Source organism: Thalia democratica, chromosome 1, assembly GCF_965202585.1.
Source record: "Thalia democratica chromosome 1, ktThaDemo2.hap1.1, whole genome shotgun sequence".
In the NCBI taxonomy this organism is placed as follows: domain Eukaryota; kingdom Metazoa; phylum Chordata; class Thaliacea; order Salpida; family Salpidae; genus Thalia; species Thalia democratica.
This window is the reverse complement of record NC_139165.1, coordinates 104141669-104213757: the sequence shown is the minus strand read 5'-3', so window position 1 is coordinate 104213757 and position 72089 is coordinate 104141669. Positions and strand designations below refer to the sequence as shown.

At 24.6% G+C, this 72089-nt stretch overlaps 1 protein-coding gene across 1 annotated transcript; it reads right to left on the bottom strand.

Moving 5' to 3' along the window:
* Window positions 1-50647: 50647 nt before the first annotated feature.
* Window positions 50648-57578, bottom strand: LOC145842040 (CMP-N-acetylneuraminate-beta-galactosamide-alpha-2,3-sialyltransferase 1-like). The gene is made up of 7 exons (XM_082949401.1): window positions 57472-57578; window positions 54592-54742; window positions 53453-53587; window positions 52730-52862; window positions 51814-51937; window positions 51183-51309; window positions 50648-50656 (listed from the first exon to the last, which is right to left on the bottom strand). The coding sequence occupies exons 1-7, from the start codon at window positions 57576-57578 to the stop codon at window positions 50648-50650; spliced, it is 786 nt and encodes a 261-aa protein (XP_082805527.1).
* Between the last annotated feature and the right edge of the window lie 14511 nt (window positions 57579-72089).

Sequence of the window (72089 nt, the reverse complement as noted above, 5' to 3'; positions counted from 1 at the left end):
TTTAAAACGCATGATTTTTAACATATTAATTAAAGTATATACTATTTGATGTTTTAAAAAGATATTAAAGTTACAAAAAAAAATATTTGTTCTTTTAAGAATTTAATTTAATAAAAGCTGTATGTGCTTTATTTTTTCTACAAATTCTCATTATAAAAACAGTTATAATAAAAATAAATTTTAAGTAATTAGTTTAAACTAAGTCGTTAAAATTGCCGTTAAAAAACGGTGAAAAAATGCATCTGTCCAACAGGATACATTAGAATGTAAACAAATTTTAAAATTAATTTAAGTAAACTACTTATAAGCTAGTATTTGTTGTGTTGCCAGTATAAATAACTATTGACTGGCACATTTTCAATAGAATAATACTTTATTGTCAATTAACTAATGCTATGAACTGTTTTACTTAATACTTCGTATAATCGAATTTTTTTCAAAATAAAGGTTAACTTTTAGTGTTATTTTCCAGTAGTATTCTTTTTTTCAGTTTATATTCAATTTTAGTTCTTTTTATATAAATTTTATTTATTACTTTTTCTTAAGTTTTTCGATAAATTATTGTTTCGATAAATCTTTTTATAAACACCAACATAAATGAAGAAACTTTTGAGATTAAAATATAATTTTTCATAGAGCTTTGTTAACAACTTTTTGAGTTTTATAAAACATAAACTCAATATACATTTTATATTAATTCATAAAATGTATGTAAAAAAGTTAATCTAGTTTAAGTAAACTGAATAAACATTGACTTAAAAACTGTCATGTTTTTTTCTTTATTTTTTAAATAAAAAACTGAAGCTTTTTTTTGAAATTATCAATTGAACTAGCTTAGTCATTTATTTTTTTAATAAAACTGTAGACTTAGTGTTGTGTGACAGCTATTGATATGTTGAATTGTAATTGATTATACAAAATACAAAACGTTATAAAACATATACTATAAAATAATATATCTTAAAATTTTTTTTTTAATTTTCTAATATAAATAATTTTTATAATGTTTAGATAAATTACTTAAATATAAAGAAAATGTCTTAATCAACTAGTACTTATCTTTTTACGTGATTACCACATAATGCTTTATTTATTAACTAGAAATTCATATAGCTTTGACAAAATATAATTATAATAAATAGAAGAGTTTAATTACGACTCTAGTATAACTTTAAAAGTACAATTACAACATGAAATTTAAAAATTACTTTTGTTTGATATGAAGCATATAAAAGCTTTAAAGCGACTTCAGCGATACTAAATGACAATCAATAAAAACTATTTCTTACTATACAAAAAAATAAACGAAAAATAAGAAAAATAACTGCAATTTTATCTTTTTTTATCTCAATGCACTATTTTTAGTTGTTAAATTATTGGTTAAAATATTTCAAATTTATTAAAAACAAAATTTAATGGAATTCCAGCAAAATTAGATAACAATTACTATTTGTTGTATTGCCAGTAAGAAACCTTATATATTAGATAAAACAAAGCATTCTTATTAAACTATTGTAATAAGTTTTATGCACTTTTTTATATATTTTTCCGTAAAATCTAGTTTCTATTTAAACAAAACTAAATTTTTAATGATATACTTACACAAAAAACGCGTATTAAAATCAATTTTAGTTCTGTTTACATCATTCAAATATATTACTTTTTTATAAATGATGTATATTAAAGTTATTTTTTCAATTAATAGTTATTAAAATTTTCTAAATGTTTATTCATTAAAATTTTTATTTAAATTTAAGTATGTACATACTAATAAAAGAAATATATACAGATACATACAAACTTTAGTAAAAGTATTAAAACATAATTTAAAACAATATTTATTGGCATATAATTCAAAATCAACAATTTTCTGAATTTTTTTGTAGGGATTTTGCGTTGTAAGTACTTTAATTTCAACAGTATAATTTATAAGGATTTATTTACTGTCTGAGTTTTTCATAAATATTAAAACATAAGTATAAAGACAACTATCATTATTTATATGTTTGTTTTTTTAAACTTACAAATAAATGCTTTGTACAACATAAAATCTACAAACTTAATATTTTGTTACATATTGAAACACATTTTGTATTTCCATAACGATAAATTTTAAATAGTATTAGAAAAACATCAATAAATACGTTTTTATCATAGTGTTGTTTTGTTTTTGAACTTCTTCTTGTTTTATTGATATTAAATGTATAAAAGATAGACAAAATAGTTATTAAAAAAGTTTATTTTACTGTAAACGTCATTACATGTTAATCAGGTCATAAAACAAATGTTTTCAATTAAAACTTCTAATGTTTATTAATTATATAATATTTTTAAGTTTTTTTAATTATAAGTAAGTAACTACTAAGTTTAAATACTTAAAATTTAGTGCTACTTATTTCAACTAAGTCCTAAAATATTACACTTTTTAGTAAAAGTTTTAATATAGTTCGAAGAATAAATTTTTGCATTATGGTACTATAACTTTTAAAGTATAAAAAATTTTCTATATTCATTGTAAAGTAAAAAACAAAACTTTTTAAACAAGGATATATCTAATTTGACATTGAGCTTTGTTTAGCAAACTCTGAGTTTAACAAAACTAAAACTTATTTTAATACACTTTTAAAACTAGTTACAAAGTTTAAATTGAATTTAATATTAATAAATGGAAATAACACTAAATGAAATTGATATTTTTTTATGGTTTTCTTACAATAACAAATTAAAGTTTTAACTAAATTACAAAGATTAGCTAGTTATCATGTTGGTATTTGAATGCAAATGAAGATTTTGTTTTTTTAGCAGCTATTGATGACTAAAAATATAAATGCTTATTTAAATTTAAAAACAATATGATTAGTTTTTATGAAGTACAAATCTTATATGTTTTATGTTTCTAGTGTACAATTGGTCCTAGTCAGTATACTTAAAATTAAAACAACTAACTATTTCATTAATTTTCTAAAAGTATAACATATGTTCAGTAACTTTATTTTAAGGTTAATTAAGATAAATATGGTTATTTTTTGTATATAAAACTTAAAAATATTACGTCTAATTGAATATTTTTAGGTAAAAAAGAACATCAGAAAACATATATGAAGCAGATATTTAATTCTAAAGTAAAATAACTATTGAAAGTTGATTGCTCATTTGGAAAAGCACTTATCACTAATGGTTTTAAGAAAAACAATTTCATAAGTTAAAATGATGCTTAAAAATAATAAAATTATAGCAGATTTACAAAACAAAACATTTATATGTTAAGTAATTATGACTTAATTTAAATAAGTTTAGTAATATAAGATTTTGTTTTAATTAATTCGAGCACTAAATACAAACTTAAATTTTAAAGCAACTTAGAAAACTATTTCCTTAAGAAATAAATGTATAAATAAAAGGTCAAGACATTAAAAGGTCTACGATTCTATAACCGAAAGGTTTTTTGTGCACCAAGTTCTAAACCAAATATTTTGAGCGGTTTTTTGGTCGTTCAATAAACTATATATTAAAATTTTAATACGGGTTTATGATTTCCGATATAAATTGTATTTTAACTGCTTACTTATATCTTAATAAATATGATGATTAAAAAAAGCTATTTTTCTATACAATATAAAATGTTTAAAAGTTTTTTTTCTAAAACTCTTAGGAACAATAGTTAAAATAAATAACCTATGCTAACACAACTATTATGTTTTTAACATTGTTTAAAAAAACTAACACTATTTTTTTTATTCTTACTGCAATTTAAGATAAATCAACTGTTAGAGAATACTTTTTATTTTTATTAATTATTAAAAATTCTGTTTAAAAATTTATAGGCTTTATAAATTTTAAAATTTTTTAGACAAGTTCATACTTTAAATAAAAGTATTTTGTTTGAGTTTTAATTAAGATCTAAATATTGCCGTAAAATAAAGTAAAAAAATGCAAATGTGCTATAGCCTACACAAGAATATAAACACATTTTAAAAGCGTACATTGTTTCACTAAGAAAATAATACTCTACTTATGTGGTTCATTAGGTTTTTAATGACTCGTAACTTTTGATATTGTATCACTCAGAAAATATACAAAATAAATTATTAATGATAGCTTAAAGCTTTTAAATGGATCGTAAAAAAATCATAGTAAAGATTAATCAATAAAGTGTTAAGACTACCAAAACCGCAAAAAAGTACATATTTCAATGGATACTCTGGAAAGTAAATACGTTTTAAAAAAATTTTAGAAAAATTATTATAAGCTAGTATTTGTTGTATTAACAGTAAAAAAAACTTATTGTCTCGTTTTAATTAATTAAAGTAACATTTTAAGTTCAATGTAGTGATAGATAAATCGTTTTATTTAGTAAATTCAAAACATCTTTTTTTCTTCAAATAAAACCAATCATTTTTGTTTTGTATTTAGATAAAAACAATTTATTAAAAAAACTGTTAGCTCTTTTTATGTCATGTTTATGTTTTACTTTTTTTATGCTTATTAAAGCTTTAACTGACGACTAATAAATAAATTACTTATTAAATTTATTTTACAACTCAAGACGTTTTTATGGAGTTACAAAACAAATCTTAATTTTTTTATAACTCATACAACTACAAAAGTCGGTCCATTGTAAGTATAAACTATTAGATGTTAGGTTATAAATTTGTTGAAATAAAACTTTTGTTCACTTCAAATCTTTTAAACTTAACTAAATTAAAGATAGTTAACTAAAATTAACACAATTTTTGAATACGAATTTAAATTTAAATTTATATAAAAAAACAAACAAATATTATAATACCTATAAAGCAAATATTTTAGTTTTAAGAAAACAACGAATGTCTTTTGATGATAACATTTAAATTGTATTTTAAATATTACTTAAGCTAGTTTAAGAAACAAATAACAAGCCGTTCTAAGCTTTTTTTATACAACCTTGAATATTTTTAAAGACTTTTTTAGCTTAATGCTTATTAACAAAGTAAACATATGTAATATTTCGTAGCAAATTATTTCTGATGAAACATAAGTTTTTTTAATAAATATCATATACTATTTTAGGTTTTTAATATAAATTTTGTTAGCAATTTCGATGAAATTTTATAAATTTAGTATACAACTATTCACCTAAAACGTTATACCTATCGTAAATAATGGTATAAATAATGAAAGTGTCTGATAGATGACCGAGGCTATAAACGCTTACAAAAAATAACTTGAGTAGATGATTTTAAAGCTAGTATTTGTAGTATTGCAAATCTTTATCGGCTTTTATACAGTAAACTAATTAAACTTCAAAACTTAGTCTACTAGTTTAAAGCATATTTTAGATTATAAAAAAAAGTTATAGTTCAAAAAAACATATTTTAGTATATATTTGTTCAAAAACAACTTACTTCATTGTTTCAACAATCATTTTTAAGTCATTGCTATTTTTTTTTTTTGTATAAATTAAAATTGACTTTTCAATAAATGACTTTTTAAAACCCTTTTAAATATAGTTTTGCAAATATACCATCATTAACATGTATGTAAACTAAGAAATATCACTTTTAAACAATAAATGATGATATATTTTAATAAATGATATACAAACCAAGTTTTTTGTTTTATTGAAGCACTTTCTCTATTTTTCTCCAAAAAATATAAGAATATATCCTACAATAATTAGGTTTTCATTTTGGTGCTGTTATATAAATATTTATAATATAGTTTATATTTAGATTAATTGTTTTAATATTTATAGTACAATTAAAAACAATAAAACAACAGATAATTTATAAGAAAGGTTATTAAAGTTTAAACAACATCACATGATAACCATGTGACAAAATAACTGTAATTAAAAAACATTTAACTTTTAATGTAGAATTTTTACTATTGTAAAATTAACTTTTTTATTTAATTACCTAAAAGATGTTACTATTCTATTTCTGCAAGTTATAAAAGCGTGTATATTTTAAGAAAATTATATTACTAAGATTTAAGATCAAGTCTATATATATATATTGTATTAAAAGAACGATAAAAAACAAAACTTTATTGGCTGGCGACATAAAAAAGTAAACAAATGTTTTATTTTATTTTGCAACGACCTTTGTTCTAGAAATTCTGAGTTAAATATAACTAAAGATCAAAATACATTTCATATTTATTTTAATGGTAGTTGCAATTTAACTAATACTAGAAAATTTAATAAACATTATTTAAAAGTGTTTACGTCGTTTAAATTTTGTTACAATAACAAATTGAAACTTCCTTTTAAACTACTCTAATAACTACCTTTAAATAAACCAGTATTTATGTAAACTAAGAAATATACCTTTTTTACAATAGTTTCTACACAAAATCAAAAGTTTTGTTTTATTGAAACACTTTCTCTACCTTTATCTAAAAATTATTAAAATACATTCTACAATAATTAGGTTTTTATTTTGGTGCTGTTTTAAAAATATTTATAGATTATATTTAGAGTAATTGTTTAAATATTCATAGTAGAACTAAAAACAATAAAACAAAAGATAATTTTTAAGAAAGGTTATTAAAGTGTAAACAATGTCACATGATATCAGGAAATAAAATAACTTTAATTAAAAAACAGTTAACTTTTAATGTATATTATTACTAATGTAAAATTGACTATTTAAATTATTTATTAAAGTTTGTTACTACTTTATTTCTGCAAGTTATAAAAACGTTTATATTTTAAGAACACGTTATTAAAAAGATTAAAGATCAAATGTATATATAAATTTTATAAAAAGAACAAATAAAAGACATAAATTTATTGGCTGGCAACATAATTAAGTAAACAAATGTTTTATTTTATTTTGCACCGAAATTTGTTTGGAAAGTTCTGAGTTAAATACAACTAAAGATCAAAATACATTTCATCTTTATTTTAATGGTAGTTGCAATTTATCTAAAACTGAAAAATTTAATAAACATTTATTTGAAGGTGTTTACGTCGTTTATATTTTGTTACAATACCGTATATTACGGTTAAAAGAATAGACGAACTATGCGATAACTACCATCACTTTAAAAATCACAAATGATTTTAAAAAATAATTCTTAGCTAGTATTTGTGGTGTTTTGCGATTTGTAATTACTAAATTTACCAAAATACAAAAAAGTATTTAATTTTGAGAATTAATGTTTTAAAACGAAATTTTTCAAACGTTTAGACTTTAGAGTATTAAATATAACAAATATTAAAATTTAAAGAGTCTATTCAAGTTGTTTATGTGTTTAAATATTTAATATACACTGTTGATGTTTTTTGAAGTAAAATTAGAATAACAATTAAAATATCATGTTAAAATTAAGTTATTATAAGTTGCACTTGTTGTTCATATTGTTATGATCATATTATTTTATGAATTTTTTACAGAATATGTAGTTTGATTTTTTTTCATACACAACTTAAGTTTGTTTTATATGTGTTACATGTTCTTTATACCTTCAAAATCTTTTTAGGATTTTTCTGAGTAGGCAATTCACTTATTTGTTATTAAACTGCTATCAAAATTTATTCATTTAAAAATTTTAATATTTTATAAAATTTGCAAATTATGATCAATAAATTAAAAAACTATTAATTGTTTGTTTTTAAAAGATTTTACTTTATTTTAAGGAATTCAAATTCAATAACTGTGAAGACATATAAATATATAAACTTTTGCATAATATAAAATTTTGTATCGGAAATTGATTTCGTGACTAGAGCTAAGTTTATTTAAATTAGTAATAAAAAGTTAAAACTATGTATATTACTAAAAAATATGTCTTACTATGTTTTCAATAAAAGAAAATGTACATTTAAAAAAAATTATTTTTAAATCTTTAGTTGTCACTATAACTTAGTATGTATAAATTATAATTTAAAAAAAATCTATGTAAATTTACAAAGAGTTACAAAATTAGCTCATTAGTTATTTTATCAAAATCAATGTCTATTTACACTTATAAAGTTTATGCTACGATAAAAAAGTACGATAAAAAGGTACGATAAAAAAGTACTTTCAGGAAGAACTTTAAAGCTTTAAACTTAAACAAGCTTTTTAAACTTTATTAAATTTAAAAATATCATTAATACAGCAAACCAAAACTTCATCAGTCAAATTAAAAGTTTAGTTTGCTAAATTGGTTCTTAATCAATATATCTATCTTTTTTTGTATTGTTTAAGTAAATTTTAAGCTAACTGTTGACAATTAGTAATACAACATATGTTAAACAAATATTAAACTGTTTATTATAAATTTGTTGCAATTTATTATCTGTTTTGCTACAATATTAGTATTAAAGTTGGAGCCTTATATAGAAAAATAATAGATCTGTATCTTCCATCAACATTAATCAACGTGTTATCCAGTAACTAATTATTGCTCACAAAGTTTTTTCATACTAGACACTTAAAACATTATTATCCTTTAACAAAATGCTCAGTAGTAAATAAAGAAACTTAATTACTTATTTTTCTTTAAGTATTAAAACCTAATTAAATAGGCGTAATTGAAATTATATAAATCAAAAACATTACTTTTTTTAAATACAGGTAAAATTTATTTACATTACAAAACTGTCAAGTTAAGCATTTATTCTTAATTTACCTTTTATTTAAAAAAAATTTTTTGTTCCTTTTTTTATTCAAACATATTACAAAAAGCTATTTTCAAAGATAGTTTGAAATAATGTTGTGGTGCACGATTCGATAGCCGAAAGGTTCCATTGTACACCACAAAAACCGAAATTTTTGAGCGCTTATTTTATCGTTCAATAAAAATACATATATTTCAACAACTTATCTTTAAGATCCTAAACCATCAGTTAAATACTGAATTCAAACTATTACAAGTATTATCACAATCAGTATTTTTAGCGATAACTATTGATGTATAAAAGATTATATATTTTTTCTGATTGAATCTACTTTACAATAAATAAAGTATTTCAACACAAAAATATTACTATAATTACAAATATTATTACATTATTACAAAACCTCGAAGACTACTATACTACTTAAAGTACTGTTGTGTAATTGAAACAGTTTAAAAAGTTATTTATAATAAGAAACGAGTCAAACTCGTAAAAATTGTATTAGTAAATAAAAAACATAAACGATTATTTATGCTTAAAATGTTAACTTTATTTATATTTTAAAATTAATTTGATAACAACTATCTACAAAAATAGCTTTTCGTAAACATAGTTTACCTAAATGAGTACAATAAATAAATAAATGTATAAATCTCGTTATTATGTTAAAGTTTTATTAATAAATTTTATATTAGACCTTTTTGTTTTAGTCGCAAACTTTTATTTCAACTCTTTAATTATTAAATGTCAGAACAAATAATTTATTAAAACTCAGATTTAAGCTCTACTGCTTTCTTGTGACTTATTATTCATCAACTATAACCTAAATAATACATGTTTGTTTTAAATGTGGCCTACTTCTTGTCCAGTAAGTCTTATTGCGACATTAAAAAGAATATTTTGATGACTAACTAAAGTTTTTATGAAATTACAACTCTATTAAAAAGTTATTTGTTTTATTAACACACTACTAAAGTATATGCAATACAGTACAATATATGTATATTTTATTATTTATATTGTAAATTTTAAAAAGATTTTTATAAACTTATGTTTAACTTTATGTAGAAACATTTACCTAATTATACTATTGTTTAGCTATATCATATGCTATTGCTCAACTAAGTTAATAACAAACTAAATTTATATTCAAAAATCAAATACATTAGTAGTCAAAAAATCTGTTATAAATTTTTAGATTTTATAATCTATCGAAATTTTTATTAAAAAACTATAGTTATGATGAGCTAGATGCTAAAATAAATTGTAGTTAATTGATCATACAAACTTTTGTTATTTAAATTGAAAAACAAGGTTCAACAAACTAGAGAAGCTTTTTTATAAAATTAAAAGTTTATTATTAAAAATGTTTTTCGTATGACGCTGTTTGTGCAATGTAAACCTTTACTACAAAAAAAAAACATATGTCTTTGATTTTAAAGATACTTTAACATAGCTTTAAAACAGTAAAAACATTTGTTAAATATCTCTATTTGTTTTGTTTGAAAACATTTAGTATGTTAATATGTAGAATGTTTAAAGATTTAATCAATTCAACAAAGTTTTCTTAAAAGCATGGTTAGTTGATATATATATACATATATAAAGTGTAAATTTTTTAAAGTTTTCTTTGATATCAAAATTTTATAAAGAATTATAAAGCTATATATTAAAAAATTCTAATTGCAATACAAAACGGTAAAAAATAGTGAAAATTTTATGATTACTACTCAGGGATGTTAATACAATAAAAAAAAAAATATATGTAGAATTATATTTGTATATACAAAATACAAAAAGTTATAAAACTTAAATTATGAAGTAATAAAGCCTAAAACTATTTTACAGAAAGTTTTAAATTAAACTTTACAATCTAAATAAGTTTTGTAAACTTTAAATAATTGTTTTTTAAGTAACAAGTATGTCTTAATCAAATAAAACTTATCTTATGTCATGATTATTACATAATAAAAATAATATAGCTAAGACAAAATATACTTCTGATAAGTAGCAGAGTTAAATTATGACTTATAATAAAAAATTACAAAAAAATTCTAATGATTAACGCTTTGTTTGATTTGAAACACATAAAAGCATTAAAGTGGCTTTAGCGAATACTAAATGACAATCAAAAAAAAAACTAGTTCTTAGTATATAAATATAAATACACAACAAATAGCTGCTATTTTATTTGTTTCCATCTTACTGGACGATTTTTAACTGGTAAAACATCCAGTAAAATATTTCAACTTTCTTCAAAAAAAATTGTTTGATTTACAGTAAAATTAGATAACAAATAGTATTTGTTGTATTGCCAGTAAAATATCTTTATTCACCGGTATATATTAAACAAAATAATGTAATAAAGTCAAATATAATTTTATGCACTGATTTATTGAACATTTCTAAAATATATTTTTTATTTTATAACTAAACCATGTTTTAACTTTTAATGTTTTATTTCACAAAAACCGTGCATTAAAACAGATTTTAGTTATTTTATATCAACAAAATTAATTTACATCAATAATATTTTTAAGTGATTTGTTAAATAGAACTATACATTTAACACTTTAAGTATGTTTTTTAGTTTATAAAACATTTTCAGTTAAACGATAACTAAGAAAATAACTTATTTAAGCGATTTTGTAATAAGATTTATATTAGTTACAATTCGTAAAAGTAAAATAATAAAACTAAATCTTGCTAAAAATATTTTAACAGTACTAGCAACATAATTCGAACCAAACCAATAAACTTTTATATTAATTAATTAAGCTAATATTTATCGAGATAAAATTGGAGATACCTTTAATAAATTTACCTTACTATAAACCTATTAAAAACTAAAAACATTATAAAATAATGGTTAATAAGTTTTAATTTTGAAACATATTTAACTTGTTTTTACTTTTTGATATAGTTATGATATGTTTAGTAAATTAAGGTATCGGTTTTATTTTAAATGCTTCATTAGACAACTAATAAATTGAAACATTTTCTTGCAGTCTTTATGGTTTATAATTGATTTTATGGTTTTAAAACGTTTAAAAATGAAACAATTTATAAACTTCTAATTCACGTTCTTTTTTAAATGCTTTTGCAAAATAACTGCTTTGTTTGTTATTTTTAAAGAAGTGAAGCTTACTTATTATAATAATAAGTCTTTTTTATACTTTAATAATAAAGATAAATAATATTATAGATAAAATAAACATTAAAAGTAGTACAGAAGTCTATAAAAAAATATAAAAAAGTTAGAAATGTTAACAAAAAGTATTACAACTTAAACTAAACTTTGATATTTTTTAAACCATATACTATAGTAATTTATACATTTAATTAATTGAGTTAAACGTGCTTTAGTTTTACTAAAACTTGTTTTTCAGCTGTTAAAAGTTTCTCCGAATTAAGTATAAATTCTGTCGAAACTTACTTAACTGATAACAATACTTGATTAAGTGTTTATTTTCGTTTTAAAGCAAACTTTTTTCTACTTATAAAAAGTAAATTTTTTAACCTCTTTATAAAAGTATTAGCTAAAAACTTATTTATAGAGTTATCCAGTAACTATCAACAACAAAATAAAGTTATAAACCCTTGTAAAAAAAAAATATAGTTGTAATTAAGCTTACTTAGCTAGAAGGATTTCTTCATGTATATTTTTTTTGTTTATCTATAATTTAACAATTTAATTTCTTGATATACAAATGGCTAACTTTGTTTTTCATCTACAAACAATTAAAATTTTGGTTGTTATACAAAATCAATTTTGTTAAATCTTTGTATTAGATGTATTAACTATTTTTTTTTCTGATACTTTTGGTCTACTCGAAATTCCCACCCCGCAAAGTTGCCAACAAATTTTTATTTTTAATTTTTTTTAATTTGTTTCTTTCTTTATTACCTTTAACCCTTACCTTTGGTAGTAAGCGGTTCTTAAATTTAATCGGGTGGGAACAGTGCGAAATAGAATTGTGCGCGGATTTAAACTAAACGGCTCCTAATACTGATAACTTACAGTTTAGTAAACCTTGTAAAAAAAAAACGATATTAACAACTAGGTTTATAAATGTTTTTAATAATTATGTGAAATTATTAAACTGTTTTGAAAAAGTTACAAAAGTTAAATGCTAGCTCTTCTAAGTTATTAGATTAGTTGAACAAGATTATTAGAAATCTAATAACCTTCACTTACAACTAGTTTTTTGTTTTCTTTCTAAGAAATCGTTTAGTTATCATACATGTAGTTTAGTTAAAAGCTTATAACCTACCTTTATGATTTTTTTACATTTAATTCTTTAGTAACAATTAATGTTTTTGATTAGGAAGTTTTTACATCTGTTAAGGTGGAGTAAAATCTGATTTTTAAAATAAATATTAATGACATTCAAAAGAAAGTTTCATTTTATAGGCTAAGGTAAAAAGCTATAACCTTACATCAAATATCATTTATTTAGCAAAACTATAATTTTTCAAATTTATGAAAGATAAATTATGATAAATTAGGAAGTACTTTAATTGTAGATGTAAGGTTCTATTTCTAAAAGCAAATACAATAACTATTAAGTAGAAGAGTTCAGGGAACATAACAAAATAAAATTTAAACAATCTTACTAAACGTAATTTTTCAACCCATTTTTATTAGATAAAATATTTCTTAAATATATATGTATAAGTTTTAAAACTTAATTTCATAAATTTTGTTAATAAATAGTATTTAGTCTTTCAAAACACTATTATTAAAAATTTAACAAAAACATAAAAAACAAAAAAATATATATTTAAGTTTATTGTAAATTGAAGTTTAAAGAAAGTTCTTAATTAAAAGGTTAAGTTTTTATATAAATGTCTGAAAATTTTAAAATCTATTTTAAAAATAATAATTTAAAACTTATACTTTTTAGCTAAACTATTTTAGTTAACTACAATAAGGTACTTCATCTGTAAATAATTTATTTCTATTGTAATTTACTTGATTGAATTCAAAAAACTTTGTACATTCATATGTTTGTAGAAGATATTTGCTGCTTATAAAAGATAAAAATATTTTTACAAAGTAAAAACGTGTTATACTTTTTGATTAAATTTAGTTACTTTAAATATTTTGTTATTATATTGGATCAGTAGTGAACATTAAACTTCTTAATATTTTAATAACTAAGCAAGAAAGCATTAAAAAAATTATGAAATTTCTTAACTTTTATTTTTTAAATGTGTTGCTCATATAAGTTATAATTATCCAAACTTAAAAAACTTAATAAAATTAAAATCAAAACAGAGTTTATTATATATATATAAACGTAGTTAAGTATGATACGTTGAGATACAGAAAATATTCTGTCGTAACATACTTTGAACGTAGATGAATAAAAATAATGAAGTTTAACTGTACAGAACAAGACAAAAAATAAAAGTAAAACTACAAATCTTGCAACTGCCCAAACAGAAAGACATATTTCTGATAATTTATAGTATACAGCTTCAGTTTGTGGTATTGTTGAATTTTTTAAATGTAGTTAATAAATTAAATCAAAAAGACAAAAGTGCAGATAGAAATTACTTTACAAGTTTTATAAGAAATACGAAAATGCTTATTAGTTAAAAGCGTAAAGTACTAATAAGGTTTTGAAACTCTGTTTAAAAGTAAATATTTCTAAGCTCTTTAATATAACGTAGTATTTATAGTTCAAGATAAATTAGCCTGTATGAAATGTATTCGTAATTTATATGTTAAATTTTATTAAGACAAAATTTGTTAAATACCTTTTTTCATACAACTTAATATTTTGTCTTTTAACCACCTTTTAAACACTTTTGTATTGGAAATTTTTTTCTCTTTTACACATAGTTCTGTATTGCAAAGAACTAAAAACGAATTCTTTAATAACAGTAAGTTACTCAAAGAAAAAAAATGTTTTAATTTTTTGTTTTCCGTTATATTATTTTTTGATAATAAATTTAAAATAGAAACTAAAGAATTAATTACAAAGTATATCACTATAATTTGAATTTTATTTACGCTTTTACCTAATATAGTTGTGTTTATATTATTAAGTATGTATAAACTATATACTGAAAAATTTATTACTTATAGAATCGGTAGTTTTCTAAAATCTTTTTTTTTGTATACAGCTTAAGTTTGTTTTATGTGCTTAATTTAGACTAAAACACCTTTTAAACCTCTCTGACAAATTTTGTATCAGCCATTCTCTTCTTTATTTGATACAAATTTAATTAAATTTGTGAATGGTTATAAAGTTAACAAAATATGATGAATAAATAAATAAAAAGTCCTTAAATCTATTTTATAATTCTAAATTTTTAAAGTTTGCAAATTTAGATTATCAAAATACTTTTATAATCAATACAAACTATTAAACGTAGAAAACAGTGTAAGGTTGTTGTTATTAGAAATAAGCATTCATTATTAATTATTAGATTAATTTTTTAAAACTTATTTACCTTTACGATTAAATTAAAAAAATATATTCATTTTATTTTTAAATTATTTGGTTTTATTTTCTAATAGAACTGATTTTGTTTAATTCTTATTAAAAGTCATTGTAAAACTAAAAAACATATTGGCAAGGGTAATTTAGCCTCATGTTTTTTAGCAGTTCTCTTTTTAATAGAATGATAATTTTCTATAGAAAGTATAACATACCATACCAGGTAGTAAAAGAATTGAAGGATTAGAAATGTAACGACTGCCGTAATGAAACAATTAACAAAATATATAACTTGTCATGAAGCTAGTATTCGTTGTAGTCGTTTATTTTAAGAATATTTTATAAATGGCTCAAAATCAACATGAGAATATTATGTAGCAATACTCATAAATATTAGTCCATCAAACCCTCAAAAAATTAGTATACTACTTTCAGTGTTGTAGTATATTTAAAACTGTTTAAAACTTTGTTTTTATGTTCTTACTTTTAAAACGATTAAATTCGTTAAATGTATTTTGGTGATTAAAAACCAAAATAAAAAGAAGGTTGAGATAAAATATAAATTTGATTAAAATTAATTTCATTTTGTTTTCAGTTATTACATAATTTATTTTTTAAAAAAGTTTTTTTTTTCGTAAAAGTAGTCTACTTTAATAAGATTAAAATATAAATATTTAAATCAATCTCTTTCTATTTCAATACTTTTTATCATATACTTTTTTGTTTCAAGGTAGAATTTTATTTTAACTTGATGAATGTTAAACATCAAAAAACAAAAAACAATGAAATAAATGAAAATTTAAGTCTTTCTATACTTATAACTTGTTATATGAAAAATTTAATCAAGACTATATTTGTTTTAATTATTGTCTATATCTAGTCAATAAAAATAAATTGCAACATAAGAAAGATTCTTTTAAAAATAATTCAATCTTTTAAACAAATTACCACTTTTTAAAAAGGATATAAAAATTACAAAACATTATTGTAATACGTGAAACACAAAGTACTATGTATAATTTTTTTTTTGTAACAATTTTTTTATTTCTTTTTAAACATTTAATAGGATTTAATAAAAGTGTTTAATTAATTCTTTTTGCTAAACTTATTTTTTTTTTGTTTTTAATTTATATACCCTAATAGCCAAAACATCTGTTATAAACTTTTAGATTAATTTTATTATAATTTATTATTATAACTAGTTTAAATTTTTAATTACTTTGTAAAAAACTAAAATATATAATGAAAGTAATATATTTACCCTAATTCTTAACTAAAAATGTGTAACAGTCTAACAATTGTACAAGTTTTTGTTATGTTTGCTAGAAGAACAAGGTTTAAAAAACTATAGATGCTTTTTACAAGCGTAAAAATTTATTACTACGATGTGATTGTCTTATCATGTTGTTTGTGCTTTGTTAACCTTTGAACTGCCAAAAAGTAACTTCCTGGGTTGTTACGATACTTTGAAATAACTAAATTGGTATGAACTCATTTTTTTAAGCAGTACGATCAAAAATAATCACTTTTTTACATAATAAAAACTGGTTATTAGTATATTCTTTTTATGTATATTGGTAAACTTGAGTAGTTGAAAAGCAGGGCTTAAAATAAACTTTACTACTACAACTGTTATGTTTTAAACATTGTAAAAAACGACTAATATTAAGTATTTTTATTCTTACAACTTAGCAGTTTTTAATAAACAAACTATTAAAGAATTAATTAAATACTATTTATTTTTTTCCTTATAAAATTTATAGATTTTATACATGTTTAAGTTTTCTATTCTAACTTCATTTTTCAAATTCAAAAAAAAATTAAGAGCTTTTAAAATGTTAATACTGCCGTACAAACTGTAAAAAAAACAATACAAATGTCTTGAATGACACCAATTAGTATGTAAACACATTTAAAAGCGTACATTCTTCCACTAAATGATTGATGCTCAACTTATGTGCTTCATTAGGTATTTAATGACTTGTAACTTTTGATATTGTATTACTTAAAATTATACAAATTAAATTATTAATGATAGCTTATAGCTTTTAAGCGGATCGTAAAAAGTTCATGATAAAGATTAATCAATAAAGTGTTAAGTTTGCTACAACCGTAGAAAAAAATTACATGTTTCACTGGATACTCTAGGATTTTAATAGGTTTAAAAAAAATAGTAAACTACATTTTAGCTAGTATTTGTTGTATTACCAGTAAAAATTGACTGGTTTTTTTATTTGACTGGATAAAACTCAAAACATCTGATTTTATTCCAAATAAAAGCAACCTTTTTAGTTTTTTTACTGTAAATAACTACTATTTATTTAAAAACTGTAAGGTCTTTTTGTGTCAGGTTTATCAATTATTTCATTTTTATTGAAGGTATAACTGAGGGCTAGTAATGTAGTTACTAAATAGAATATTTTATAGTGCAAGATATTTTTATGAAGTTACAAAATAAAAAAATAATGTTTTATAACTCTAGTAGAAAAGTTGGTCCAATAAAAGTATAAACTATTAGATTTTAAGTTTTAAACATGTTCAAATATAGCTTTTGTTCACTTTAAATCTCCTAAACTTAACTAAAATAAAGAAAGATAAAAAAGATAAAATAATTTTCGTTTACGAATTTAAATTTTAAATACTTGAAAACATCAGACGAATAAAATAACACATATAAAAGAAAAATTTTAGTTTTAAGAAAATAACGATTGTCTTATAAAGATATCATTTAAGTTAATTTTTAAAGGTTTTTTAAGATAAGTACAGATACTAAAACTTTTAACTAATTCTAAGCCTTTTTTTATTTATACATACTACTTTTATTACTTTTTAGAGATTTTTTTAGCTAAATGCTAATTAACACAGTAAACATTTGTGTTATTTCGTAGCAAATTTTTTCTGCTGAAATATACATTTTTTTGAAACTACTATATACTATTTTAGAATTTTAATATAAATTTTGTTTGCAGTTTCAATGAAATTTTATAAAATTAGTATACAACTATTCACCTAAATTGTTACTCCTACCGTTAATACCGGTACAAATAATAGAAGCAACTGTCATATTACTGAGGCTATAAATACTTTCAAAAAATAATTTATGTAAATGATTTTAAAGCTAGTATTTGTAGTATTGTAAATCTTTATCGACTTTTATATATACAGTAAACTAATTAAACTGTAAAACTTTGTCTGCTAATTTAAAAAACATTTTAGCTTAAGTTCAAAATTATAAATTATAGTTCAAAAAAAAAAAACATATACTGGTATTTATTTGTTCAAAAATAACTTGCTTCACTATTTTAGCAGTCATTTTTATATCATTACTATCTTTTTTTTTAATAAAGTAAAATTTTTTTTTCAATAAATGACTTTGTAAAACCTTTTTTAATATAGTTGTGTAAATATACCATCACCAATATGTATGTAAATTAAGAAATATACCTTTTATACAATAAATTATATACAAAATCATTTTTTTTTATTGAAACACTTTTTCTGTCTTTCTACAGCAAATATAAAAATATATTTTACAATAATAAATTTTCATTTTGGTGCTGTTTTATAAATATTTACAGTTTATATTTAGAGTAATTGTTTTAATATTTATAGTACAACTAAAAACAAAAAAACAAAAAATGATTTATAAGAAGGTTATTATAGTACAAACTACATCACATGATAACCATGTTATAAAATAGTTGTAACTAAAAAATGTTGAACTCTGAATGTAGAATTATTACTTTTGTGAAAGTAACTTTTTAGTTTAACTATTTAAAATTTGTTACCATTTTATTTCTGCAAGTTATAAAAACGTTTATATTTTAAGCACATGTTATTAAAAAGATATAGGATCAAATGCATGTATATCTTAAATAAAAGAACGAATAAAAACTAAATTTTATTGGCTAGCAACTAGACAAGTAAGCATATGTTTTATTTTACAACGACCTTTGTTTAGGAAATTCTGATTAGTTATAACTAATGAAATATAGTTTAATATTTAATTTAATGGTAGTTGCAATTTATCTAAATTTGAAAAATTTAATAAACATTATTTGAAAGTGTTTACGTCGTTTGTATTTTGTTACAATAACAAATTGAAGCTTTCTTTTAAACTACTAAAATAAACAAAACTATCATGTAGGGACTTGAATGAAACTGTAGATTTAGTATTTTTGACAGCTATTTATAGCTAGATATATATTTTCTTATATAAGAGAAATAACAATAGTCTTTTATTAATAGTCTTTTTTTCGCAGTTATGAATCATAATTGTTTTAATATTTATATCAAATATAATTTAATATTATGAAAATTTGTCCTACTAAGTATTTTTTATATTAAAATAGCTTACTATGTTTATAAAAGATGTGTTCAGTTACTCTTTTTTAGATAAACTAAATAACTGAACTTTAAACATTGGAAATTTTCAAATACTGTTTTAACTTAATGAAACAGATTATTATGAATAACTTATTTAGAACTATTTTATCTGATTTCTCTCCAAATAAATTCAAATATATATTTTTTTTTAATTATAGAAATTCAAATTAGTTTTTTAATTTGCTATTGTTCTAATCGAATTACTACATTTACATACTTGATTTTAACTAATGGTAATAAATTAATAAAAACTCATTTTTAAAGAACTTTTATAAAAAATCTTAACTTGGACTAAACAACAATTTAGGTTTACCTACATTTTTTGCAAAAAAAAAAAAACATTGTGTATAAATATATTATTTGTTGATAAAAAATAGCTATAATAGATTATTTTTTGAATATTTAAAACAATTACCGTCTAAGTTTTAAAAATATGTAGTTCAATAAATGAATGTCGAAAAATTTACTTTTTTTTTGATAACTACGTAAATTCCTATGCGTGAGCTAAATGTAAAGTAACTTAAAATATAATACACTAAATGTATAAAACATGTTAGTTTTTAGTTAACAATTATCGCTAAGATTACATCGCTAAGATTTATAAAGAGATACAGAAATATTTTTTATGTGTTTATTTCTCCTTAGAATTATTTGTTTTGATTTCAATTGTATTTGATAAATTTTTGCACTTATGTTTAAATGTAATATTAATTCATAGATTTTTTTTTCTTGTTTATAATGGTATAATAAAAGGATTACTTTACATTGCTTTTGTTAAGAATGCATTAACTAAATAATAACCAAATTTTTTTTGTGTATATTTAAGAAAATGATGACAAACTTTTTAATAAAACTGTATCTAACTTTTTATGTTAGTCAGTAAAAGAACTGAAAAACTTAAATTTAAGAAACTTAGAGGTCTAAAAAGTATTATAAAACTTTAATCTTCATTTATTTGTTGATATTACATTATTATATATAAAATATACTTACTTTATTTGTGGTGTAGAACTCGATAACCGAAAGGTTCTTTTGTAAACCAGGTCCTTAGACCAAACTTTTTGAGCCGTTTTTTTATCGTTCAATAAACAATATATTTGATTATAAATTTATGTGTAACAAACTATTTTTAAGGCAACAAAATTTTTTAAATGCGTATCTGCAAAATTATAGCAGCTAGCGGTTTGCTGATATTAAAAGTAAAGAAAAAAAAACTAGTGTTGTTTTTATCCGAATTTCAAAACAGTTATTTCAAGTTTAATGTTAATAAATAGGTTGTTTTCTTGTTTATGTATAGTAAAAGGATTACTTTGCATGTCTTTTGTTATGAATGTATTAAGTAAATAAAAACCAATTTTTTTTGTGTTTAATTAAGATAATGATGACAAACTTTTAAATAAAACTGTATCTAACTTATGAAAATAGTCTATGAAAGAATTGAAAAAAATCAAATGTAAGAAACTTAGAGGTCTACAAGGTATTATAAAACTTTAATCTTCATTTATTTCTTAATATTACATTATTATATATAAAAGATATATTATATTTGTGGTGTACAGTTCGATAATCGAACTTTGTAAACCAGGTCCTTAGACCAAACTTTTTGAGCCGTTTTTTTATCGTTCAATAAACAATATATTTGGTTATAAATTTATGTGTAACAAACTATTTTTAAGGCAACAAAATTTTAAAAATGCTTTTATCTGCAAAATTATAGCTGCTGGCGGTTTGCTGACATTAAAAGTAAAGAAAAAAACTAGTGTTAATTTTATGCGTAATTTAAAACTATTTTTACATAAAAACTCATTATCTAAAAAAGTTTATATAAATTCTATCCAATACGTTTTGCATTTCAAAAACTTTTAATAAATAATGTGTGATAGTTTTTGAAATTGAACACTAAATTGAAAAAAGGTAATCAAAAGTTTTCAAAGTTGTAAAGTATTCTAAACTTAATTCAAAAAAGGATTCATTTGTTTTATTCTGTTTATTTAACGATATAATACAATATTTTAAACACTTGAAACTAGAATTCCCAAAGTGAACCAAGTGGCCCCCTTGGGGCCATAACAGATGCTAAGGGGGTAACAAGAAGAGGGGAGGCATGAGGTCACAATTTGAAACTTACACTAGGTAGTCTTGAGTTTTAGATGAAAAGCAAAACAAATTCTTAGGTGTTTTTTTAATGGTATTTTTTAAGTAATCTTGTTAAAGATGGCCATGGCTTTTTTAATTTCTTTTAAGGGGTCTATTAAAATACATGTTTTGGAAAGTCTGCATTAAACCGTAAAAAATTTAACAAAAGTTGTTTATTGAAACAAGATGGTGGTGCTCATCTCAACATAAAACTTTTTACCAGAGTATACCAAACAATATCTAAATAAAGCTAGATCAAAAACAAAGCCAGAAAAAGTCAAAGCTAGATCAAAACTAAAAAAGTTTATATAACTTTTAGTTTACCTTAAAACATAGTTGTCCTTGTAAGCACAAAGCAAAAAATTAATTTTGTCAAGAAAGAATGGTAATCAAAATATATAAGAGTAGGAATAGACTCAAAAAATAAAATTTATTTCTAATTATTTAACGCAACCAATATAAATGTTTAACAATCACTGTTTTTAACTTAGCAAAAAAGTTTTTAATATCAGCCTAATTATAAAAAGTTAAGTTAAGCAACATGTATGTATTTACTCCAGCCTAAAGTTTTGAAATAATTATTTTATAAAAACTCATTTATTTAGCAGCAGTTATATCTACAGTTTGGGCATTGACACTTAGTAGCTATCAGAACATCATCGTCTACATCAGAATACTCTTCACTGTAAGGACCTTCAAATTCTACAGACATAGAGTCAACAGAAGAACTCGAATCTGAACCATCGGAAGCTCTTCCTTCAGTAGGTCTACTTCTTTGCACTGAATCATCGGAGGTTTTCACTGCTGATAGCATTTCCGGTCCATTTGAACTAGCACCCTCAGAATTATTTTCTGTTAGTAAAGAATATATTGATAAGATATCGTCACTCGAGTCCCAACAAGATTCTTGCCTGTTCAACTGACTGGATTCTGAACTGCTGCTGTCCCTTTGTGGATAATCAGATAAACATGTACTTTCATCAACACTAGGTCCGCTAGAAACCGACTGCATTTTTTCTGTAGAATCGGTAGAAGATATAGAAATTTTTCTTACTGTACAATTTTTGTATTCCATAGAAACAACAGAAGAGTCAGAATCTGAAGAGCTAGAGTCTGAAGAACTTGAATTGTCATACAAAGATCTACCAGCTCGTCTAGATCTATAATCTTCTCTGGTCTCGTCAGGTCGTCTTAAGACTGATGTGTTCCTAAAAGTCCTTCCTCTAGTACGTCTACTTCTTTGCGCTGAACTATTGGGTCTGCTAAACACTGTTGACGAACCTTGTTCATTCGAACTTGTAGACTCAGAGTTATTTTCTGATAAATATGATGACAATGGTTTATCATCGTCACTTAAAAAGGGAGAGTCTTGTCTATTTAGCCGGCTGTTCACATTAGTTGAATTCACATTATTCATAGTTGAAGGTAGAGCTAGTCTTGTACTTTCATTTGGTTGAAAGAATCGTGTAACATACTATCATTAGATTCGTTATCGACTGGCTGCATGTTTTCATTAGTGGTAGAATCTGTAGAAAGAGATGAAAATGGCAGGCACGTTACCCAATCTCCATCATCAGAACTATCATCAGGATCATAAGATGAATCGTAAGACGTTCTACTGATATTTCTTCTTCTTCTTCTGGTAGTTGAACTTCGCGGTGGTTCGAACCACTTCTCGATGCAGTGCTTGTGGAACACGTCACCGCAGGGCATCCTGCAGAGTTGCTGGCCGAACTCGAAGCATTCCCCTTTTGCAAAATGTGCAGTTCTTGCCTTCTGCGATGTGTTGAGTGGCTTCGTTGTAAGTGGATGAGAGCTCGTTGGTTCGTTCAATGGATATTTGATTTTTTTGAAAATCGCTGCGTCTCCTTGTAAGCATTTCGTTCAACTCAGCGTAACAATGTTTGGTTTCTTTCCACGTTTTGATTTTTACAAAAGCGATGTTTTCATAGTTCAAAAGATCTTCGTTAGTGATTTCACCGATTAGCTTATCAAAAACTTGTTCTAAAAACAAAATGCGTCCTGATGGCTTGAAAGTAGCATTAGTTGAAAGTTTTACTAACGAATTATTATATAATATTTCTTTGTATGTTTTGTGAAAAGTTACAAACCTTTCAAAACCAAAAAACTCTTCAGCTGCATCAGTATTTTCAAAGTTTAATTTACAAACTACTTTATCATTCACCGTGGCTACATACTCATTAAATGATAAAAGTTCTTGGTGCTGATTAACAAACTCGAAAAATTCCTGTTTCACCTCATAGAACTTCCTTTTATTAATATCTGCATTATTTGAGTTCAGCAGAGTACTATCAGTTATGCTAAACAAAAACTGCATGTAGTTATTTGTAATTTTCGTGAACGGATGTTTTATAGATTTATATTGCTCATCTATATCACTTTGGCTTGTATTTACTTCCATATTGTATCTTAAAAGGTGTTCTTTAGTTAGTTTTATATCTCTAAAAAAATGGAGATTAGGTTTGAAAATATAAAAGGCATTAATTTATTACTAGTTACTTTTATAATTATATAAATTTATATGTATATTCATATATATATTAGACTAAGGTTTCATACAAACTTAAAAATTTTTACAAAAAACCTTGATAGACAGGATTTAAGTCTGTAAAAAAATATTTTTATTCTAATAATAAAATTTACAACAACTTAAAAAACTTATAAAAAAACTCTTATTGTAAAAAGTGTAATTTAACATACATTGTTCACTAGCTGTACTTGTCCAATATAAGTAAAAGACATCAATGTTATTTGTACATTATTGTTAGTTATTTATTATATTTTGGATTATTTAATCCTTTAAACTTGTTAGTTTAATGTCTTAATATTTTTCGTAAAAAAAATGTTTAAACAAATTATTTTAATTTTTCTAACAAATTAATCACCATTTTGAAACTGAAAATTAACATTTTAACAAAATGCGTGTTTTAAAAATTTAGAAAAACAAACAAAAAAAATTAATATTAAAAGTAATTAAAGTATGGGTGTTGATACACTTAATTTATTAGTACTACTTATCATAATTAAATCCTACCGTATTTAATTATTACCTTATAATTATTATATGATATCTTAGTTTGTTTTATATAGACTAGACAAGACAGTTTAAACATCTTAGTATTTAGTTAAAGTTACATTTTGATTTTTTTTTATTATTTATGAAGGAAAAATAGTGTTTAACTTCCAAAAAACAGCTAGAGGAGAAGTAGGGTAAAGAGGAGAAATAGGGTGAAAAGTGTAAGAAGAGGAGGTGTAACAGGACTTCATTTGATAGCTGTTTAAATTTAATGGAAAATCTTAAGTTAATGTTCTTTTACATTCAAGCGTTTTAGAGAAAGTTGCAAGGTCACTTGTTTACTGATGCACGTTTGAATTTGCATACTAAAGCCATACATAAAATCATTCTAAAACCAGTGGTCTTCAAGCTAATTAAAATCTGCGCATCCTAAAAAGCAAAACTAAAATAGTGTGTAGCTAAATGTGCGAATATCTAGTTTAAGTTGTAAACTTACCGTGATAACTTGTGCAGGGTTTCCAAACATTTTGTCACCCTCCAACAAGATTTCTCAAAAAAACTTACTTTTTTTTTTGCTCTTCATTATCATCTTCAGAATATCTAGTGTACGTTTTATGACTTCATGGCCCCATCAATTTCTTTGATGACCCCCACAGCTGCCACTTGGCTCAGTTTGGGAAATGCTGATCTAATGTAACTTTGAAAATGTTTCGTAATCTAGTGTAAGTCTTAAAACAAGCTTTAATACTTCTGTAATTTAAAACATTGTTTTGTTCTTCATCACGAACTCTAGAACAGGCTTGGTAAAAGTAGTGTTAATTGTACTCAAGCATGAAACAAACAAATGCTTATATGCTTCAGTGCTCAATCTGCATGACTACTTTAAGCATTTTATAACCCTGCTCTAGAATATTTAGTCTAAGTTCAAAAATATAGAAAAATGTTAAAGTAACTATTCAAGCAAAATAAAACAAATTTCGTGCATCCAAAATTTCTTATGCACCCAAAAAAAACTTTGGGTACACTAGTTCACACTTTTAAGACCACTGTTCTAGACCACCTTGTTGTTGCTAACATGTTGTTGAAAAAGACATTGATTTGCATTTTTCTTATTCAATGTAAATTCTTTTTTAAACTTCTTTCTATGGAAGGTGTTTTTGGTTTTCATTTAAAGTAATAATTTCAATTTTATTTATACATTTTAAAGTTCTTTTATCATATTGTTTAATGTGCAATGTTAAACACAGGCACCATTTAAAAAGGACACAAAATCCAAGAAAAAAAATAGTGACATTTATATTCAAATAATAAATAAACATAAACAATATATTAAACGAAATAGAAGTTATAAATAAATCATTAATAAGTTTAAACTTTTTTTGCTTCATATGTATATTCCTTATAGATCTGATCTATGTTTATAAAAGTTTATTCCATTTCAAGTAATTTTTAAAGTTGATGGTTCTTTATATCGCTAATGTTTGTAATTGTTCTTCAATCTAACATTTTCGTTTATATCTGATGTCTTTTTTATATAGAGTAGCCCTAAGTTTTATTTATTATCATAAACAGTTAGGTTAATTATTGTGGTTTATAATGTAGTTGTAAACTACACTATTACCAGGAACAGGTTAAAATTGCACGAAGACAAAATTACAAAAGGGCACAAAATTGCAAGAAGATACTTTTGAACGAAAACAAATTTGCACAAGGGGACAAAGTTACACCAAGGGTTAATTTTACACGGAGGGTCATTTTTGCACGAGAGTAAAAAAACAGATAAATTATATATAAGAATAAACAGAAAAAAACTAAAAGATAAACTAACAAAAATACAAAAAGAAAAAAAAGCTACCGAATGAGGGTAAGGGTTAGGAGTAACAGTGATAGTAAAAAAAAAAGACTAAACTAAAAAAAAAAAAAATTAAAATCAATTTTTTTTTTAATTCAACCTGAGCAAAATTGTCTGCTCGTGCAAAAGTGTCTTCGTAAAATTTTATCCCCTCGTGCAAAAACATCTTCGTGCGATTTTTTGTGCTCGCGCAAATTTGACAGCCTACCCTATAACCATAACTACAGTTATATGTAGGTTATAAATGTATTTAAATAAAATTATAAGTATTTTATGGTTTCAATTAAAATTTTAGTGCAGTTTTGTTTTAATATTTTTAAACAAAGCTAAAGTAAATTCCCTTACATACAAAAAAAAAAGTAATTTCTCTACTGGCAATAATATGCTGCTAGCTAATGTACAGACATTGTATTAGCTATAAAGTTCTTCTGTCTATTAGTGTCTCAATATCAGTGATACTTTTTAGTGTACATTATAACTATGCTTCTTTAGTATGTACAGATGTATATTATTTTAAAACAAATAAACTATACTATTTCTGTCTAACCTTGCCTTTTTTAATTTTAAGTGTGTTAAAAACTAGAAGCTACGTATTTTAAAGAATGCTTAATAGTAAAATGAAACTGTTAGAATAAGCTTATGATGGTTAGATTAAATGCGAATCTACTTTAATATAACTTTACTTAGTAGCAGAAAATGGAAATTTTTCCTAGGTTCATGCTTGGTAATTTTTCAATTATCAAAATAATTTTATTTTTACCTAATATACAAAATACTCTTACTATACGTAAGTTTAATTGATTATTAAGCAATTGATTGACATATAAACAGTGGTAAGTAAATTATAACTTAAAGTATAACAGTTTCGAAGAACTATTTAATATTTATTGTTATTACTATAAGCAATATCAGGGTTAAAATGTTTAATTATTGATCAGCAATATTTAAAGTTAAAGAATATAAACTTTAGTTAAAATTAAGAAATACAATTACAAATACTTAGTGTAATTTGTGAATGGTGAACTCAAAATTTGACTCACAGTATAGAAGTTTCCCATATTAACTTTAAATCAATAACGTGGTATAAAACTAATTCAAAATGGCAACTAATATCAAACCCCTGAAAGTATTCATGAATATTAAGGCTGAAACCGTGAATAATGACATTGGAAAGTTGTAAAATTTCTAAACTGAACTTCAAAAAATTAAATTCAAAAGAAAGCCAAGAACTGAAAATGGAACTCTCAACCCAAAAAAAGAGATTTGCGTAGTTAGAAAAATTGCAACTTTAAAGCAATGAAAATAAAAAGAAGTTAAAGCAGAAAAAATGCACAATAAGTTAGACTCAGCAGTGAAAAAAAACAGTAGATTGTTAGTCAATGCTAAAAAAACTGCATAACATGAAAAAAAATAATTCTGAAAATTAGCTAAATGGAGAACTTTCAGAGAAGATAAAATAATGAAATACCCTTGCAACAAAACAAGAAAAATAAAAAATCTGAAAAATATGATAAATAAAAGTAATGAAAGTGTTAAATATAGTTGGCTCAAATGTTGACAACAGTTAAATATCTTTTTTAAGGATAACTATGAATAAAAAAGTTATTGAAGATAATATAAAGGTGATTAAACAAACTGAATGGAATTAGGATATTATGATTAAAAGCTTAAAATTCATGCACCAAAAGAAAAAAAAAAGCAGAAGTAAAAAACTTTAATGATGTTGGTAGTGAAATTTAAATTGTTTATATCTGTAAAATTTGACATTAATTTGTAAGGAACCTCTTAATTGCACCAAATTAAAAAAAATTAAAATTTTGAAGTTTACTTTTGCACGTGGTTGAAACCTAATCTTAGGAAAAACAAGGTCATTGCAATTTAAACTATATTTGTAAAATCTAATAGGGAAAACAGCAGCATGAATGAACAATAGTGGTGCACCATACAAATTTTGGTGTGTATTCTTTTGTCTTAAACTAATCTTTAACAACTTATATTACAAAATCTAAAATGAGCTATAAATAAATTTAATTAGTTAAGTTTAAATTAATAATAAATACTTATAATAAAACTTAATTAAGATAAATGTTTATGCTATACAAAGAAAATTATACCAAATATAAAATAAACAGAAAAACTTAAAATAAAAGAATTTTTTTCACTAAAGATAAATTTTGCAGCTTCTTTCAAGGTAGCCACATTATTAAAAGAAAAAGCCATGTATGACCTTTTAAACTGTACAAAATAATCCTAAAATTTTATAAATACCTAAAAAACAATTCAAACTTTCAAAATTAATTATACAAAAACTTAGAAAAAAACTTTAGATTCTGAGTTTCCAAAATAACATGAACTAGCCTATGTAATCTTTAAATTCTCGGAAATATAAATTTCCTGTTTTATTTTGAGTATACTAAATGTGTTAAACATTGTAGTGTACTGTAGTATTACATGAACTAACTAACTTGAAATATAGTAAGTTATTTTTTTGATAAAGCCACTTTTGTTGGTATATTTTCGCAGGCATTTTTCAAGAAACCATAAGTACCTCTATTGTTCATATTTTGATAGGTCAATTTTGAGCCATTTTGTTCGTTTCGACAATTAACCAAATAAAATTCAGCTAAGGAGGTTGCAACTATTTATTTCACAATAACTAAGCTTCTTTTTTCTACAATCTAGGAGAAGATAAACTTTTTATTTTATTCATCAATACTTTTTGATAAACACACAAATACTAAATTAGTCAAGTTGTCTAGGATATTTTATTTTTAATGTTTTGCCTTTTTAAATGTTATCGTAAGTTTTAAACTATCACTTAGTTATCATCTAAGAAATTATATTAACTTTTTTTATTGATTATAATACATTTACATTGAATGTTTTTTTTTAGATTTTTTTATTTAAGAAATGATTTCTAATTTTGTCCCTGTTATCGTAGTAATATTGAAAATTGAAGTAAGTGTTATGCTCTATAGCGCCAAAAGTTTTTAACAAATCAGAGACACATTAGTGGAAAATTCAGCAGAGGTGGTTATTCAAAGCTAGTTGAAGCTAAAATATAGTTATATAAAACTTTGTAAACAAATTGAAAGAAAAAGTTATTGTAAATAAATTGATTAAATTGTAGTTTAACCAAGTTCAAATAAGTTAAGACTTAATTGGACATAAAATAACTCATGAAGTCAAACACAAAAATAAAAATATAATTTTAAAAATTTAAGTAAAAAAATAATTTTTTCAACTATTGTTAGTAATTAGAAATTATTAGTAGTAGTATTACCAGTAGATAAACATCAAATAGCAAATCTTTTGATGTGAGGGTCTAGATAAGGGATAAAAAGTATCATTTGGAATTAATTAAGTTCAAAAATTTATAAAAGTGGCCATAGGGGGGGTCCAACATTTTTTTTACAAATATTAACTTTAGCATTTATATGAAAGCTTTAAGTACAAACTATGAGCCAGTTTTTAAAGAATTCAAAAATATCATTTAACTTTTTTTGTAAAAATTTTCCTACAAACGTATGGACGGACCGCAAATTTTTTGGGGTCAATTTTCTCGGAAATTTTAAAATTCACTAAAAATCTATCTCCTCCTTCATTTTTCAAGCAATCTTCTTTAAATTTTCAGGAAAGTTCCTTATAATAAAAAGAAAAAATGTTACATTAGAATTTTAGTAATTTAAAAAATTAAAAATTTTATCACAAAAATTAAGAAAAAAAGTGTTTTTTTTTTTCAAAAAAAAAATATTTTTACAATTTTTTTTTTAATTCCAAAGTAACGTTTTTTTGTTAATGTATAAAGGTTAGACTGTAAAAGTTTGAAGAAAATTGCTTGAAAAATGTAGGAGGAGATAGATTTTAAATGAAATGATCTTTTTTAGCTGTTTTAGTTTTCCCTTCTCATAGGGAACCTATTATGCGGCCCAACTTTGACTGGTCATATATCAAAAAATTATTTGAATTTTTTGAAATGATAAAAAGCATCTTGAAGCTTAGAAAAAACGCTATAAAATAAGATCAACTTGTAAAAAACATGGTTTACCACCCCCCCCCCCCCCTATGGCCTTATTTGACTATGGCAAATTTAAAAATAAAAGTTTCTAAAAGCTCTTTTGTTGAAGTATGATGAATGAAGTTTTTTGGTAATTGTAAGTTACAAATCAATAATAATATAATGTGTTAGTGAACAGTCATAAATGTTAAGGGTCCTATTGACAGCTTTTAAAAATCTCAAAGTTGCAATATTGAAACCCATGGCCAACACATATACAAAAATTAATGTGGTGCCAATAATATTGTTTCAATGGTCAATATTAGATATTTTTTTTCTACTGTACCAGGGTTGCCACATTACCTGGAATTTGACTATTTAGGTAAAAAAAAAACCTGGAAAAGCCTGGAATTTGAGAAGTTTTGAAAAATGTTGAAAAACCTAGAATTCTGAACAAAAATCACTAATAAAACCTGGAATTTTAACCATTTTCATGCGTTCAGTTGTAAAATTTTTAATTGACACAAAAAATCTATCATTAAAAAAATGTCATCAAAAAAATTGTTTATTTAAAACATATTTAAAGTAGCTTTACAGTATCTTTTCAATGTTTTTATACCATTTAACACAGTTTCTTATATTAAGGACATAGGGGGTAAACACTTTTTTCACAATTTGAACTTATTTTATATAGTTTTTACACAGCTACACGATGGTTTTACAGATTTTAAAGATTCAAACTAATTTTGAGATATAGCTGGTCAAAGTTGGAGACAACAGTAGGAGGCGCAAACTAAAAGAACAATTAATTAGAAATCACTAAAAACCTATCTTCTCCTACGTTTTTTGAGATAACTACCTCAAATTTTCAGGAAATAATTCTTGGAATATTTATAAAATTCTGTTGAAACAAAGTTTTAAATAATTTAAAAATATAAATTACATAACAAAAAAAAAAGAAAGTTTTTACTGTTTATTTTTTATGGTTTTTTTTTAAGATTCTTTCCGACAGAATTTTCTAAATATATCAAGGAACAGTTCCTGAAATTTTTAAGTAGTTATCTCAAAAAACGTAGGAGAAGATAGATTTTTAGTGAAATAGTCTATTTTTGCTGTTTTAGTTTGCGCCTCTCAAAAGGAACCTATTGTTGCCTCCAACTTTGACTATTTAACTATTTTTATTTTTTAAATCTGTAAAAAGCATCTTGTAGCTTAGTAAAAACTATATAAAATAAAATGAAAGTTTGAAAAAAATGTTTTACCCTCACACCCCTATACCCTTGATTTTTCTAAAATATAAAGTTCTTGTGGTTCAGAGGTCTAAATTAGCAATTGGTAAAATATTTCCTAAGGTCAAATACAGCTCATAAAGCCAAAATATGTGGCTTAATAGGTTCTTTTCAGCAAAAAAAAACATAAAAGTCATTAAAAAGAAAGTTTTTGTAATAATTTTTTACAACAAGGCTCTTGATTTAATAAAGTGTAGTTACAAGTGCTGTAATATTGCTAACTTTTTATAAGTATGCAGGGTTACCACAAAGTCAGGAAAACAAAAAAAAAGACATAAATCAAGAAAAAATGGGGATTTTCAAAAAAAAAGGTCAGTAAAAAAGTTTTTTCTAGTTAACTTTATTTACAGACTGGCCAAAATCCCTGGATTTGTTAATTAAGGCTAAAAAACTTGGAATTTTGAACAAAAGTATTTGAAAAACCTGGAATTTTAAACAGTTTTTAAATGTTAAGTAATTACATTTTGGTTTAAAAGAAAAAAAGTCTATTATAAAGATAATTTTTTTAACATAACAGGGTTGCCACACATTTAGGACAACTTTGGGAGTTTTTAAGTTATAGAAAATCTCAGGGATTTTTGATTCTTTTTTTTTTAACTCAGGGAAACTCAATTTTAAGATATAAAAAATCTCAGAGAAAGTTTTTTCTAGATCTAGAATGAGATTTAGTTAATCCAGTTCCAATATTTTGTTCAAAAAAAGTTAATTTTATTTGTTTTTAAGTGCTTATTTAGAAAATTTTTAGCCTTGCAACTAATTTTTCAACATTTTAAAAATTAATATTGTAATTTTTTAATAAATAATAAAATTTTTAAGGATTTGAAAAAAACTCAGGGAAGTTTAAGGTTACTCAAGGAAGTTCCTGGTCACTAAAGGAAGATTTTTTGACTCAAAGAGTGGCAACCCTGACATAATCAAAAACTTTTTATTAAAAAACACATTTAAAATAGCTTTACAGTATCTTTTCAATGTTGTATTACTATCAAACACAGTTTTATACCTTAAACTTAATTTTTAAAAAAAATGTGTAATTTTAAAATCTGGAAGAAATTTCTCAAAAATTATTGGCAAACCTGTAATTATGTATTTGATTTTAAAATGTCAGAAAATATTTTTTGAATCAATCTGTCGCCACCCGGAGTATGGTTTTAAATAGAATATTTTATAGTTATTACAATTACAAAAAATATATATAACCTGCTTTAGTTAGGAAACTGTCTGGGAATATATTTTTATTACTTTTTTGGCTCTCAACTTTTAAAACAACCTTTAGTTTAAGTAGTTACTACCTTTTATTTTTAGATGTTTAACTTAATATATTTAAATATTCAAGTAGTCTGCTTTAGAATAACCAAATACTAAACAAAATAAATGCTAACAGTCAAGGACAGAGGTTACTAAAGTGTGCGCAGAATATCTTGAGGGGCACAAAAATAATTTTAAAATAAAAAATTTACACTATATTCTAGAGTATCTGATGAAGATCAAAAAAAGATCTTAATTGTTTTTAAAACTAACTATAAACTTTCACTAGACATTCTTGATGAATAGCACATTTGGGTGCACATTTTTTTTATTTGGAATGTACGGATTTCAATTAGCTTGATATAGGACAAATTCAAAATATAGAGGATAAAGTAACTTAGACTGCAGGTTAGCAGACATTTAGAAGTTGAAAGCTGGAAGCCATATATATATATAATAACAACATACACACTCTTATTTAAACAGTGTATTTAAATTGATTATTTCATTTTAATTTTGAGTCATTATTAACTACAGAGCTTTGGTGACATTTTTACCACTGTTCTATTTAAGTTTTCAATTTAAAGTTGTGGGCATAAAGAAATCAGAACAATTTTTTATGCAAAAATTTACATTGGGTATAATATAAAAGCTGAATGTACAAACAATAATAATTTTTTTAAGAAAAAAGAACTATTTTTACTTTGAGATGGTTGGTTCTTTTGCCTGGAAATTAACAATTTAAGAGAAAAAAACTTAAATACTACTTTTTGAAAAAAAAACTTCTGATATTTCAATAAAAAACATAAAACAACCTGGAATTTTGAACAATATTTAAACACAAAATAATAGATTTTAGATTTAAAATAACTATTATTTACATAATTGATTTTATTCATAATTTTAATTGTTATAAACCCCAGTTAAAAAAAATATATCTTATCATTAGTTTTATAGTAATAAAAACATTTTTTAATCTCATTTTTCTACTTAAGGTACAACAAAACTTATACTTAATACTTTGGAAGATGGTTTAAAAACCTGTAGAAAAATCTATAAAATCAGTTGTTTCCCTTAAATAATTAATTTTGTATAAAGTTTCTGATATAAATGCACGGACTACTCTTTTATTGTGAATATATTCAGAAATTTAAACTGTTATCAATTTTTGTTTGTTTTTTGAGCTAGTTGAAAGACGACAAATTTTAAAAATACCATCTTACATAGTTCACAAGATATATAGTTTAAAAAAAAAATCAAGTATTGAATAATAAAAGTTGTAGATTTTCGAAAGGGTAGTTACAGCAAAATGTATTCTTCCAAAATTTAAAAATTTTATTAATCTGAAAAATTAAACATTGTAAAAGCTCTAGAAAAACAGATAACAAATTGAAGATGACATATTTTAGTAAAATACTCCTATTTTTGCCTTTGATGATGAAGCTTTGACTCACAAACTTTAGTTGTTTGAGTCTCAAAAGTCTATTAAGTTTGTAAAGCAATAAAAATATTCTTGGTAGCTAAATAAACCTCAACAAAATGAGAATGACTTGTAAAAACAAGCAGAACCCTCATTGCTTTAATATACATAGTTTATCATTTTAACTATGTATAACTTTATCAAGGCTTTAATACTTGAGATTAATTGCAGTTCTAATTCAACATATGTATCAACTAATAGTTTCTAAACTAAGATCAATATTTCTCCACTTTGACATTAAGTTTGAAAACTTTTGATTTTAAACAATTATTCAGTTATGCATTAACACTTTTTGCCCCAAAGTCAAAATACCAGGATTTGAATCTCTTAAGGGCATAGGGGGGGTAAACACCCTTTTTTGGTTTTTGATCTTATTTTATATAGTTTTTACTAAGCTACAAGGTGCTTTTTACAGATTCAAAAAGTTCAAAATAATTTTTGAGATATAGCCGGTCAAAGTCGGAGGCAACAATAGGAAACTTATGGGAGGCGCAAACTAAAACAGCAAATAACTAGAAATCACTAAAAATCTATCTCCTCCTACGTTTTTTAAGATAACTACTTCAAATTTTCAGGAAATGTTCCTTGGAATATTTAGAAAATTCTGTCAGAACAGAATTTAAAAAAATTAAAAAATAAAAATTTTATAATAAAAAAACTAAAAAAAAACTGTTTTTTTTGTTTTTTTTTTATATAAAATTTTTATTTTTTAATTTTTTATAAATTCATTCCGACATAATTTTTTAAATATATCAAGGAACATTTCCTGAAAATTTGAGGTAGTTATCTCAAAAAACGTAGGAGAAGATAGATTTTTAGTGAAATAGTCTATTTTTGCCATTTTAGTTTGCGCCTCCCATAAGGAACCTGTTTTTGCCTCCAACTTTGACCGTCTATATCTCAAAAAATATTTTGAATTTTTTAAATCTGTGAAAAGCATTTTGTAGCTTAGCAAAAACTATATAAAATAAGATCAAAAACCAAAAAAGGGTGTTTACCCCCCCCCCCTATGCCCTTAATACTGTTAGTCTAGCATTTTTTTATTAATTGAATTAAGGCCATAGGGGAATTTTGGAATTATAAAAATATTAAGTAAAAATTATTAAAAAAAAAACAGACTTTTTATTTTAGATTTGTTATAAAACTTTAATTTTTTTAAATTACTAAAATTCAAAAGTAATTTTTTTTCTTTTAATATAAGGAACAGTTCCTAAAAGTTTGAAGAAGATTGCTTAAAAAATAAAGTAGATAGAATTTTATAGTTTTGTAGTTTATACTTCAAGCTTTCATATAAAGGCTTAAGTTAATTTTTATTATAAAATATTTTTGGATCCCCACCCCCCTCCTATGGCCTTAACACAACAAAAATAAACTTAAATTAGTAATATAATGCGAGACACATTTTGTAGGAGTGGGCAGTGTACAGCCTGTGGGCTAGATCCAGCCTCAAAGTTAAAATTACTAGTTTACCAATGTTTACAATATAAATCTGACCTGCAAAAGGTAAAGTTGCAGCCCACCAAAGTTTTATAAAGCACAAATATAGCAAACACGTAACCTGGCTAAATATTTGGAGATTTTAAATATAGTAAAAAAGTTCTAAATTAAAATATATAAGTTAAAAACTTACAGTGTGTATAGTAAAAAGAGAACAAAGAATTAATAATTTCTCAAAATAAATTGATTTAAGATGAAATGAAATAAAATAGAATGTGTGGCCTGATAGCTTAGCTGACCTAATTGACATCTTTGAAAACTACCCAAATTTAAAGTTGCAAAATCAATACATAAACAAAAAATAAAAGTAGAAATGCTCTGTCCAGCTAAACACAAAATTTTTCCACATCTTGATCACTAAATAAAGATATTGTTCATCCCTATTTTAACTGATAGACATTTGATTATATCATAATGTTAGTACATATAACTTTTATAACTTGGATTCTTTACTAGACATATCATTTTGATATTCTAATTTTTTGATTAAGTAATATTTTTTATCTCTTTTCAATGAAAACTTTAATTGCATTTTATTTACTAAAATTTTAATGACTTCTAAACAATGTAAGTAAATTTGTTTAATTTTTTTTTATTTCAAGTAGTTTTTAGACTGGTCAATGGCCGATTTATTTCAACAGTTAAGAACAAAAGTTTTTTTTTTAATTGATATTGACTTTTATTTTGAATATTTTAGTAATAAATGACATATAAGTTAATGAAATTGAAGTAAATTTAACACAAACTTTTATTGTGTGTCCAAAAGTGTTGTTTTGCTTGGCCCGTTACCTTAGTACCTAATACCTTAGTTACTTACAGTAGTGTTGATTTGTTTAGAACATGGTTTCCCAAACTTTTTTTCAAAAGGTTCTTAAAGAAATAAAAAAGCTATGGCCCCCTCTAACAACATTTCTCAAAAAAATACCATTAAATTTTTTTTGCTCTTCAATTATAAAATCTAAAATATCTAGTATAAGTTTCAAATTATGATACCATGACCCCTTTGGCCCCTTTGCTGCTCATGCCTCCCTAAATTTCTGTAATGGTCCACTTTTAGAAACTTTGGTTTAGAAGCATCTTATAGCTAAGATAAATTACTAAGTTTAGTAGTCTTTGAAAAAACATAAATTTTATACAAAAACAATGAAAATAGCTGGATAACCTTGAATTTTGAATAAAAATAATTGTAAAATGTTGATTTTTTGATCACATAAGAAATAACTATTACATACAACAAAATTTATTAGAAAGCAAGTATAAAGCAGCATTACTGTATCTTTTATTTATACTTTTAAAAACATTTTTTCAATTTTAATTTATTTTTTAATCAAAAAGCAACAAAAAAAATTGTATTTCAAAAAACCTTTCCAAATAATCAGATAACCTGGAAGAAAATTTTGAAAACCAATAGTCACTTTTATAAAAAAGCAGTATAATTCATTTATATATTGTGTATTAGAACTTGAACTTCTCACATAAGCAATTTTTAACTTAATTTAAAAACTTGAAATTTAGACTATTTTAACATTAAAAGTAATTCAATTTTGATTAGATAGGTAAAATCTACATAGTTTGACACAAACTGGGTACTCAGAAATTTTGAAATTATAAAAAATCTCAGGATATTTTGACTTTTTTATACACGTAATGACTCAGGACAGTTTTGATTTTCTATAAAACATCAGGATAATTTATATTTTTTATGAAATTTTCAGGACATATTTTTTCTAGATTTAGAACGAGATTAGTTGATCCAGTTTTAATATTTAAAAACATTTGTTTAAAAATATGATTTTTATTAATTTTAATATGGTTATTTGGTCTAAAAGTCAAAAAATTTGTTTTTTTAGTGTTGACTTTTTAATTTAATGAAGTCTAAACTTGATTTAAGCAATAGATTACCAAATGGCCTCACATAGGTTTCTGTTGTAGTCTAGTTTTTTAAATTTGCTATGAAACTTTTTACCAAGATTTATCAGAACATCTTTCTAATCACTTATCTTTAAAAGAAAATTTTATTAACAATTCTTTCTCCTATTTCTAGTTGCTGGCTCCCCATATGACCAATTCTAATATTGAAATATTTGTTATAAGTTTCAAAAGCAAGGTGAATTTCCAACAGAAGATTATTTTTAGTTAGTAATGCCTGATTACGATGACACGGTTGGAAACTTGATAGCCCAGCAGAACATAGAGCTGAGGAAGAAAAGTAAAAAATGTGAGGAGCTGGAAAACCAAATCAAATCACTGCAGCTGGCAAATGAAAACTTGAAAAAGGAAAACTTGGAGTTGAGGTAAGTTTAAATTTCTTAGTTTTAACTAGTCTTACATACTTCTGTTTTTGTCATATTTTAGTAATGATGTATGTTGTAGATAATATAAAATTGTTTGTCGTGTCTGTTTTAAGTCCTAATAACATTTTTAAATAACACTATGAAATGTTTATGATCTTTTAGTTACAGCCTTATAGTGTTATATATACTTTTTTTAAAATTGTGATCTTATTAATTCCTTTTCTTATTGTTGCGGTGTTTTATGTATCCAAGTTTAAATAACAGTAATTTCTTTCAGCTTTTGGCTCAAACTACCTTTTTTTTTTCTCAAATTAAGGCTAACTCTGGCAAGTTTTGTTTTACTCAGGCTTACTGTTTTACTTCATACAGGGTTACCAAAAAACCTAGTATCTGATAATTTAGGCTAAAAAAATCTGAAAAAAAAAACTAAGTTCTAGTAATTTTAGTAAAAAATGGAATTTTGAACATAAATAACTAAAAAACATTGAATTTTAGAAAATACATGTGAAGCAGTGTAATATTGGTTTGACACAAAAAATCTGTCATATATATAATTAAAATAAAAATTCTTGTCATCATTTAATCATTTCATAGTTTTTTTTATGAATATTTTTCAGCATATTCTCAATGTTGTTATAAAGTGTTACTATTAAAACAGTTTTTACCTTAAACTTAATTTTGTACTAAAAATAGACCCAAAAAACTGTACTAATAAAAACCTGGAAGAAATATAGAAAATCTAAAAGAAATTACTCAATAAAATTTGGCAAACCTGTTCATAGAGTGATAACCCTAAGAAGTTACACTTTACATCAGACATATAGTTCCCACTACTACAGATATTTTAAAAAAACTGTGTAAAACAATATTTAAAAAACAAAACTTTGAAAAAACATCAAAATTACCTTTTTTTATTAAGGCCATAGGGGGGTTAGCCATGTTTTTTACAAATTGATTTTATTTTAATGAAATTTTCTAAGCTTCAAGATGCTTTTTATTGTTTTAAAAAATTGAATCATTTTTTTGAGAAATGTCCAGTCAAAGTCTGGCCGCATAATAGGTTCCTATGGGAAGGGAAAACTAAAACAGCAATAAAAGACTGTTTTATTTAAAGTCTATCTACTCCTTCATTTTTCAAACAATCTTCTTCAAACTTTCACAGTTAATCATTATAAACAATAATAAAAACGTTACTTGGACTTTAAAAAGTTTAAAGTTGTTTTTTTAATTCTTGTCATAAAGTTTTTGTATTTTTAAATTATTAAAATTCATAAGTAACATTTTTTCTTTTAATATAAGGAAAACTTCCTGAAAATTTGAAGAAGATTGTTTGAAAAATGAAGGAGAAAATAAATTTTTGTGGTTTTTAAAATTTCCAAAAAAATTGACCCTTAAAATTTGCGGTCTATACGCTTGTATCAGAAACTTTTTTCTTATAAAATATCTCAAAATTTAAATGATATTTTTGTTTTATCTATAGAAACTGGCTTGTAGTTTGTGCTTGAAGCTTTCATATAAAAGCAAAAACTAGTTTTGTAAAAAAAATGTTGGACCCTCCCAATGACCTTAAACTCAAAGAATAATTTAAGCCAAAAGCTGAAAGAAATTACTGTTATTCAAGCTTAGATACAATAAAATTCCACAACAATAAAAAGAGGAATTAGTAAGATCACATTTAAAAAAAATATTATAAGGCTTTCAGTAAAATATCATAAACACTTAACTTGTTAGTTTATAAAGTAATTATAACTTAGGACTCATGTAGTAGTTGTTGTATTTTTTATGGTATTTATATACGATTGTCATGTATAGAATAGATTTTCTAGTGGTTCAAAATATATATATGATAAAAAAATCTTTTTTAATGTTTTTGAATATATTTAATAAAAGAAAAAAACTTTTTTTATAAGGAAAAAATAAATAAATCACCTTCTATATGTATAAATTTATAACCTACTGCAGGTATTTTAAATAACTTTTAAATTGTTGTAATCACCATTAGATAAAGATTTTTCTTGTTTATAAGTTGATTAACAAATAAGAAACAAGAATAATAAATCTGAACCCTAAGATTCATACTTTTTTTTAAAGAGAGTGTATTTTTTTAAGTAAAATATCCTTTTATCTTTTATATGTAAAAATTTACAACATACTTCATATATTTTTAATAACTTTTAAACTCTTCTTTCACCATTATATAAATTTATTTCTTGTGTATAAGTTCAGCAGCAAGTAAGAAAAAAGAATAATAAATCTGTAATCAAAAAGTACAAAATACAATCTTACTTAGGCAGTACATATACATCTCCCCTCAGATTATATCTACAAGGTTAATAAAACAGTAAATTGAAAAAAAAAGTGATCTTAAACTTAGTTCTCAGATACAAAAATGAACTAAATATAATTCAAAAAGCACAGAAGGAATAAAGTATTACAATCAACTTAGCATACTATTGACTTTGCAACTTTTAAACAGGGTTTAATTACAAAGCAAAAACACACTTAAACTTCTACAAAAAATTAAACAAAACTACTATTATAACTTGAGAATATTAGTTACTAAGTATGAGAAGCTGTTAAAATCAATTCACTTAAGTAAAAACAATAAAACAACTAAAGTTCAAACAAGTATATCAGTACCACTTGTGTCATGAAAAGTATTTCTTATGGTTCTCATAGGACATATTTATTGAATTGTTAGTTGTCTGTGTGATTGTTAGGACATTTTTATCTAGCTTATATAGCCTAGCTTTCAGGTACTTCATGTACGTGATTTTATTTTCCTTAAACTGGTTAATAGATTGTAATATTTGATTTTTTTTTTGAAAATCACTGTTTTATTTATATTTTATCAAACAAACTGTTTTGTTGCTTCAACGGCATTTTCAACAGAGACACGAACAAAACGCTCAACGTGGTCGGCTACGAGAAGGTGGTCGAAGACAACAGGAGGCTTCTTCAACTCAACACCGGTTTGCAGGGCAACTACAAAGCCATCCAGATGGAGAACAAGTCCCTGAAAGCCATCAACAGGATGAGCATCGCCGACAACAACTCCTTCAAGCAGAAACTGACCAGGATAAACGAGCTGGAAGTGGAAGTTGTTGATTTGAAGGCTGAGAGAACGTCGCTGAAGACTTCAGAGCTGGATTTCATATCTCAGATAAACATGTTGAACAACGACAAGCAGCGCTTGAACAGTTGCGTTCAAAATTTGAAAGCAAAAACCAAGGAGCAAAGCAGTGAGTTGGAAAAATTGAAAGACTCGAGTAGAAATGCAAGTTTGGAGGAAGAAATTAAAACTTTGAAAAAATTAAAAGAATCAAGTGAAGTTTCCTTAGAAAGTTCAAAAAATGAAATTAAACAGCTAAGTATTCAAGTTTGTTTATTAAAAACAGAAAAAACTAATCTTGAAGAAGTTGTACATTTTAGAAAATCAAAGAAAGCCTCTAAAGGTATTCAAACTGTAGAAACACAACAGTTGAATGAAACAGTGGAAATCTTGAAAAAATCAAGTGAAGTTTTAAAAAGTAAGGTTGAAGAACTAAACTCTGAATTGAGTTCATTAACAGCTGAAAAATCACAACTTAAAGAAGAAATCAAAGTTTTAAATGAATCAAATGAAAATTCAAAAAGTAAGGTGAAAGAACTAGACTCTGAATTAAGTTCAATAAAAGCTGAAACATTAAAACTTGAAGAAGAAATTATAAATTTAAAAGAATCAAGTAAAAGTTCAAAAAGTAAGGTTGAAGAACTAAATGCTGAATTGATTTCAACAAAAGCTGAAAAAGTCAAACTTGAAACAGAAGTTAAAAGTTTAAAAACATCAAAGCAAACCACACTGACAGAAAGAACTGTTGAAAGATTGAAATATTTGAATGCAAAAATAAAAAGTTTAGAAGAAGAACTGAGGTATTCAAGGCTGGAAGTTGGTAACCTTGGTATGGAAAATTCACAGCTCAGAAAGCAAGTGCAAAAATTGGAGTCTGGAAAACCTTATGATATAACCAGAGAAAACTGCAAGAGTATCAACACACTGATTAATCTTTTGCAGCCCCAAGACAATGAAAAAATTGTTTCTAACAATGCTAATAGCAATTGTTCAAACGGGCCACAAAGACCAGAACTATTTCAGGTTAAACAAAATGAAAGTATTCGAAAAAGAAAGGGTGGTGAAACTTTTCCAAAATCAGCAAAAAAAGCTAAAAGTTGTTCTAACCTTCGAAATAAGTCCTACGATGGTCTTATTGAAGCTATTTGGAATTCCCCCAATACAGATACACCTAATATTACAAGCTTAGACTGCTCAAATGGGAAAATACAAACAAACAAATTAAATGAGAGTACTCTTAAAGATCAACAACAGCCAATTTCTTCTTTGAACCCAAATACAAAAGAAAATTTTGCTAAACAAATTGTAAGCAGTTCTGCAAAAACCTCCACCAATAAAAATACTTCAAGTGGGTCTCCTTCAATGATTATTGATCTCACTCAAGATGATGATGACATCAGCAATGAACAAAACAGTGTAAACACTCAAGCCAAAACTGCAAATCAAGAAACTTCTGGCAACAGAAATAAAGAAGAAGAAAATAGATTAAAGCATAATGTTTCAAGTGAAAGCAAAAACGCTCCTTCAAAATCTGCTGAACAAGCTGAAATTGTTGAAGTTTCTCCGAGTATGATCAACAAAAGTTTAAAGGCGACCATCCCTCTTGTTGACTGTTATGACGACTACCAAAAATCATTGGAGGCAAGTAATCACAACAGAAGAGTTACAAGGTCCAGAGCAAAGGCTAATGCCAGCGGTTCAAAAGTAACTCATAACAGTACAACAGAATCCTCTGTTACAACGTTAGTTGCTAATCCTGATACTTCAAAGTCCACTGATGGTTCTAAACAGGTGAATCAAGCACAAAAAGATGCCAGTAAAACAGCTGAAGAATCACATTTTACTACAAATCAGGACGGTTGTATTGAAGTTACTGATGATGGCGACTATTCAGTTCAGGCCGGAAGTCCAACTGTAAAAGTAAAGAAATCTTTTCCCCATGAAATTAATCTCATTCAGGTAGTTTCTTCACCCTCAAAAAGTGGCGCATCAAATGTCTCAGGCTTCTCACCTTTTAAGAAAATACACAGAGTTAACTTAAACGGGTCAAAAGCTGACAGTCCGTGCGAGGCCGCACCTGCCGCTTTAAAGACAAGCACACCCAAACCTATAAGTACTTCAAAACTTCAGAAACAAAGTAATATACGATCTTGTAGTTTAAAGAGTTTAACAAAGTTGACCAACAAAAAAGTGGGTCCGAGTAGTAAAAATCAGTCTGCAGACAGCGGTTCAACCACTTCAAACGTCAGCATCATCTCCAATGATCTGTTTGGAAGTGTACCAAAAATTACAAAGGTGCAAAATAAAACAGCTGAAGAATCAGAAACTATCAAAGATCAAAGAGGTTTTGCAAAATCAACAATTTTGTCAAAGAGCAAAAGGAGGAAAAACAATCTCAGCTACGACAGCTCAAGCTCTGATGATTTCGAACATGGCAAGAGCAATGAGCCTGCCAAAACAGTCACCTCAAAATCATCCGTTGACAAGTTGAGGCAGAAGAGACACATGCTTGAACTGAATGGGAACAAGGTTGCAAAAGCACAAAAAAGTCAGAGCGGTGTTGATAAGGCGAGCAGTGATGTTGACCAAAATAAAAATGGCAAGAAGGAGTTGAAGCTGTGCTTGAGAAGGAGCACGCGCAAGATCAAGCCCAGGAAGATATTCGATCCCGACCGATCGTCCTCAGAAGGTTCAGACTCTCCGGACGACTCTTTTGAAGGTAAGTTTGTATTAGTACATAAAGTAAGTATTTTTAGACTATGAATGTATTCTGTTTAATTATATTAAAGATAAAATTTGTAAAGTACATTTAATTATTTTTTAAATAATCGCAAATATGTTGTTTTAGATTGTTTGATTTATTTTTAATAAAGTTTTAATTATTTTATATAAAATACTACATAAAAAAAACAATGTCTTATGCATTGGTAAATATTTTTACTCAATTTATTATTTTAGAAAACCAGTAATATTATACTTAGTTATTATTAATAATGCAACTCATACACTTTAAACTGCATTTATTAGTTTGTAAATTTTTTATTGCTTCTCGTATTTGTTTAAAAAAATAAAACTTTATACAGATTCAGACGTGACAGCAGAATCGGAGTGGGCAATTGAAAAAAGCTCACAAAGCCTTCCAAAAAGTAAGAAAACGCAGGTTAGTACCGAAAGTGTAAACTCCAATTGTTTGATTGACACGCAAAGCCTGCCAAACGCTGAAATAGATTCTGACAGTGAAGGCGAGCTGGTTATCGACACGGATGTGAGTGACAGTGAGAATTTGAAAAGCGCATCTCCCACTAAAAACTTTGATCGTTGGCTGAAGAGCCCCACTTTGAAAATCAGGCAGTTTTCAAATCAAAGTGAGCCTGCTAAAAGCATGCAGCCCACTAAACACAACTCTGAGAACTCCAAGTCTGCTAGTTCAATAAAACCTGTCACAAGTAAACATGCAGACAAGACTGATAAGACAGTTTCAAACAAACACTCCAGTCTGAAACAAGGAACGAATGAAGCCCACAAAACTGCTCCTCTACCCATGACGTATGAAATTCATAGAAGGCCTAATTCCGTTGGAATTGTTGCATTTGGTGAGCAATCTGAGAGCTCAAAAATGACTCCAAATTCACAGATGCCAAGTGAGCACTCCACGAAACAAGTGGAAACATCCAACAAAGCTAATCCAGACAGTTCGTTTCTGATCAAGAGAACTGAGTTTTCCAGGCAACAGAGGGGCGCTGCTATGAACTCACAGCTGAAAACAAAGCTGCTAGCTGAGAACAACAGATAATCATAAGTTGTATGTAACACTTTTGAAGCCATAGTTGCCTTAACATTTTGTGTCGCAAGTGGCATAGAATTTGGCTGTAAACTTTAAATTGCAAATTTTAAAGGGTAAATTTTCGATTTAATAGTAATATTAAGGTAAATTTCTTAAGTATTGTGCGCTTTTATAAAATAATTAGGACTTTTTCTTTTATAAACAAATATTCTGGTAAATTTTAACTATGTAACAAATTAACATTTAAAATTATGCTTTTTCGTATATGCCATTGATGTGTCTTGTTATTTTATTTTGACGTAGCTGCTCAAATAAATAACTAATTTGACAATTCTGCCTATAGTGTTCATTTTTTAATAAATTTTCTATGTAATTTTACTTTCTATTGTTTAACAAAGTTACAGCAACATTTTAAATTTGAAGCATGTCTAATGTTCATATTATATAGTTCTTTTTTATAGTTTTCACTATAAGTAATTTGAAATGCATAAAGTTTTCAAGTTAAGCTTAACCCATTTCAAGTAATGCCAAAGGTTAAACATTATAAAAAGGTACTGCTAGCTCATTTTTGCTTTTTTTCTTTCTTTTGCAACTTTTCAAGTACTGCGCTTTAATTAGTTCCAATCTTGAAAAATTTTCAGTACTTTCAAAAAAAATGTTTGAAGTGTTAGTTTAACCTTGTTTTTTACTTCTCTTTTTTGTATAGTAGGTAATTTATTTACACAAGTAACGGTAGATACTTCATTGTTTCGTTTTAAAGTGTCATAAAAAATATATAGATGTTTTTAACATGTTTGTAAACTGTTACTGTGTTTATAATTTGAAAAACTTTTTATTTAGAAATTCATTACACTTAAAAAGTTTTCAGGTGTGTTTTAAGTTTTTTATGCAGAATTTGTAAGAAAATTCTTCAATAGTCAACATGTAGATAATTGCTCATCAAGTGCGATTAAGCTGAAAACACTAATGTTGGATTCGGAAAACGGGTATGTTTTTAATTTAAGCATTTTTAATTTTTAACACATAGAAATGTTATAATTATAAAAAGCTTCTATAAAATAAGCATAACAAATGTTCAAAGACAATTTAATAAAGGGCAATGGGTAGAAAGTATTTTTTACATGTAGATCTTATTTTAAGGGTCTTTAATTTACAGGGTTGCAACAACCTTAGGGCACTAGGTTGAATCAGAATATTTTGAAATAGTTGAAAATCTCAGGACAGCTTAGGATATTTTGAATTTTCTTTTAAACTTCGGCTGACTCAGTATAGTTTTTCGTAACTCAGTTTAAAGATATAAATTTTAAATCTTTTCTATATTTTGAATGAGATTTAGTTGCAATATTTTGTCTTTTATAAACAAATTTTTTTAATAACTTGATTTTTCTAACTTTAAAAAGTTTTAAAAAAAGCTTTTTCTAAGGATCTGAAAAAATAACTTGAGATAACTCCGGACAGTTTAAGGTCACTCAGGTTAGAATTTGGTCACTCATGACAGTTATTATGACTTAAAGAGTGGCAACCATGAACTTAGCTAACAGTTGGCTTTTCACAGTTTTTACAATGAAAATTAATTTTTGAGATGTAAGAGAATAAAATATGACAGTATAAAGGTTACTCATGGAAAGGCTAAGTTAAAATGGTGTAAAAAGACTGTTTCATAAAAATATTATTTCTACAGTTGTTAAACATTTTCTGGTATTTCGTCAGTATAATCTAAATATTTTAATAAAGAATAGTATGGAAGAATTTTTGAACAAAAATTAGTTTTTATTTTTATAATTATAAAATTTTATTTTATTTTCCTCTATTGGTTATAATTCTTATTTCAAGTTCTAACAATAAAACTTTTTCTCATAAATCGGGGAACATTTCCTGAAAATTTAAGGTCAATAACATAAAAGTTAAAAAAGAAGGTAGTTTTATATCCAACAGAAAAGTAATTGTTAAAAATCTATGGTCCATAAATTTGTGTTACTAAAAATAAATGTTTCTTATAAGTTAATTAAAGTTTTTTTGTTCCACCAACTGACTTATAGTTTATACTTACAGCTTTCATTTAAGAGTCTATGTAAAATGTAAACAAATTCCCTTACCCTATACCCTTTTTATTGGGTAAAAAGAATATTATTTTTATATAATGGTTTAATTATGTCAAAACAAAATTACAACTATGAAATACGTTAAAGATGTTTCGATATTTCAATGATTCAATACAAACTTTTCACCTACAAACTTGGCCCTCTTTAGTTTAAATTTTTAACAATGTTATTTTTTAAATAATTTTAAAGTTGCATTCTGCTTTAAGTAGATCAATTATGTAAAACTAAATGACAAACTCTCAATTTGTAAATATTTCCAGGCTTGTTTAAACAATTTAAAAATAGTTGTCTTTACAACTAGTTGTTTACCTTTAATAAAATTTTGTTAATTTTATATAAAAAGTTGTAATTTTTTTAGGTTGGTTTTAGGCCATATAGAGAGTCAAAGAGTTTTTTTAACTAACATTATCCTTATTTTAACATATAGACCAGGGCTTCTTCAGATATTTTTTCAGGTATTTGAAAAAATATTTCCTTTTATTATACATTATCCCATAACTTGTTAACTACCCATTTACGTTTTTGCTTTCTTACTAGTTATCACCCCTGACAGCTAAAAAAAGGAACGATAATCCAAATTTTGGAAAATCTTTGAATAAACTCTTAGACACTTTCAATACAATATAAACATTGAATGATCTATTTAGGTACCGTCACTTTTGTTAAGTTTTTTGATACAAACGTATTGTGTTAAAAACTTAAAGCGAAAATGAAATTTATGAAACGTTTTGTAACAAATCACTAAAGTTGTTATACTTTTTGTGGTAAAAAATAATTAAAGCTGTTTAAAATAAGTATTTAAGTATTTATGACTACAGTTGACAAAAAAGTTTAAAAATATTTTGCAATCATTTTGTCTCGAAAAATTATTTTTACATAATTTATACTAGTTCGTATAATTAAATTATTAACAATTAATAACAAATAAACTGAGAAAGTCCTAAATGAATTGCTTGAAAATTATAGAAGAAATAGGATTTTAATGAAAAAATTATTTTTAAGCTTTTCATTTTCCCCCTTACATTAGGAATCTGTTAAACCTTTTACTTTTAAAAATTCATTATGTTTCAGATGTTACTTTGAATTATTATGGGTGATGTAAAACTCTGTTATCTGTAAAAATTAGCTAATTTTAAACTTCATGCTTTCACTGTTATATAAATTTAAGTAATATTTTTGTAACAACATTGTGAGGACTTTCTATTGCTGTAAATATTAAGCATTTATTCATAACTTAGTTTAAATTATCTTTGAATTTGTAACCTCTTTGAAAGAATATTTACTGATATTTGATCACCAAAGTAATTTTTTCATGCACAATTTTTTGAAGAATCCTTATGACTATAACTAACTATTATTTTTATAATTTGATAACAAACTAAAACTAACAAACAGTAAAATATTTAAAAATAATTTTAACGTTGCTTAAATTTCATTGATAGTTTTAATACTATTTAAAATGTTTGGTTTTTACAAGAATCTAAATAAAGTACATTAGTAAGTTGATTTTATTTTAATTAATATCTGCTTAAAACTGTTTTAAACAATAAATTATGCATATATGGTGTTTAATTAACTCAAACACAGATTTATATTTATATGCCAAAAAAATATTTATATACCATAAGTAGTTAAGAAATGATTTCTATTACTTGACAGTTTGTATAATTAGTAGGCATGAAATAAAAGTCATGTATAAATATAAAAACATCAACTCTACAAACAGTATTTTGTTTACATACTATCTACAATTTAAAACAATATTCATAACAGTTTGATATTAATTCTAAGTAAAACAAATATATGAAAATAATACTTGTATTGGTTTTAAATTCTGTAACCAATATATGTAGTTTATTACTATGTAAAATAAGTTTATTCTATAAGCAGCTTAAATAAATTTAAAACATCAAAGTTTTTATAGAAATTTTCATAAAAATTAACACAGTACACATTTAAATGAATTCTTAATTAAAATGTGATTTGATAATATATGTATTTTGAAATTTTTACAATTTTTTTAAGTAATGTATGATAAACTGATAAGTATAATTGAAAAATACCTCAAAACTAAATTTTTAAGCATTAAACATAGTACCAGTAAGTATTTCAATTAATTTTGTTTACCTCAAATTTTATAATAAAATGAAGTTTTGAATCTAGTTGAATTTTTAATTCATAGACCTTAAAATATCAATAAAAAGTGAGGGAATTAGTCAAACTATAATATTAAACTATAAAACTTTGAAATGAAAATATTTTTCTCTGCCAAGGTTACATAGCATCAACATTGTTTCAAACTAATAAAAATAAAAAGCAGTACTGTTCAATCAATAACTAAAAGTAGTTATTTTAGAGTAAAAGTCCTATGTACTGTAAATGTTTTTTTAAACAAAATATATCAACAATAAATTTAGAAGTAAATAAAACTAAATACTCAACTTAAGTAGGCAAAATTTAAAAACATTTTCTAAGCTGAAAAAGTTTTATAAATAAAATTTTGTAAGTTCATAAACCCAACAAAGAAAACAATAAAGCTGTTTCAAATACAAGTACACAAAACAGGTAAACTTAAATAAGTTAGATACGAGTTAGTAAACAAGTATTTTATTTTAAAATAAAAATCAATTATATAAAAAGCAATCCAATAAATAAGCTTATTGCACTAAACTTTACACTAGATAAACTTTGAGTACGAATCCTATAACTTAAGGGTATTTCACAAATTTTAATGCAAGCACTTCACTTAGACTTTAACTAAGATATTTATGATATTTTATAACAAGTAGAGGGGTTTTATAATAAAGTTATGTAGTAATAAGTACAGCAATAAAAAACACACATTCACTTATGATTGTCAATTAAGGCACATACAATTTTTAAACAATTCACTTCAGATTAGCAACTTCAATAATTTCTTTCAGTTCCATCTGTTCTACAATCTTCCTCTCATATTTTTCATCCAAGTGATTCCCACTTCTTTTCCGGTGTCTTCTCGTGTTGTTTCCCACTCTGTCTTCCCAGTAAACCTGTTTCAGTGAGTTATTTGTTATTAATTTGTATAGTGTGTTAAATTTTGTTGTGTTATTTTAATTTAGCTAGTATTTTTTTAACCTCTAATGGATTGTTGAGGTTCTTCAAGTTACTTAAATTAATCTATAATAATCTATTAAAAAAGATTTTTTTTTTATTATTTAGATAATTTTTAGGAATTTTTTCACTCATAAGTAAGTTGTACAATTTAAAGTATGGATAAACATAATTAGTTTTATTAATTTACACCTAAAATCATGCTAGCTTGTTACTTCTATCATTATACAAACAGAGTGATTTTATTACATTTGTCAATTATATTAACATTAAATTTAATAAAAATACTTTATTACTGTCATCATTATATACTCTGAAAAGAGTAATTTTATAAAATTTAAAAATTATTTTAAGATACTATTTCATAAACATTGCTATCACAGGGTTGCCACTTAATAATCTGGAATCCTGGAAAAACTTGGAGTTTGACAATTTAGGCAGAAAAATACTGGAAAAACCTGGAATTTGGGAAATTTTGAAAAAAACCTGGAATTTAAACAATTTTCACATGTTCAGTTGTAAAATTTCGATTTGACTCAAAAAACTATCATATAAATAGAAACATTTTGTCATCATCAAAAATTGTTTTGATTAAAAAATATATTTAAAATAGCTTTACAGTATTTTTTAAATGTTTTTATACTATTTAAAACAACCTCTTTCCTTAAACTTACTTTAAATTAAAAATAGACCCAAAATTATGTACTTTTAAAAACCTAGAAGAAATTTGGAAAGCCTGAAAAAAAAATGAAAAAACAAGTGGCAACCCGCTATCATCAGATACATACAGCGTAACTTTAATACATTTATTATTTATAAGAAAAAAAATAATAAAATACCTTATTACTGTCATCATACATTCCATACAGTGTAATTTTGTCGCATTTATGAAGTGCCATTATAACTGATATGAATTTTAAAGATGATCTTTTACCGTACCGTTGCATCCATCGTTCATAAGTATATCTGTTTGAAAAAAGTGAAATTTTTCATATAATTAGATACTTTTTATAGTTGTAATAAAAGCATCTGTTGTATTGAAATTATTTGTTACAAATTTAGTAGAAAAAATTATTTTATTTAATACTAATAGCTTGCTTATAGTGTGCCAAATAATAACTTATGTTTGTATGTTGTATAATAGTCTATATAAAGATTTTATTTAAGAAGAGTTATTTTTGATTTTTTAATATATTACGTTTGTGTTTGTATTTTACTTCTTATATACAAATTTATTAATCACTATTTAGTTATAGTATTGGTTGTAATTATTATAAAAACTTACAGCTAGTTTCTACTTATATTCATGCTTTATATTTTTATATCAAAGCCAGTATTTTTTTCTTAATTTTGACCCCATATAGCCTTAAATAATAAAATATTGCGAATTATACACAGTATTGTACTTTTGATAATAATAAAATGTTTGTTATTAAAACATTATTCATAGTAATATCTACATATACTAACCTCACAAAAGCAGGGTGTATGAATTGCACTTTTTCTTCATCATAGTTATTTTTGTTGCTCATTAAAACATCTGATAAACTTATCATGTCATCCGGTTGATAAGGTAATAATATTAATAGTGAATCTGTTGATAAAAGTAATTTATAAGTAAAAAGTAGATATGTATTCACAAATACTGTGGTGAAACTTGGTAATAAATTTTAATGTGAAGATTTAGTACTTTTGTCAAATTATTATGTCATGTGGTTAAATGTTCATTATTTATACTTGATTATTGTTTTTTTTTGTTTAAGTTTGTGTTTTGTATTATTTAAAATTATTTTTCTTAATTATTTGTTAAAATATGTCATTTTGTTAACTATCATAATTACTCCTAAATTTTCAAAATTTTACTTTTTTTAAACTTAAATAAATATCAAGAAAGCTAAAATTGTATACTAATCATTTGAAAAGTAGAAAACATTGCTGAAACCATTGTTTCATAAGTGGATGAAGCGACGAACAAGTTTACTGATTCATAACTATAATCAAAAAGTTTAGTTATTTAAAAAAAACTAAGAACGAAACTATAAAATTATTAAATAATTTTGAGCTTTTTTTCTTTGAAAAAATGTAAAGAATAATGAGCTCAACTTGCTTTAATACCTACTATAAATTAAATTTTAAGACACTTAATAAGTTTAATAATTAATAAAATGATTTTAAATAGTAAGCTTCTATAAGTATAAAAACGTATGTATAAAAATTACCTTAATACTTTTTTGGTTAATAGCTTACAGTTATTATGTTTCCTTTGTTTTTAAAACAAGCTTGTATGAAAACTTATAAATTAAAAAATAAAATGTTTTTGTCGGCGATATATATATAATAATTTTAAACATTAGCAACAATTTTAAACGAAAAATACAAAACCCACCCTTCTGAGTAGTTGTTGAGATGTAATCTTGTGCGGTTATTATTCTTACATCAGTTTTCTTACCAACATCTTTTTCATAATTGTTAGTCGGATCGGCTCCTAACCTGATCACTACTTTGTGACTGTCTATTTGCTGTGAATTAAGTTGTATATGTAATGAAATGTAAAGTTTTGGGACTAATGTTTAGCTTAGAGTTTAATATATTGTAGTCTTAGTGATTTATAAACTGTCATATCATTATCCTGAAGTTGTCTTTTCTCTTTAGAAGTAGCTTTTGTTATTACGTAACAAAAGAGTAAATTTTAATTTTATTTGTCTAATCCGAAAATTTTATAATAAAAATGTTTTACGTCTCCTAAAACATACTTTTTCATAAATAAGTTGTTACTGCCTACTTCTTGTAAATATCTTGTTATAAAAACTTTTTAAACCTGTAAGAATAATCAATATACGTTTAAGATTTTCATAGTTTTGTACAAAAAATGTCTTTATAGTTTTGTAGCTAGGTATTTAGTCTTTTTTTGTACTACTTCCTAAGTTTGTTTATTTTTTAGCAACTTGTAGTTTGACTAGAGTTAATGAATTGTAGCAAAATACTGGATCTATCTTATTTTAACTTTTTTAATATTACAAATTCCCATTTTGCTACCATGTACAAGAGTTAACAACAATCTTCAACTTATTATAATTATAATACAAAAATTAAAATAACAAATATTTACATTTCCCATTTTACTGTCATGAAGTTCATAGGAATCTCCAACTATTGCGCATTCAAAACAGCCTTTTGTATTTGACTTTAAAGTTTCTATTTTGTCGTCTCTGGGCATCCCATGCTCGTATAACTTGTCGAACACCTTTAGAATATAAAGTTATTAGTTTAGTGTTGATGTGTTTTCAGGTCTTTCCTTATAAGCATTCATAATACTTGCTTGGCATACATACAAAATTAACAAAAAAATTTTAGCTTTTTTTAACCTCAATTTGTCAAAGGCATAGTTGGTTTAGTTTGATAACAAATATAATAAAGATTTTTTTAACTTGTGGCTGTAACAACTTCTGTTTTTAACACCTCAAGTTTTCTGACAATATTTTTCGCAATATTTAGAAAAGCAAATTTTAATGTAAGTAAATGAGATATGTATGTTTTATGGATGTCTTATATATTTCTGTTTTTATAAATTTGGTAATTAATAAACTTTACCGCAACATCTACAATAACAACCGCATCCGAGACAACCTACGACCGGTTTCGTCCTAAATAGGACTCTTCAGGCAGGAATAGTCGCGAGAAAATGCTGTTGTAATCTTAACCAAGCGGGCTTAAGTACGAAGTACTGAAGCGACTGTTTGTGGGTAAAGTTGAAAAAATTGACACAGCTAAATCATTCACAGCCCAACGTCTCAGACATTGTCAGCTTAATGTGAGGTTATAGTCTGCGCTCGTTTGATCAGTTTTAATCAGTAGTTATTACGGCTATGGTTATTACGCTTATTATTCTGAGAGAAACATCTCAACTCTGTTGATGATGACCGTAAAAACTACTTTATAAATTTTAAAGTTTTTATTTGTTATATTATTTTACTTAAGGTTGTACTTCGAGTTTCGTAAGATTAGATCAAAAATACTTGAAAACTGTAGCTCAACATTTGTACAAATAAATTTTTTTTTTGAAGTTTGTGTTTTCCATAATGGCCCCTTAAAAAACGTCCAACTTTCATCGCTTATATCTCAAAAATTAATTTAAATTTTAAATACTTTAAAAAGCAACTGGTACCGTAATTATTAAAATAAAAATAAGACTAGAAAAATTATTTATCTGTAGACTTGATAGTTATTAAAAGTATAAATAAAACAAACCTGATTGTTGTCAACGTTTTCACCACCTTGTAATACCCACCATGCTAGTAAATTGTAATTAATTTTATGGTGTTGCTTGTCCCACAGTGTTGCCACATTTTTCTCCATTCGCGCCATAATCCACCTTCTAACTGGCCCTGGTAAGTTGGGCCTGAAGTTAAGAATTTTTTATTATACTTTTTTTTCTGGTAAATATGTATATATTTATTTATAAATTATTTTTGTTAAAGAAAATATGTTAGTGTTCTGAAATTTGGTTGCACGACTATTCAAATTTAAACAATTCAAATTCCGACAATTCAAATTCTTAGTTAAAATATGAAAGAGCCACAACTATATAAGTAATGTATAGTTGTCAAATATAAAAAGTATATATGTAGGTTCTATTGATATCAACAAGCCATTTTTTTCTTTATGTAAAATATTAAGTATTTTTCGAGATATGGCTTAAATAAAGTAAAAAACACAGTTATTTTTAGTATTTTTAAAATATATTAAGAATTATTGAAGATTTTGCAAAAAAGAAAAAGAGGCTTGTAGATTTAAATAATATCAACATATATATTTTTTATTTTTTTCAAATTTATATTACTTTTTGAGAAATAGTCTTTTAAATATTTTTTTAAGAATTTGAATTGTCGGAGTTTGAATTGTCCAAATTTGAATTGTCATGTAACCCTGAAATTTAGCATCTAATTATAGTTATTTTGGTCTGTTGAAGAATTAAATACGATCACTGTGTAGGTGTTACTAATTTAAAAATATTTATAATGTGACATCGAAGTTTTTAATTGTTTGATACAAACAATTGTTCATTTTGGCCTTTTGAAATATTTATATGGCTCCTAAAGTAAAAAATCTTTATTTATATGGTTCAATAAACTTTAGGTTTCTAATTTATAAGTTTAATTACCTAACGGGTAGGTATTTGAGCTGGGTAGGAGTCAAATATGCACGAAGGGACACTTTTGCACGAAGGGTCTCTTTGCACGAGTTGAATTTTTTTTTTTACTTTTTTTTTCATTTTTACTATCACTGTTACCCCTTACCCTTTTTTTTTTTCTTTTCGTTTTTTTTACTTATGTTGTTTTTGATTCATTTTTTACTGTTTATATATATTTATAGTTTTATGTTAATTCTTAGAGCTTTTTGAGACTCCGTAGATCTCTTCTTAAATTTATTTGAGAGCAGTGAAACGCCGTTAGTTGAAATAAAGTTTTAACACAAGAACATCTGTGGTATTTATAGTTTTATATATTAGTAGTTTTTATAAGTTGTTATATGTATTTTATTTATATTATCACTGTTACCCCTAACCCTCGGACGGTAACTTATTTTTTCTATTTTATTTTTATAGTGTTTTTTTTTTTCTACTCTCGTGCAAAAATGACCCTTCGTGCATATTTGACCTTTCGTGCAAAAATGTTTTCGTGCATATTTGACCCGTTCCTATTTAAACTTTATAAAGTTATGTTTGCTAACAAGTTTTTGATTCTGTACCTTAATAGATACAAAACACTATCTGTTTTAAAGTGTTTTTTTTTTTTTTTTTTGAGAAGTTATTCATATTGACAGTAATGTTTAGAAATGAGTATAACAAACAATTTAAAATTGATATAATACCAATTAAGTATGCTTTTTTTTTTAAACCTTGCACACTTTTTTTGAATAGTAGAAAAACTGTAAGACAAGTTTGAATATGAGAAGTATATTTGGACTACAGAAAAGTAATTCTAATATATTATAATGCAAGATTTTCCAAATTTGTTTAGTAATAGCTCACTTAGGAAAAATATAAAAGTAATCGCCTCTTTACTAGCTAATATATTTACGTTTTCGCACCCTTACTAGTTGTTATTGCCCCTGATAGCCAAAATTATGTTGTTATAGTATGTAAACATACCCACTAAGTACCAAGTTTGTGTAAATTGTTGTTTGCTTTAAATAAGAAATAAAAGTATAAAAAATTGTTTGAATTTTAACAATTGATCGCACAATTTAAAAGTACTTTATTAGTAAAACTTTTAACTAAGATAAAATAACAAGTAAACTTGGCGAAGAAAATTGATAATTAATTAGAAATATATCAATTTAACAAAATTAGGTTTTTTAATGTTATGCGAACAGTTTCCATCTTTATAAACAGAATTTTTTAACACATTATTTTTCAAATTTAGAATAGTTTCTAGCAATAAATAAAAAAAATCAATTATGGGAAATCCTTTTGCTTACTTAAAAATTCACAAACTGTTCCTTGTAGGTACCTAATAAAGTTCCCAACAAATTTTTCTGTTATAATGAAATATACAAGCTTATAAACTGTTTTTTATGTCAAAACATGTTTGTTCTAATATTGATTATCATAAAATAAGCTCTCCTACATTAACTGGTTTTTTTACTCAAAAAGTATCTAAGTAGTAGAGACTAAAGTCATTCTATACTATAATATTAAAAAAACAACTAAGTAATTTTGTTGAGGTCTGTAGGTAACTTGCATAAATCAATTAATTACCACACAATTTTGTAAAGTAACCAATTACTTTTTTTTAAAACAGTTTAAGGTATAAATACTTGTTTCTTAATTATATAAATTTTTCTTATTTCAAAATAAAAAAAATACTTTACACAAGTATATTAGAATCATTCAAGCAAGTACATTATAATTGAAAGTTATTATAATAATTTTCAAGGTTTTACATTACTTTAATCAGGTAATATATTTAAAAGCAAATTAATTGAAACCATATTAATTTATGTTGAGACCACTAACTTGTAAAAATTAATTAACACAACAAAAAAACCGACTTAATTTTTACAAATGTAAAACATAAAATTCTTAAAAAGTTTTATTTACTTATTTTTAATATTCCACAAAAAAACCTGCAATTAGCCTGTTGACTTCCATAATCAACTTGTACAAATTTTAAACCGTTTTGTTCATCTAATTGGGCGAACTGGTCTTTACTGATGTAATTGTTACTTGTCATTGATAGAATGTTCCAATATAATACAAACGTCATGAATGCAAAACAACACAGTACTAATTTCACCTTGCTTGTTTTCAGTATGTTGTAATTAACCATGTTTCTGTTGTTACTGTTAAAAATTGTTCAATTGAAAATTAAATTCTGTATTAAGTATTGGTTTACTTGTTCGTAGTATATTGTTATTAACCATATTCTGTTGTTACTGTTGAATAGTTCAAATATAAACAATTTTTTTCTTATTTAATTGCTTCGTTGTAGTTTGTTGTAATTTACCATATTTCTATTGTTACTTATGGTATTTTTGAGTTTACTATAGTTCTACTTTAATCTAAAGTTGTTAAGTAATCTTTATTTAATGTTTTAGTTTTGTTCCTCTGATTAACAAGTAGTTATCTAATGTTTACAATTGTTGTTGGCACGTGTTGTATTTCTCATGTTTTAGAATTTTATATTACTGTTTATTATGTTATTATTATTGTTTACTTTACATTATACATGCTTCTGTTTTTACAGTTGATAAATTACATCTACTGTTTAAAAAAAAATATTTCCAGGTCAGTTTTGTAGCTTTTATTTGGAATCAACAGGGTTCGTGCGCGTCAGGCTAAATCAGTTTTGAAAAAAGTTGAAAAACGCCAGGCCAAATCAGTTTTTTTATTTAAAAATTTGAGAATCTCAGTTTTTCTCAGTTCAAATGCTTAAAAATTTTTGATTAAAAAAAATTGAGAAATCTTTTTAAGATCAAATTGAGATGTGAATTTATTTCTAAATAAAGATTTTGTTATTTAAGACAAAATCAGTCAGTATTTGTAAAAATAAATACTAAAAACCTTTTGTTTGATCTCTAATAATTTTTTAATAATCTTTATTATTTTGTTTCGAGAAGATTATATACGTCATAATTATAAAAATTCATAAAAAAGTACAGTTTAAACTTTACAGTTTAGTTCAACAACTTAGCTGTTTGTTTAAATTTGTTTACATCAGCTATGTTTTTCAGAGCTTAGTTGGTTGAACTGTTTTGATTTCTAATTTAAACGCTTTATACCAAATACTTTTAGATTAAAACTGTTAGGAGTTTATTCATATATTTATTGTTTGTTTTAAGTTATTAGAGATATTCACAACACTAAAACTTAGTTTTAAGATATAAGTACTAAGTTTTGTGGGAGTACAAATTTTAGGTAGAATTCATTTTTCTTTACAAGAACAAAAAATAAAAGTTTTTTTTTTAATTTAAATTGTAAGCTTTTTAAATCTGAAACGACATCAACAATCACTGTATTTTTTTAGAGTTAAGGATTTATAGTTATGTATCAGTTTTAAGTATTAGTCAAAATACTATAATAAACATTTTTTACTTATTTTGATACTCGTGTAAACACTCGTGTAAAACTCGACAATGCACGTTGTTTTATTATAAATCTTCTGGTTATAATGTTTTTACTTAGTGGTTAATTAAATTGAACAATTGTGTATAGTAATATATATTACATTTTTACACTAGTGATAGATTAGATGTAACTCTTATTTTAAAACTTATCATTGAATTTGTTATGTTAAGGGCATAGGGGGGGTCAATCACCTTTTTCACAATTTAGTCTTATTTTATTGAGTTGTAACTAAGCTATGAGTTGCTTTTTGAAGTTTTTTAAAGCTCAAAATATTTTTGAGATAAAGCTGGTTGAAGTCGGAGACTACAATAGTACTAATCAAGACCCCTAATACCTAAAATGACTTCTAAAGGGGATTTCCTTACTTTGAAAAAATGTCAGGCTAAACTGGTCTCAGTCAGGCTAAATAAAAAAAATTTCGCGCACGAACCCTGTGCTTGAAAACTTTTGACTACAAAAAATTGAGAACTCTTTTTAAGATCAAACTGAAATGTGAATTTCTTTTTAAATAAAGATTTAGTTATTAAAGACAAAATCAGTTAGTATTTATAAAAATAAATGCTTAAAATTTTTTGTTGAATCTCTAAAACAGTTTTAAGAATCTTCCTTAATTAGTTTTGAGTAGGTTATATACTTCATAATTATAAAAATTTTAAAAAAATACTGTTTAAACATAACAGTTTAGTTCAACAACTTAGCTGTTTGTTTGAATTTGTTTACATCAGCTAAGTTTTTCAGAGCTTAGTTGGTTGAACGGTTTTAATTTCTGATTTAACGGCTTTATACCAAATATTTTTTAGATTAAAACTCTTAGCAGCTTATTCATATATTTTACTGTTTGTTTACATTTATTAGAGATATTCACAACACTAAAACTTAGCTTTAAGGTATAAGTACTAAGTTTTGTGGAAATACAAATTTTAGGTGCAATTTATTTTTCTTTACAAGAACAAAATATTAAAGGTTTTTTTAATTTAAGTGTAAGCTTTTTAAATCTGATCAAAAGGTCAATCACCTTTTTCACAGTTCAGTCTTATTTTATTGAGTTGTAACTAAGCATGAGTTGCTTTTTGCAGATTTTAAATCTCAAAATATTTTTAGATAAAACTGGTTGAAGTCAGAGACTACAATAGTACTAATCAATACCCTCAATACCTAAAATGAATTCTAAAAAGGAATTTTCCTAATTTTGAAAAAATGTCAGGCTAAATTGGTCTCAGTCAGAGTAAATGAAAAAAAATTTGCGCACGAACCCTGAATTAAGTTTGTATAGTTATATTGAAAAGGCTTTTTTTTTTGAATTAAAATATCATTTAATAACTTTTGTTTTTTAGTTTGTTTGACCAAACATTAGCAATTTATAAATAAATTTCATTTTTGTAATTTATTCATGTTATATATAAACTTGTTCATAAATGTTTTGTGGTTAAAAACACATTTATTATTATTGTTTGATTAAGTATTTTTTGTATGTTTTTGCGTTTTATTTGTGGTGTTTTTATTTTATTTTTCAAATTGAAATAATGTAGTTATAAAGATTTTTAAGTTCACTGTGCTTAATTTATTAACATCCAATATTATTATTAGGTTGTTCTTAATGGTTTTAGGTGTTTTTTTTCTATAAATTTAATTAATTTCTTATATAACTTTTGACTAAAAATCAGATGTAGTACATAGTGCTATTGTTATTACTGAATCTATTTTAATTTTTTTAAACTAAGTTCTATTTAAGTTGCTAATGTTAGTTAATGATATTTTTGTGTGAAATATAAAATTTGATTTAGTTGGTTTTAACTTTTCGTGATCTACTTTTGTTGTATTATTACTGTGTAGTATAATTGTGATTATAGTAATTTGTAAATTTTGTTGTTGCTATTTAATGTAAACGAATAGTTTGTTGTATATGCTTTAAAGTATTTTGGTTGCCAAGTTTGTTTATAGTTTTGTTTATTTTGCTATTCTATGATTTTCACGTAAAGCATTTAGCTATTATTTAACTCCATTGCGTCTGTTTTGTTTAATTGTTTGTTTTAAGTTTATTAAAAGTTTGCTTTTATTATTTAGGTGTCAATCTAAATAAATCAAATTAAACTTATTCTATTTTAAAGTTTTTTACTTTTATGTTTTTTTGTTCTGTAATGTAAACAGTATAAGTTAGACTTTTATTGTTTTCAAATCTAAGTGTTGTCAAATCAATATTATTTAGCTTGTTCTTAAATGTTTTTAAGTGATAGATTTGTTCAAAATAACTTATAAAATTTTTATATAATTTAAATATTTTATTTTGTTTAAACAAAAAAGTTTCTGTAAGAATGATAAATAAAACTTAGCTCAAGTGTAAATTTTATTGTTTCTAAATTCAAACAACAATTACATAATGTTCTAAAACTAACTTTGGTATGACTAAAGTAATAAATCCGTCAGAACTACTTGATACCATTATAAAAATATCTGAAAAATATATAACTTTATTTAGAACATTAGAAGTACTGCTAGATAACATAAAAAAACGGAAAATACACAAAATACAGAAATTAAATGTATTTGTTTATAACAGTATTTAAGCTACTTGATGAATTATAAAGTATTTTAAATATATAAGAATACTAGGTTAATTAAGATATTTAAAACCATAATAGGTATCTTAGTTTTGTATTTGTATTTCATATATTTTTGTAACACTATAGGTTTAAAAATAATATAAAAATTTAACTTATTTCTTCGCTTTAAGTTCTATAATTAATTTCTATTTTCGTAAAAAAAAAACTTGTTTAAATAGTTACTACTATTTTTTATAATTTTTTTGGTATAAAGTTTAAATTGCTTTCTTTGACATTTTATTAATTTAAATAAAACGTTTTTGTTCTATATTAGGGATTTCTAAAATGCTAAAAGTTTTCACATTTTTTTAATAGATAACTATGATTTTATGTTTGGTTAAAAAAGTAGAACTTAACACTTAAACTATTTAAAATTTCTTAAATCGAGGGTAAATTTTGTTTTTCAAAATAAAACACATTATTTCTTTTGTGTTAAAACCACTTCTCTAAAGTATTAAAATTTTATCTGCATATCTATGTCATTTTTTTTTTCATTCAAGTTCAAATTTATTATCATTTTAGTAGTTAAATATAATTATCACATGATTGTCAATTCTATATTTAGCTTTTGACAAGTGTTTCTTTTAATAAAAATATCATTTTTTTATCGTCATATGATAGCTTTAGAATAAACTCATTTCCACTACAAAAATACTATAAAAAAGTTTTTTTTTTTGACTTCAAGTTTTTAATATAATAATTCTTATCTAAACTTATTCATATTTACACTACAAACATACTAAACAAAATAAAAACTTTTTCATATGTTCAAGCTATTTCTTATCAGTTCTTATCTATGGATTTTTATAAAATAAAGTATATTTTTAGTTTATTTTAAACTTGTAAATATAATCTCATTAAATCATTCACTAAATTCTCAAATTAAAAAAATTTTTTGAAAAATAATTAGAAAAGAAACTTTTACACTTAAGTATATACTCAATGAATTTTTATTTTTTACTGAAAATAATTTACTTATATTTCAATTATTTAAACACTAAAGAATAAAGTTCATACATTTTTAAACCAACTTTAATCAATTACAAATCAAAATGACTTCACTTATGCATGAAACAAAACAAAGTTAATTAGTAACTTGCAAATCAAGTTGTTTACAATCATAGCGGTAACAAAGTCCATACTTAAAGATTTGTTTGATAATTACTACATGTGCTTTTTGTAAACTAGTAAGAATGTTTATTTTTTTTAAATAGTCAATTTTCAGTCTTTTGTTAAAAACATTATTTCATTTTTACTTAATTATTTTCTAAATGAAGTTGTACAGTTTGTTGACCTATTACTATTATATTAAACCTTTTTAAGCATATTATAGTTTAACTTATTATAGTTTCTGTTTTTAATAATTTTTTGCATATTCATATGTAATAGTTGTACTGCATTCGTCATAATATAAAATTTTTTATAGTTTTGATTCTAAATCGAATAGTTATAGGTGTAGACTTAAATGGAGTGGAGTACAGATTCATGGAGTATTCTCTTCACCACATTAGGGGTATTGGTAATATCTGCAACATCGAAAAACAAATTCATAGGTGACAGAAGGGTGAATTACATGAATTGTGTTCAACGTTTAAAAAAAATATTTTTAAAACTTAGGTGATTAACGGCTAAGAATTTTTTTAATATTTTCTGATAGTTGAATTTCTGAAAGTTTCTTTTATGTTTTAAAGTAATTCTTTTTGCTAGAACTTGATTATATCTAAAATATAATTGATTAAACATTTGTTTTATTATATTCAATATGATTTCAGTTACTTTCAAATTACGCTACAAGATAAACGATATATATTACGTTTGCAGCTTTTAGACATTTTTTAACTAAAATAAATATATATATATATATTATGTCCTCTTATTTTTTATGATGTTACTTTATTGAATTTCCTTTACTTTTTGCAAATAAGCTTGTTTTAATGCTTTAAAGTATAATTTCAAAAAATTTTATTTTATTTAAACAAGTAATGTTTGTAAATAAAATATTGGCTGTAAGTTCTTTCTCATAGTAGCCATAGATATGACAACGATTTGTGTTCTCTTAGTTCGTAAAATATAAGTAAATCATATACAAGTTTACTTATTTATGCTATTTTTTGTTTTATCGGATAAAATATATTTTTATTCTATTTCATAAGATTTTTTTTAATAATCTGTTTCGTTTATTTACTTACTATGCATCTTTTAGATTCGAATACAACTGATGAGCCATTGTCATAAAAATAATTAAAACTTTGAGTAAATGTTATTTACAATTAGATCAAATATATAGCACAGAAAAAAAATCATAGTTTGCTTATTTTTTTTAATGATAACATTGTTTTTGATAGCTTTTTCGAATACCAATAGCTTTTCAAAAACTTAGTTGCATACTTAATAGTTTTGTTGTATATTTTAAAAACATTCGTCAAATAATTTTTATGGTAATTAGCATAAAAATATGATCTTTTTTTTAATCTGATTTAATATGACTCATATAAAATGTTTTTAAGTAGAACTTATTTTTTATAGCTTTTTAAGAACTTCCTTTAATTTAGATAATTGGTATGGTTTATTAATTTCAAAAGTATCATGACTACTTTAATTAAAATTGTTATTACTGTTAACATCAATATTAGACTGTTATTTTTAGATCTTGTGATAAGCTTGTAACATATCTTGTTGTTAGCATATAAAAATTTTTGCTGAACTCAATTTCAACTCAGAAAATTTTAAATACATCTTATATATTGTATAAATACATCTAAAACAATACACTATCATATATGTGTTTTTTTAAATTATATGTTTATCAAAATTGTAATGTATTGTAGGTTTTATAATTTTTTCAAGTTTTCAAAGTTTTAATAAAGTTAACTAACAACTGGTTTTAAACTTGATATTGTGTTCAATGAATCACAAATACATTTTAAATCAAACTCAAGTTGTTTTAATATAAACATTTTGCTAAGTAGTTAAAGTTTTTTTAAAGTTGATATTTTAAAAACTTATTTATAAGTTCAAATGTTAATTATTTTCAATTTAGAGCTTTCATCTATTTGAACCAAAGTTTATTTTGTTTAATATTTTCATAATTTTATTGTCATTTACATTTAATACAATTCAAAATAAGTTATTTAATCTTAAACATAAATTATATATGAATCTTATAAAGAAAGGTCTGGATTTCAAATAATTCTTACTAATTATAATAAGTTGCAAGAGTTATTCCTTTGGAATAGATTTTTTGTTACTGTTATGCTCAAATATACTTCTTTAACATTTTAAAAATTTAATTTCAAAAATTTCAGATTATTGTGACTAGAACAAAGATAAGATAAAAAAAGAACATGATAATGTAAATTAAACTAAAAAGGAATAATTTAATATTGATCCTAACTTTTTACCCCTGGTATAAATTATCCCTGCCTTCAAAGAACATTTTGGTCTTTTTTAGATTGAAAAAGCCAGTTTAGTTTAAAAAGTCATTTTACTAATTAAAAAATTTAAAAGCTATCAATAACATTGACCTTAGCAAGAGAGATAATCAGATATAAAAGAGTTTTGTAAGTTTTTCATAACTAAAAAACTTATTATGTGTAGTTTTTTTTTAGGTTTTGTTAAATTTTCTTCACAAATATTATCTTTTTAATTATATCTTACTTTAATACTACTTTTTTTTAATTTGAGTCCAGTAGTAATAACTTTATATGTACTGTTTAAGTAGGTTAAAAGCAAACTTTTAAAGTTAAGTGTCCCTTAAAAATTAATTTTTCAATAAAACTTAACCCAATATATTGTGAAATATATTTACATAAATTTTTTGCATTTGTTTGATATCATCTAAAAAAATTTGAATGCCTAAACTGTAATAGTTTTTTTATTACTTATGCTACTTAATCTTATCAAGTTTAGGGTTCTATGAAACTTATATACTTTATGGTTTTCTTACAAAATATGTGCTAGATTTTTGTTAAGTTGAAAAACCCAAGATCTGTTTTTATAAAATTTAATGCAGTTCTTTTTAACCTAAGGCATATCCTTATTTTTTGTTAGTTGTAGTGGTTTTTTTTACTTAAAGCAAAGCTTCAATTAAAGTAGTTTAATTTTATTTTCTAGTTGTAGTTCAACTTTTTATTAAATTTTCAGAAACTTTTAGTCGGTCATGAAGATTTTATTGAAAAGTCAAACTAAAGTATTTGAGCTTTTTAAAAGTTTTTGTAAGTAAACTACTTTGTTTAATTAGTCATAGTTTTAAAGTTTAGACAATATTAAATACTTTTAGTATAAGTACCTTATAATTACAAACTTTTTAATTGGATAATACCTTTTTTATTAAAAAGGATTTGATTTAAATAACAACCCTCTCTAGAAACAATAAGTCAGTTAAATATAAATGGTTATAGTTTATTATTTATCTTCTCATTAAATGCTAAGAAAAATAATTAGAATTTTATTAGAAAAACCTAAAATTCAGATACGTTATAAAAAACAGCCAGTTTATAAAAACTTTTTACTTTGTTTATGATCTATAAATTTAATTGTTATTTAACTACTAATAGTTTAATAAACCAAGTATTCCAAATATGCTTTTGTCTTTAATCTTTTGTAAGGAAGTATATTAAAATTTTAACTCTATATATAAACAACTGATAATATTTTAATAACATACAATTTTTCAGTAAACGCGACTTAAGTAATCTAATATCAGTCGATATTTAAGTTTTGATATAAATAATACAATGATATTTTCAAATATTTTAGCACTTATTTAATACAAGGTTAAAGTTTAATTATAGTTTTATAAAACTTAATATTTTAAGTCGAAGTAGTTTTGAGCTAAAAAGCTTAAAGCTATGTAAATGGCTTTTATTTAATACAACTCAAGATTAAACATTAAGTTTTTTATATAACCATAGAAATAAATAGTATTTTAATTCTCCAATATTGTGGTGGTGGAGAATAATTATATATTTTTTTGGCTTTAAAAAACCATAAAAAAGATTTTTTAATATGATTTATACTTTTTTAATACAAGATAAGATTTAAAATCAATAATACTTTATTATAGTACAATTTCAAATATAACTTACATTTTAAGCAATCTTTCTTTACAATTCACCTAAAAACTAAACATGAACTTTAAAAGTCTAAATTTAAAAAGTGAGTATATATTACAATTGAATTTTTCATAAGTTTAGACTTGTAAAATGTAATATGGTATATAACAATAAATCTTAAGCATTTTTTATGCAAATGACAATTCAATTATTTTTTAACTTTCCTTTTCTACAAAAACGATAGCAGGCACTTATGAAAACAATAGTTACGAACATAACTAAATTATCGAGACTGTTAATAAGTAAACTAAGATCAACAAAAAGTATGTTTTTAGTATATGAAACAATACTTTTTTATACTTCAAACAGTTATTTGGCAAGCTAAACCCAAAAAAAAAACATTAAAGACTATATATACTTGTTCTATTTTTACAAGTTAGAGACTAATAATAGCTTTTTTAATAATCAATTTTATACTATTTATAAACAACATTGCTACATGAACAGGGCTCATACCAAACATCATTGAGGAGAAATACACAATGGACACATACAAAATATTAAAAGAACACGAAAACCAAAAAGTTTTGATGCTTAAAACCACAACTGATGAGAAAAAGAATCTGTTGGGAGAAATAGAATACAAATTACAAGATTTCCAGCAGGGCGAAATAGAAAACTGTGGAACGACAGCTGCTTTCGCGGCTTTGTCACAGAGACCGGAATTCAATGAGGAAATAAAACCGAAAGTTGCTCCTAACGGGGACAATTTGGAGCTGCAGTTTAAAATGTACACCAAAGGTAAGCAGGTTACCGTGTCGACCGACGACTTGCTGCCTACTACACTGAAGAAGGTGTTTTGGACTACAACAAGCTGTACGCCAGGTCGAAACGGGACGACAAGCTGTGCCTGGCGTCATTCTTCGAAAAGATCTTCGTGAAGCACGCGTGCAACATGTCCTACCAGCTGTCAGTGGCGGCAGAATCCATTTTCGTGTTTTCATGCTTCAGCGACTGCATGGTGTCGCACAACGCGTGGAAGAAGTACAACGTCATGGTGATTCAACGAAAACACAACGTCATAGAACACGTCAAAGCTGAAGTTGACGGCAAGAGCTCTCTCGTGTTGGGTGCCAACCCGCCTTTTCACACCGAAGACAATTGCGAACGTTCTTACGTCATAATCGGTTACGATTTGCTGCACAGAGCGTTGAAGCTGTACAATCCCAGCTGCGTACCGGAGCAATGCGTTTTTGATAAAAGCTTGCCTGTGCAATTGAGAAAGACCGCTGATCCGAACGAAGGCGAGTTTTGGGTGTCGGCTGGCAGTCTGAGAAAACGAGATATCAACGTCACTTCGCTGCATTCCAAACAAATATACAAATCGGTGTTCTCAACAAACACGTTCTTCGAAGCTGAGCCGAACTCGAGAACAGCGGTCGTCAAAGTAGTCGTCAAAAATCCGTCGGGATTTCTAGTCAATTTCTTTTCCTTTTCCCACACCGTAACCTCGTTAGATCTAAGAGTGACGACTGCAGATAAAAAAGAAGTAAATCTGAATTACGAACTTCCGCAGGCAAAGTACCAAGCCGAAGAGTGCAGGAAGGGTGAGGAGAAAACGAGGTACTTGCAAAAGTTCAAACTGCAACCCGGCACTTACGAGCTCACTTTTCGGTTCGATCCGTTCTACGAGAAAGACGCACTTCGCCCTGGTCCAGTCAGTCCGAAAGGAGATTTTTTGTTGAAAATTGGTTCCACTTCGGAGTGCAAGTTTAGCCAACAAAAATTTAAAAACGCAGTTTCGCAGCTTTTAAAAATAAAGTTGTAGCAGTGTTTTGAATATTCTGCAGCTGCTAGTCTAACTTATATTAGTTTATTTTTTTTTAATAAATAAGTTACTTCACTCAACTGTTTATTGTTTGTTTACATTTAAATTTTTATCAATTAATGTCTAACAAATTAACTATTTAAAAACTTAATATTAAGCGTTTGCAAAAGATCCTAGCAAAACACGTTCACCGGAATATATAATAAAAACAAATTGTACAGTATCCTTTTTTTTATTACACTGACACATGTTTCTGTGCGTTAAACGAGTTAACACACTTCAACTATTTTTTTATAATAACTCGTTTAGTTATGACTTAATAAGTACAAATATTGTATAGTTTTATAACAGTCGGATCAAACATTAAACATTTTATCTGTTATTAACCTATAAAAACCTATGCAATTAATTTTATTTTAATGAACACATGTTTATAGCTACTTTAGCTTCTATTCTTTCCTTACAGTATTTATTTTTTACAGAGCTCAGTTGAAGTGTGTTGAGTCGTTTAGCACACAGAAACATATGTCAGTGTGATAAAAGAAGGATACTGTGTAATTTGTTTAACAAATTATTAGTTTTAAAAAACTAAAAAATATATTAAGAACTGTTAATGTAGCAAAAGAATTTTCGGAAGAGCTAAAACATTAATCTTAAGTTTTTAAGGAAGTGGCTTTTTATAATTAGCAAGTTAGATTTTTCAAAAAAGTCTTTTGCGGCAAAATGTTTTAGTAAAGTTTTTTATGATACCTTAAAATATTTTTCAATCATAACGATTAAATATAAAAATTTTAAAAACAATTTAAATAAAACATTTTTTTTAACTCATACTAAAAAGTAATTTCGTGGTAAAATATTTTTAATTAACGGGCCTTCAATTAATCATTAGTATTAATTTGTTACTTTGAATTTTTTTTAACCAAAAATTATTTTAAATTTATATAAACAATTTCAAAAGTTTGTCTACTTTAGAAATATACTTAAATGTTAAACTTATCTAATATTCAAGTCATATATGCGGACCTGATACGTCAAAGTGCTTCGTACAAAAATACTAATTTCAGAAACTTTTGAACTCTTTGTGCGTTTACCATAAAATATTTTTACAATTCTTAGCAACATAACGGAGCAAGCATTAGTAACGGTTACAGTTTTCTAAATTGAATCAAAGTCCACAGAATATTATCATTCAAAGTGGTGAGTTAAAAATTAATTATAATTTAACTGTTGTGTTAGAAATAGTAATTAATTCTTTTTACCATGTTTCAATATATGAGGTAGCTTGTAGTTTTGTTAAAAATTAGTAAGTAATTAGTTTTATGTCATGTTGTGGTCTGCTTATAAATAATTACTACATTAATTCCAAATTAATTAAGATTAAACATTTTAAACTTACATCTAAAGCAGTAAAAGTATATTTACATTCACACGTATTAATGTTCTGCTAATCTCATACTAATAAAGATTTTTTTATAAATCTACTACAATAAGCATTCTAAAACTGAATTGTTTACAAATCAATATAAACAGTAAGCAAATATTTAATATTTTTAATTGTTCACTTACCTAACAGTATTTATACTAAAACATTATAGATACTCTTTAATAATACATGGTGCATTTACAGTATTATGATTATACTAAACATTTTATTTAATAACAATACAAATTCTTTCCTCTTATTTATTTTTGAGTTGTTTTTTGTATTCTTTGTGGTTGCTTTTGTAGAAAAGGCAACAAGAAAAGTGAACGTAAATTATCAAAAATCTAAATCTTAAAGAAAACTGTGTGAAGCCCATGGTAGATTATGGTTTTGGTCAATATAGTAGTAATGGGTTAAAAGAGCTGCTTACCATTTTAAAAATTTAGTTTTTTTACTTAAACAGATATTTTAGTGTATGTATAATTACTTTTAAAGTTTGTATAATTTTACTTTTGTTTTTACATAATTGTTTTTAGTAAGCTCAAAGTATTAATTAAAGCAAATGGTTTGCAGCTTGATGACTGAAAGTTCTTTCTCCAAACTAATCCTTTGACTTTAGTTGTCAGTGTTCACATTTTTCTTTTTCTCTTTTTTAAGTAAAATATCAATTAGGGTTTAGACATAATAATCATAGTATTTGTTTTTCTCTAAAGAAAATTATATCAAGCTATATTTGTTAAGACTTAAATCATTGTTTGTAAAAAACTATTGGCTTCAGGGCATAGGGGTGTAAACACCCTCTTTTGGTTTTTGATCTTATTTTATTTAGTTTTAACAAAGCTACAAGATGCTTTTTACATATTAAAAAAATTCAAAATAATTTTTGAGATATAACCGGTCAAATTCGGAGGCAACAATAGGTTCCTTATGGAAGGTGCAAACTAAAACGGCAAATAACTATAAATCACTAAAAATCTATCTCCTCCTACGTTTTTTGAGATAACTTCCTCAAATTTTCAGGAAATGTTCCTTGCAATATTTAAAAAAGTTAAAAAATAATTTTTTTTAACAAAAAATAAAATTAAAACAGTTTTTTTTGTTTATTTTTTATATAAAATTTTTAATTTTATAAAAATTCTCTCTGAAAGAATTTTCTAAATATATCAAGGAACATTTCCTGAAAATTTGAGGTAGTTATCTCAAAAAACGGAGGAGAAGATAGATTTTTAGTGAAATAGTCTATTTTTGCTGCTTTAGTTTGCACCTTCCATAAGGAACCTATTGTTGCCTCGATTTTGACCGGCTATATCTAAAAAGATATTTTGAGTTTTTTAAATCTGTAAAAAGCATTTTGTAGCCTGATAAAAACTATATAAAATAAGATCAAAAACCAAAAAAGGGTGTTTACCCCCCTATGCCCCTAAATTTAGATCATAGGTGAAAGAGGATCAGTGTACTTTGTACAAACTTAATAAACTTAAAGTTGACTCATACTTAAAGCTACAAGCATGATAAACGTTCTACTTGTAATAACTTATCAACAAGGTTTCCATAAAGTAACAGCATAAAATTCAGTTTTAATTGTACAGGGTTACCACTTTATCTGGAAACCTGGAATTTGACAATTTAGGCAAAATTTTTTTTTTTGAATTTTGAAGAAAAATCACAAAAAAATAAGCAACTTATGCTTGTTAAGTAGAAAAATTTTGATTTGACACAAAAAATCTACCATATAGATAAAAATGTTTTGTTGTTATTATTTTTTTTTCATTTTAAAAACACGTTTTAATTAGCTTAATAGTATCTTTTCAATATTTTTATACTATTTACACAGTTTTTCTACCTTAAACTTAACTTTGAACTAAAAGTAGACTCAAAAATGTCTACTTCTAAAAACCTGGAGGAAATTTTGAAAACCTGGAAAAAAATTTGAAAAAACAAGTGGCAATCCTGATTGTATCTTATATTTTAATGTTTATATTGTTTATCACTTTATGTTTATGTATTTTTTTCTTTTTTGAGATAAAGACCAAAAGTTTTCAGCAAATACTCCTTAAAAAGTTAAATAAAAGTACATGGTATGTTTAAAAAACTATTCAATATTTTAGATAATGATATCCAAAAGTAAAACAAGGTTTTCTACAAGTTATATAATGTGGGTTAAACCTATTTTTTTATATTATCTTATTTTTTACATAATTATTCAATCTAC

Excerpts from the sequence above, each read along its gene's own strand:
- LOC145842040 (XM_082949401.1), bottom strand. The coding sequence starts at position 57,578 with ATGACAAGTAACAATTACATCAGTAAAGACCAGTTCGCCCAATTAGAT. Across the intron at positions 54,743-57,471 it reads AGTCAACAGGCTAATTGCAG|GCCCAACTTACCAGGGCCAG; the intron begins GTTTTTTTGTGG and ends TCTTAACTTCAG. Across the intron at positions 52,863-53,452 it reads ATGACAGTAAAATGGGAAAT|CAAATAGACAGTCACAAAGT; the intron begins GTAAATATTTGT and ends CTTAATTCACAG.